This window comes from Parasteatoda tepidariorum, chromosome 1 (genome assembly GCF_982258835.1).
Source record: "Parasteatoda tepidariorum strain Cologne lab strain chromosome 1, Ptep-v5.0, whole genome shotgun sequence".
NCBI lineage: Eukaryota > Metazoa > Arthropoda > Arachnida > Araneae > Theridiidae > Parasteatoda > Parasteatoda tepidariorum.
The window spans coordinates 137,849,835-137,900,717 of record NC_141755.1 but is presented as its reverse complement, the minus strand read 5'-3'; the positions used below and the strand labels follow the sequence as shown (position 1 = coordinate 137,900,717).

The following is a 50,883-nucleotide window of genomic DNA, read 5'->3' as shown; positions in this document are numbered from 1 at the left end:
AAGCTTCTTTCAACGTCTACTGATGTTATAGGTGCGTACTTGAAAAAGACGGTCTTACTTACAATTCTTCTTCAATTTGAAAAGATGTTGCTTCACCTGTTAATATCCTATAGATTTTCTTTATTGTTTGGAAGCCAGTGTAATAATGAAAATTGATAAAAAATAATAAAAATATTAAAAAATTAGCAGAAAACTTTAAAAAATGCATTAAAATGCAAAATACGCCCCAAAATTTCAAGAAAAATGCTCTAAAAGGCAAAAAATGCAAATGTCATCAAAATCCGGGCCTTATTAATGAGTATTCTAACTTGCTATCATATGAATGTTATTCGATCCTACTTCGAGTGTTGATTAATTGACTAGTGAGCAACAGCGGCTCGATATTTGATCATGAAATAGGACGTTCGAGAACTGATAAGAAGAAAATTTTTTAGAGTAAGGATCAAATCTTAGTGAGATCATTTGCTGATCAAGTTAGTGAGGTTCCAGAATCAAAAAGAGAAATGTGTGTTCAATAATTGATCAATGATAATGGGTTCCAGCATTGACAAAGCAGAGTCGGCTGGATTAAAGGTGCATTTTAGTATGAATTTTTTTTAAAAAAAGAGTGGGTTATAGGGTTGCCACAGGAAAGAATGAACAAAATAGTTGTTTTTAGTAGCCTAAAGCAAGAAAATAGTTGCCTAAATATGAACGAAATTTATTCATTAATATTAGTAAAATATTATTAAATGACTTAGTTGTCATAAAACATTCCATTTTGTCAGGTTGGTTTCAAATATGATAATTTTTCTAAAAGGGTTAGTGTTCCAGCAATAAATTTTTATATAAAAAAATTAGTATATTTAAAGAAAATTAATTACTAGATTTCCATCAAAATATACTTTATTAAAAAAAGAAAAACATATTTTTTCTAAATAATTTTCCCTTTTATAAATAATTGATTTAGCAAATATATATACATGTGTGGAAAGTGATTATTCAAATTCAGAAATCACACATTCTACTCCAACTATTGCGTTAAAAATTGGGTTTTTAAAAATCCTGCAGAATTTCGTAGCAATAACCGTTGAAAAGTCGATCGAGATACGAAATAGACTTATAATGGAATCTGTGCAAATTGATCACATTAAAAATGGATAACTCAAGTTTGCAATTCAAAATTTTTAACATATTTTAGTTTTTTAAGAAAAAAAAATCATTGTGTTTAGGGTTATCAACCCAATTTATGCTTTAAAAAAACATCACTAGGAGCACAGAAAAGTCTCCCAATAGTCTCTTTTTCCTGAAAATAGTGACTTCATTAACTTCTCCTGGCAAAAAAAAATTTGTCATAGTTGCCTTAGGTTGAAAATAGTTGCATATAGTTGAATTATAGTCACCTGTGGCAACCCTGCGGTTAGAGAACAGATGGATAGGTAATCGATTTGAGTACCGATCAAATGATAGCGAGTTCGAAAACCAACGATAAATAGTGGTTACAAGTATTGATAAAAATATATAGGTTTTGAGAGGGGATAAAAGAAAGTGTGTTGGTTCGAGAGCCAATAAAAAATACAGCGGGTTCAAATAATGATTAAATGACCGTAGATGAAAATACTGATCAAATGATAGCATCTAAAATATGATTGAAATGAGTTCAAATAAGAATGCGCCTTAGTATTAGCCGAAAATAGAATGGGACTAATTTATGATCAAATAGTTCAAGTGGTGATGAAATAATGCTATGTTTTCGATCATTCAAATGATAGTTGGTTTGAGAATCAAAATAAATAACTGTGGAAGCACAAGCGTTCATTATTATTTATTTCGAAACCTGCATAAAATGTAGTAAACCAAACCTGATACAATTAATAGCTGATAATAATGAAGCTAACAATTAAATGCACATTTACATATATTTTAAGCGAGCTGTCTATCCTCCGTGGCGCAGTTAGCTAGCGCGTTCGGCTACTAGCCGAAAGGTTGATGGTTCGAACCTACTCGGGGCGGTGTGAGCGTTTTGTTGTTTATATATAGGTAAATAGTGATGCAAATCTTTTGAAACATCAATATCTTTTTATTAAAAAAGGGGGCTTCTTTCTTCAAAAGAAATAAATGTGGAGGCACAAGCTTTCATTATTATTGATTTCGAAGCCTGCATTAAATGTAGTAAACCAAAGCAGATATAACTATTTATCAGTACCCTAATCCTGGAAGATTTATTATTATTAAATAGAAGATAGCGAGAAAGCCATTAGCTTGCCAAAGAAGATGACGCTTTACCATCAATGAAATTAACAAGAGAAATAAAATTTTCTTTCGCAAGGCAAAACTTAAAAAAAAGATTTTTCGGTTACATTTCAGAGAGTAGGAAATGGAGCAAGAAACTGAATAAAACTAAACTAAAAGTAGCGGAGTTGCACATGAGAGTACAAGAATCCTTCCCACCGCATCCAGCTCAGTATAAGCAACTATATCATCAAACATGAAAAAATGATTGGCGTTTTCATTCCCTACGGACTAACGGAAGGCCGAAAAGCATTGTGGTTGAATGAATTTAATTTTATAACCGTCGTTGAATAGCCGACCCAATTATTGGGTTTACGACTAATAATGTTCAAAACTCCGTAGCCTTGTAATTTTGAACCCAATCCACAACAAGGGAGCTCCTGGATCAAGTACTAGGAAGAAATCTGCAATCAAGGACTTTTTTGATAGACCAAACACGCACTTGCGCTACATTGTGAGGAAAACCACGAGAACCTCCCTCGGTTAGCTCGACTGCAAGGGGACTCTAACCCATGATCCGTCTACCACTGTGGATATTTCACATCAGCACTGCGGTCGGTGCGAGCCAGATGCGAAATTCATATCGACCAGCCACAGATGGGATTCGAACGCTCTATCCAGTGAATCACCACGGCTCTGGTTGAATGAATTGTGAAAAAGTTGAATAGAACAATGTGAAAATCACGCTTTTGCATCATTTGTGACAAAAATCGACCAGGTAAAAGAAAAAATATCCAGCACCGACCACAGTTCTGACGTAAAATATCCTCAGTGGTAGACGGATCATAGGTCAGAGTCCCCTTGCTGTTAGGCTGACCGTGGGAAGTTTTCATGGTTTTCCTCACCATGTAGCGCAAATGCGGGTTAGTTCCATCAAAAAGTCCTCCACGAAGGCATATTTCTCCCGATACTTCATCGGGATTTCATATTTCTCCCGATATTGAGCATCCAGGTTTTCCCTGGTCCTCTGGATTGGGTTCAAACTAACAAGGTCACGGTGTTGAACATTAGTAGCCGTAAAACCTACATTGGGTCGACTGTTAAACGACGGTAATAAAATAACCCTCCACCCCCTTGTTAGTAGCAATAAGCAAATCACAAAACATTCGCCCTCTGCGGTACTCTCATATTATTTCACCGATCACAAATTAAATATTTAGTTTTGCAGACAATGCAAGTTTTTTTTATCGTTAATAGATGCATTTCATTGCGATGGATCAGGGATAGAGTGTTCGGCTTCCAATGAGATGAACCGAGTTCTAGTCCCAGCGATGGCTGGTCGAGACGAATCCGGCTTACATCGACCACAGTGCTGACCAGAAATATCCTCAGTGGTAGACGGATCATGGATTAGAGTCACTTTGTGGTCAGGCTGATCGTGGGAAGTTTTCGAGGTTTTCCTCTCCATGTTACACAAATGCGTGTTAGTTTCATAAAAAAATCCTCAACAAAGGCAAATTACTCCCGATAATTAATCGAAGAGTTCCTTTGTCTTCTGGATTGAGTTCAAAATGACAAGGCTACGGAGTTGAACATTAGTCGTAAACCCAAATAATTGGGTCGGCTGTTCAACAACGGTTATTAAAAAATATGAATTGCTTATTCGAATGCAATTTTATTTACAGTTCTTTTTCTTTGTTTATTATAGTAGTTTTACAATTAAGTAAATAGAATCTAAGCTCTCTAATGTTAATAATAAAGCAAAGTTTAACTTCATAATTTCAATATAAAAATTAGATCTAAACTTTTACTCTATAAATATTGGATGCAAAATTTTCCATACGTAGAAAAAAAATTATAATTCTCAGGATATTAGAATAAACTGAAGACAAAAGAGAAAAAAAAAGTAGATTAAACGTAAAATAGACAACGCAAAGTGAACTAGCACCTATAAAATAACATTAATCGTCAGAATAATTTGTATTAAATTTTATAGGAGGTCGCGCTTTCAAAATAACATATTCAATTTCATTCATTTTACAATAGATTTTTCTTATAAAATTTATTTAAGTTTAAAGTTATTTTTGTTTCAGATATTACTAATTAAAATCTTTCTTTCATAGTTGTTTTAGCATTTTTTATTATTGTTTCTAAAATCTGTTTGAAGTAATTGATATAATAACGTCTTCATCTGAAGGTATTTGTGGCATCAGAGCTATTTTTTTTTGCAAAAAAAGGTCTTTATAATAACACTAATTAAACTTATGATTAAAATAACATTTATGATACACGCACAAATGTTTTCGAATTGCATTAACAGACATGTGATTGCTGGACAAAAAATTATATGAAATCTTTTTTCCCTCATTCAGCAGTTTTTTTTAAAGTACTTCATTCCTATTCTTCTTTTTTTTGTCAATAGAAGAGAAATAAAAGACTAATTTTTATGCACGAAAGTAACATTTATGAAATTTAAAAAAGTTTTATATAAAAGAAAAACGATTATTTAATAAAAAAATTTCCCATCAATAAAAGAATATATAGGGTAAGCTAACCAGTGAAGGAACATTTAAGCTTCGCATGCCTTTTAAAAAATCATATTAATTTCAAAATTCGTAATTTTAGTTAAATGACAGTGTCAACATATTTGTTACTAAATGCAAATTAGGTAAAAAAATTGTAGAGAACTTATATAATATTGTTTTAAAGTTTTGGAGGTTCAAATAACAAGTAGTAAGAAGACCAAGTGAAGGAACAGCTCGTAGCAGTGAATGAACACCCAGTAAAGGAACGCTTAATTTTGGTTATTTTTTAATGTTCTTTATGAATTTATAGGCCATTCAAATATTTAAAAACAAGCCTATTCTTGAAATTATAACATATAAATACTTGGAAAGTGTTAACTTCTTTTTGTAATCATGAATTGAAAATTAAAGTGTCAACATATTAACACATACTGTTCATTCACTGGGAAATCTATGTCCAGTAAAGGAACCTGCCTGTTCCCTCACTGGTTAGAAGTTGTTTTTCGTATTTTTAACATACTTTTGATGCGGAACATCACTAAAGGTACAAGAAAATTAAAGTTTGTCTTTTATTTTCATTAACTTATAAAAGAAACAGTGAAGGAACACTTGTTCCTTCACTGGTTTTTCATCGTTTGGTGATCCAGTAAATAAACACCCCATTATTTCTGCATTTTATTATGCTATGATACTTTAAAAAAAAATTCAACGTAACTTCAATAACTATATTTTGAATTCTCTTTTTCACAATGAGATAAATAAAACTATTACATGCAATTGATTCCTCCTCAAACATATAAATACAAACACTAATAACAAATACTAATAGCAGAGATAATAACAAATTCAAAATTTTTTCCAGAGAAGTCTATTAGAATAGATAATCCAAAACATTGCTAGAAGACTTCCTATTGTTTGGCAGTAAGCTATTGTTTCCAATCAATCTAAAGAAAAACTTTCAAATTCTTATTTTTAATCAATATATATGAAATGTTCCTTCACTGGTTGGTCCTTCATTAATTGAAATATGTAGTTTTTTTCAATGTAGGGTAACTACATTGAAAAAAATTACATATTTCTTCTTTTTCTCACTTTGCGAGTCGTCATCGCATACGAAAACTAATAAAATAAAAAAACATGGAATCTATGACAACAACTAAAAAAAGATTTTTGATAAAACCGCATGTATTTATGACAAAATCATACGAATCGGACGCGTCAAAAAGGGGTTCATTAACTGTACGTTTCGTGATTCTCGTTTGTGATAAATATTTTTAGAATATCGAGATTTAAAAATAAAATAAGTGAAAATCAGTAACGATAACCGTCGAAAAATTAATTGAAATAAGCATAGAAGTATCGCGTCAAATAGTGAATCAGATCGGAATTTTAAAAAATCCCAAGAAAATAAACAGCGATAACTGTCAAAATAAAAATAAACCGATCAAAACACCGCGTGGATTTATTTCAAATTGAGTGCGTCAAAAAGTGATTACTAGTTATTATCTAGATTACTCAGTAGTTCATTATTTTCTAGCAAAGTTTTTTTTAGGAATTTTTTTCCCCCCAGTTCTCGAAGTTCATCCAAAGTTGCGTTTTTCTCTAACAAATCTGCATAAAAAAAGTCGTTATTGCGCTTGAATGAGAACCTAGAAAGAAACACAAAAGGGCGGAACAAAAGGAACATGAACTTAGGAAAATAGAGCAAAAGACAGAAGAACTTGCAAGCAAAATATGTTTTGCAACTAAAAACCATTTTTTTAGTTTTAGAGAAAAAATAACGTTCTTTCTTAACAACTAATCACAGCGTATTATTAAAACCTATAAGTTCAAGCATTTATTTTCAAAATGTCCCTTCTTCCACTAAGTACGCCGGGTGGCTGAGAGGTAGCTCCTCGTGCTCCCGTACCACAGGTCCTGAGTTCGATTCTCGGACCGGGCAAGGTTCACTTAGTTTTTCATCCCTTCAGTGGGTAGATAAATGAGTACCAAGCATGCTTGGGAACTAAACACTGGGCGTTCCGCTTTCGGCTGACCACCTAAAGAGGAACATCTGCTCCTGCAACCCCAGAGTCCTAGGTCAAGAAAACTGAGATGGACACAGTAGGCCTTGACCCTCTATGGGCTGTCGTGCCACTGAGTTTAGTTTTTTTTCTTCATATTAAGTTATTAAAGAATGTAACAAGCGTAGTTAAAATTTTATTTGCCATTGAATCACATCAACAGCATTGCCACTAATAAAGACTAAGTCATCAACCAGCTTCACATTTAAGGGTGTGTTTGTAATCCTGAGATGTGGGGGCCTCAAATATTGCGCAATCTTCCGAGTTTAATCGGTAATGGAATTTTACGAACGATTCCGAACAGACAGCTGTCTGCCATTTCTAAACATGCTTGTATTCTTAAAATCCGATGAACTTCTTTCATATTTTTAAAATATTAATATTCTTTATTTGTTTTGCCACAGATTTTATGCAGTTATTCACGGATTTTATGGTGTAATTAAAAGGTATGGAATTCTGTAATAAATATAAAAACATTGAAATGCATGTTGATCATTTTATTGAGTTAGTGTTTGGAATTTTATGACATGTTTTTCGCTTTTTTAGTTCGATTTCTTTTTTTTAAGAATATAACATTCCTTAGATCTTTCTATTTAATATTTTAGTTTCACGAGTTTCTTTGCACTAATTGCTATTAAATATTTTATGATATTCATTATCAGATATAGGTATAGTTTAAAATTGTTCTATGCTATCCCTTCGAAGATAAATAATGCGATATTGAAGTGTATGAATGATTTTAAAAAAATCCTCCTCCCAATTAAAAAACCTAGATATCTATTTTCTCATTCCTTAAAAGACTTTTTTTTTTATCCAGCTTACTTATTTGTAAAAAATTCCATTAATATTTAAAATCGAGCAATTTAAATCAAAGTAATTTAGATAGTGTTTATTGATTAGTAGTAGTTTTAATCTGCTTATCAAATATATGGGATTATGTATATCTTAATATGTTTTATTTTTGTGTTATTCTAGGTGATCTATGGTTCCTGTTTTATACTAAGAAGTACTTATAAAAACTATTGTTGGCTGGAAACCTGTAATAAATTGTCCTAGTTCTTTTTGTGATAAATGAATTGTAGTGGTATCATCCTGAAAGAATAATCTAGCCCAGAAGAAGTTGGATAAAAATATAAATTACATTATGTCTTGTAATTGTATTTAAAATTGTCCGCAATGTAAATAAATAAAATCTTTATCTTCTTAAAGTGATCATGACTTATGAGTAAGATTGTTGATTTAAAAAATTCTTATGAAAAAAAAATCTACCTATTTGATTTATATCATATATTTTTGTTTTGTTTAACCGAGACATTTCTCTTAATATATGCATGGAAGGAAAAATATTCAACAATTAAGAATATTTTCTAATTAAGAATTAAATATGTACTTCAATTTATCATTATTATTTATCAGAAATTTAGTTGATGTAAAAAAAGTTTACTTGATGATAAAAGCTACTGAGTTATTTTAATTTTATATATCATTTAGTGTTATTATATTTCATTTTCAATAATTGATTATTTTCATTTAAAATTTTTATTTTGATATCTTGTCTATTACTAATGTGTTCTGATATTAATTATATTAAACTTTTGATTTGGTTATACTTTCTTATCTATTTAATAAATTAAATTCATTTTTATTTAAATATTGTAAAGATGTGTATTAACTTCTTGAAAAAAAGTAAATAAATGAGAGTATCTCGTCAGACCTGGTATATTTTGACTAAGCACTTACTTCAGATGTTTTTAAAGTAACAGTCAATTTTTCAAAAACTCAGAATCTGCTGAAGTATTCGAATCTGCTAAAAATATTTTTATTTCATTTATCGTGGTATGAAAACTTTGTAACTCATTTTACAAAGCTAAATTACAAGTTAACTTGATGGAATTTTCTGTAGCCTTAAAATTTTTTTTTATTTTCACATGTTGCTGGTTATCTGTGTTCAGTGATGTATTACAGGTGATGAACAGGTTAAAAATTACTTATAATATCACATATAAGTAGGGATAAAATTCTAAATGAAAAATTCTTTACATGTTTCAGCATTGTATGAAAATATGTTCTGTTCATTAATATAAAAATAGTTATTGAATCTGAAAACATTACCAATAATCTAAAATGTTTTCATTATATCTTTAAATCTAAAATAACTATTTTCTGTTAATTTAAATGCAATAATGAAAGTTTAATATATTCTAACAGTTATATATTATATGCTTATATAGTTTTAGACATATGTTATAGTTTCTTATATTCCTTTACCAGAATTTTTATAATTCATGAGATTATTTTTTTCAAATTGTTTTTTTTTTTAGTTTTCACTTATTTAGGAATTGTTAGAAATTAATTCTATCATTTAGTCTGCAATTGTAATCTGTTTAAATATTTTATATTTCTTTTTTAAAGAGTTTTTTAATTTTTTCTACTAGGGTTGACATAAATCTATTTTTTTCCTACGTGGTTTTACTGTAATGTGGAAAAAAACCTATAATTCCTGTGCATGTATAATAGTTCATAGTAGTAGTCTCCAAGCATTGAAACTAGTGTACTTGCTCCTTTTTTTTCTACTTATTTGTAGTGTCATGTGCCACTTTTTTTTAAAAAAAAGTAAAGTGGTCTAAAAAAATAGTTTGTATCGACTTATGACAAATACACTGTTCACAAAAATTAAAGGAGCACATGAAATATTAATTTTATATACTTGCTCTCTTAATTCTTTTGAATAGTGTATTTTTAATGTTAGTGGGGAAGCAAATTTCAAACGCAACTAATTTTTTTGATTCTGATTGGCAGATATGCATATTGTATACACTGTTTGCAGAAAACTTGTCACCATCACAGACTTCTTTAATATTACTCACTTTTATAAATTTAAGTCTTACAATATGTGTACTGAATTTTAGAGTAGGCTCAAAAATATGAAAATTATATGCATTTTGAGTATTCATTGTATATATATACAATGTATAGTAAAAACTATACAATTTAGATATAAATAAATGGTCAAAATTTTTATATTCTATTCTGCAAAGAATTTTAGAGAAATTGGCCACAATAATGGAAAATTTGGTAGGTCAATAACTAGTTTTATATGTTCCAAAAATAATTAATTTCCTTAAATTTAAAGAAAAAAGTGATGGTATGTATTACAACTAACATAGTTTTAAAAAAGTCAAAACACTTTTGAAAGAATCAGTGATTTTTTTGTAGAAATTTCGTCAAAATTAAAAAAGTGATTAATGGGTTGAAACTAGTTGCAAGCAAGTGGCACAGTTTTAAGTCACGGAACACCCTCCAAAATTACACATCACATGATTAACAAACTAATGCATGGTCTGTTAGATGTTGATATAAAAAAGTTTTCATTATTAATTTCAATATAATGGACATTTATATATATCTGTGTGTGTCAAAAGAAGATAGGAAATAACCCCCCTCCCCCCCCCCCCAAAAAAAAACATTAAAACTACACCACTGGTTGCAAGAGTCAATAAATTGCTTGCCGAAAGCTTTTCATTTCATCTAAATCTGCTGATTGGTACAAATGTTTTTAGGCCCGTCAATCGATGCAATGAGAATTGTGTATTACAGTATACTCTCAATTTGTCGAAAACCTTGTTATGTCAAAAAAATATTTTTCTCCTTGACATTATACATCCACCTAATGCTAATTTGAATTCCTATGTTGAAGTTTCTTCTCAAATCCTCATTATGTCAAATTTTTTTACAAGTAAAAAATCTTTTTCATTTAATGCACAATTAGTTTTGTCTAATTATCATTGTTGTGTTTAGACTTATAGGTAACTATCATTCATTACATACATATTTATTAGCAGTTATTATTTTGTTTCATGACTTTTTAGAGTAATATTTTAGAAAATATTTTTCTACTTTTTGGAACTTATTTAGTTATGAGCTTATCTCAAAATTTTTAGTGTCCCTTTAATTTTGAGATATCGGGATTATACTGTGCTAATATTTAAACAAACCTATATGAATAATAGCTAATTTGTCACTTCAACCACACCTTCAAGTGTGAATGTGCCCTTATGAAATATTGATGTTAGTTCAGTAGAAGGGAATAAATATATATACTCCGTAATTTTTGATGCACTTTAATTTTCAGAGTAAATAAAAGAGCATTAAGCATCTAACAAAATAATTTATGATTTTCTAGTGTTTTTAAAATATTTACTGCGAAGAAAAACATAAAGCTGAAGATTAAAAAAATAATTTGTTAAAAATGGTTTAGAATTACAAATTCACTCATGTAAACATTAATAAATATTTCAGTTCTTTAAATTCCTTATTCAAAACCATTTTCAACATGTGAAATAAATTTTCCAACAAAGTTTGTCTTCTAAAGATAGGAAAGAAATCACTAATAGTAGTAATTATCTACAAAAATGTGGTTTTTTGGCCCACTGTATATGCATATAGAATTTATAATTGGACTAATTTAATCTGCTGTTTTGTGATTTCAATTTAAAATTCAGTTTTCTAAATTTAAAACTTAGTTTTAAAATCTATTTTGATCAAACAGATTATTTTGTATACACATTTAAATACTTGAAGACGAAAAACGCTTAGTAAATAAATGTAACAAAATGTATATTTTTGCATCGCTGTCTGGTTTCTTGCCAAGATATCACTTTTGAAATGGCAATGTGCATAAAAAAATAAGGGAGTGTGTTTATGAATAGGCCACTAATAATATATGAAAAAGTATTTACATAAAATTAATTTAAATGCTACCAATAAATGGAGTTACTTGCTGTGTCAAACACATCAAATGTGAAAAATTTATGAGTGATTTTTTTCTGCAAAATAAATACTACCTAAAAAGGTTATTTAATGACAATTATAGAACCTTTTGTAGAATAACTTTAAATACATGTCAATGTTTGAATTTAAATGATCTTCAGAATTAGGAATACACCACCTTTGCCCTGATTATGAAGATTATTTTTCCAATTTAGAATCTCTTTCTCTTTTTTTTTCCTTTGATGTATGAAACTTTTATATGGCTGTTAAAGATTTTAGATTTAATGGTAGTTCAAAAGGCATAGTTTATAATCATTTCTAAAGAAAAAACTTGCCATATGATGTATTCAAAATATTAGTTTTTTAGAAATTAATTACAATTTGATTATGTGAACACACAAACAAAATTAGACAGCAAAATTGATGACACAATTTTAAGAAAATAAAGAACAAATAGTGTTTTTCTAAGCATTTATTTCGTGAAAGATAAGAGATACATTAGGTAACATACTAAATAAGCTGAATAAAATAAACAAATCACAAATTTGCTCATTTTTAAATGAGAAAATAAATTTTGCTGCACATATTTAAGCAGAATTATTTCAATAACTCCAAAAAAAAAAAAAAAAAAAACTCCAGGAATTATTTCAATACTCAGACAAGACTAATTCACGACAGACAAGGTTGTCTCAGCAAGCTCCGCCAATAATCTCTATTAGACCTTGTGGTCTATCAGTCATTGTCCCTAAATATTTCTTATGGTCTACCTTTACACAAACCATCCATCTTGAGTAAGGAATTCCTATTTTATGAACACCCTATACACTTGTAAAGAACCTTTTTTTTATTTTAAAAAAAAAACAAGATTATCACATTTAAAAGCTGTCCAAGCAATCTGATATGGCACTTATTTCATTACAGGGTAGCTTAATTATTAAAAAAAAAAAAGGAAAATCTGAACTTACTTTATAACAACTTTTTTAAGACCGTGTTAAGATTATTTCTTTTTAACATTGCAATTTATAAGTTGAAAATATATTTCCTAAATCAAAATTTAATGTGATTTTGGAAATGGTGCTTTAAAACTGGGAGTAAATCATGAAATTAAAGCAAATTAGTTTTTTATCTTAAATTAAGCTATCAATGCTTCCAAGAATAAATTTTCTGGTGAAAAGGCTAATCCCAACGCAAGTGAACAATGGAAATTTAATGATAAGCAACATCATGAAATGATATTGCAGAATTACAAATTTTGAAAGTTGGTTCGAGTGAATATTTTGAGTAGCTTACATTCGTCAATAAAAATATAATACAGGGTTAAAGAAAACATAGAATCACTCAAATAAAATAGGACAAAGTATGCAAAATTTCTTATTAATTAATTTCATTTCGGAAAAAAATATGGTGACTGAAGGTAAGAAATGCTAAAATTAAAATGGGGGACTTAGGAAGCATTTATAGGCTACAAAGAATACAAATTTAAAATAAAATACATAAAACTTAATTTATGATCTTAGAAAACAAATATTTTATTGCTAGCTATAAGTAGGCTTGTAAAATAAAAGCATTATTTACAAAAAAGAAGTAATTCACATTCTTTGACATAAAATTGAATTCATTTTCTTACGAAAAATCAAACTAGAATAAACTTAATTGTAAAAGATTAGCCAAGGGTCTCAATTCTTGTTTCCGAAACGTGTGGCAATGCCTTTCCGTGGGGAAATGTATGGAATTAAGTTGCTGGACGTCTTTTTCTGTGTTCCATATACTTCTCTCTAAAAATAAATTAAGCCTTGTTATATAAACAAAAATATTTTATCGTAAAAATGAATTAAACTACTCAATTAAAAGAAAAATATAGAATTTAAATATTCACTCTATTAAAAGGAAGCATTAAATCGAACAAATATTAAAATATACGAGAGCTTGTTTACTTATAGAATTAAAATTTTTTAAGAAAATAACTAAGTAACAAAAAAATTATGAAAAAAGTAAGCTTTAATAAAATAAATAATAGGCTAAATTTTTAAAATTTCTCAATATAAAAATCATTATAAATTCTTAAGTAATAGAATGATATTTTAAAAAACTTTTTTTTAAGAAAAGAAATTTAAGCATCTCCAATTCAGATTTTAAAAAAAAAATAAGTATGCTTTATCAAAATTAAATGAATAAAAAGGATCATCATTACGAAAAAAAATTTCTTTAAAAAGTAAAAATTGAAAGTCTTAAACATAGGACAAGATAAAAATAATTTGCTTAAATCATTTGTTTATACCTTGCTTGCCTATGTAACAAATAGAATACTTCAGTTATTTCTGAGTATGCCATGAAAAAAATATATCATTGAAAAAAATTATATGTTTAATTCTGTGTAAAATAATAATAACCTAGTTAAGTTCTAATTCTGTTGTTGTTTTCGTGTCCATGGATCTTCAGATAACATCAAAGGTCTGGACTAATGTGGCGGCTAGCTTTGGCGCCTATTGACAAGTTCTAGTTCTTCCTAGTTTATTAAAAATGAAATGTAATGGAGATTGAAGTTCGAATAAAACATTTCATAGAGATATTAAAAATTATGTATAGTACTATGTGACAGGGAAAAAAATGCTATTGAAATAAAATAATCAAAAAATAATGCAACCAAACAAAAAAGCTAAATGTAATTTTTTATTGTATTATTTAATAGCAAAATTTAAATACCTTCTGATACCTCATAAATTTATTATTGCAATGCCTTTTACTGCAAGTTATTTTTACAATGTGTAAAGTAAAAGAATCCTATATGAAAACTTGAAGTTGTCAAAAATTTCAATATTCTTTAATGTTACTAAATACATACTTCATCTTTTTTTTTATTAAAACAAGAACACTTTTAAAAATAAATTTTTATAGAAACTAGTATCTGCAGCAAATAGCTGATCTGATAAACTAAACATTTTAAAATCTAAAAAATATAATTGCAACAATAAAGTCAGAAAATCCATCAAAAGTTAAGACCCCATAATGTTAGTTCTTGAAAATTTTGTTTACATATATCATGAAAAATGATTATACGAATTGAAAAATTATAGTACATTATAAAACTTATTTATCCAAAAATGTTATGATGGCTAGATACAAAATATAATTTTTCATTATTTAATCTACTAATGATTAATAAAATTGCGAATTAGATTACTAAAAAATGTTTGTATGCCTAAAAGTGAACAATATTGAATGACTAAATAAAAATAATAAACAATACAGATTTAAATTTTATGGAGAATTAAAAAAACACATTTTCTCAAGCAAAATATAGCACGTTTTTCTTTCAATAACTCAAAAACAAAAAACATAACTTAACATTTTTTGATAGTTACTAAATTGAATAAATTGGGATAACTGTGTGTAAAATAAGATGTCCCTAGGATTGGGCACTGAGCTTTGGAGCTTTAACTGCCCATAAATTCTTATTATTTCTTCGATTTCTTTTTGAAAACCTCACTTTTAAATAAATTTCCAGTTTCCTGTAAGAACATAAAAATCAGCTAAAATAAGAGGAGCACCAATTTATAACGTCTAATTATACGGCCAATTTTTTATGTTCTTTTGAAAAATAGGAGAAATGGTTATTCTACATTCTATAAATCTTCAAGCAAGTTATTTTTTAATAACTGTTACATTTTGAATAATATAATTATTAATTGAGCATGAATAACTTAGCTGACAATGATTTTTTTTAAACATATTACAGTCAAATCATTAAATTTACAGTAGTATTCTTAATTCAAAGTGATTCGATGATTCACTATGATAAAAATATATATATATGATATATATTGAAGCAAAGCATGCAATTTACCACTAAAATATTTGAGTTGAACTTCATTACATCACACCTTTGGAAAGTGAAATTGTTGCGAGCGTCACACTGGTAATTATATTCTAAAAGAAATATAAGTGTCCATCTTAGATTTAAAAATTAGCTTTATAGTTTGAAGAAAAATTTCATACTTATAATAGAGAACACCAAACTTTTTCAACTGATAAGTTTCATCAATATATTAAAATCAAGCGACTTTCTAAACTATTCAAAAACAAAATCGGTTTAAATTTTTTAGTGAGTATAGTTGACTCTCATTTCTCTGAAGCACCCAAATTTGCTTTGATTCCAAAACAACTGAACCGATTAAACTTTTTGTGACATTACGAACTATGAATTCGGCAACGGATTTAAACTCAAAATTGAGGCCCTCAAGATCTCAGGAATACAAACACGTCCATTGTCGAGCTATAGAAAAAAATAACATTTGAGTGAATCCTAGACATTCATTCTATATACCGTATACTTTCGATAACCTCGTTATGTCAACAAAAAAAAATATTCCTTCTTAGTATTATCATAGCTGCCTACATGAGTAGGAAAAAATCCAGTAGATTTTACGACATAATATAAATTTCATGGTAATTGTTGCATAAAGTACTAAATATTTTACACTCAGAAAATTTTATAGTCACCAACGTAGTAAAACTGCAAAAATTTCCAGATATGATTTACATTAAATGAACTTGAAATATTATGTTTACTCAGAATTTCAAATAGTAAAGTGCATTTAATTCATTAAAGATAGTTAAAAGATTTTATATTTAATGTAAAAGCTTTGAACTGATTTCTTTAAATGAGATTCGCTTCATTATGTATTAGGAATACTTATTTAAGTATTCAAACAATAGTCTGTACAAAAATTCAATAGGGATTTTTTTAGGAAACTTTCTCAATTTTATGTATTTTTCTAAAATGTACAAAAAGAAGAACAATTTTAATGAAACTAGTAGAGCAGGAGAAACTGGCAAAATCCAGTAGAGTTGGTAGATATGCATCACCTATCCACCTAATGTTAATTTGAATTCTTATGTCGAAGAGTTCATTATAAAACCTTGTTATGTGGACTTTTTTTGAAATAAAAAATGAATCACAAGGTAAGCCCATTATTTTCTATCTAGTGCATAATTATTTTGTCTTACATTTAAAAATAAAATTATTATTGGTGTATTAAGACTTTTAGTCAACTATCATAACATCAAAATGTATTAGTAGTTATTCTGATGTTTCGTGACTCTACTTTTTAAAGTCATATTTTAGAATATATTTTTCTACTTTTTAGAACATTTCCTAATTTGCTATCGTGAAAACTCGCTATCTCGAAAATTCTTAAGTGTCCCTTCAACTTTGAGACATCAAGAGTGTACTGTATATAAATGTTAAGCTACTATTTCTTATAAAAAAACATTCTGACTTAAAATTAAAAAAGTATTGTAAGTGCTTACGAACAACAACTGCTAACATTTACTAACTCTACAAGGTGTTCACCAGGTCCCAGGAAAAAAAATTCATGACATCAAAACAAATTTTCGTGACTTCTTATTCACAAAAATTTGCTTACATTTTTTTATAGAAATGATTCAATATGTGTAAATGCTATTGAAAGTATTTAACATTCATGTTATTATTAAAATATAAAAAACAGTAGACATTTTTCGATTGATCATCAACCAAATGTGCTGATGTTTTATTGGATGAAATGCTTCTGGTATGGCATTATACAATATTCAAGTAGACATATGGAATAATACTGTGTTAAATATATTTTTTCAAGTAAAGTTATTTTTTAATGCAAATTGACATTCTGCCCAAGGATAAGTTGGCAGTAAAAATTCAAGTACATTAAAAATAGATTTATATTATTATGTAACAATTACAAAAAATAAGACTTCTTCATAATAAAAATATGTCATGCAAAGACAATTAAAGAAACATTATCTCAGAATAATTTCTTCTAAAATAAAAAAAAATTCTTACAATTATATACATAAAAATGCATTAATTATTATCGCAAATTTAAGCTTTTACGTTATATTTGTGTAGCTTGAATAAAAAGTTTTAAACTTTCTTTCTCAGTTATGGTTTTATTGTCTTTCCTAAAGATTACAGGGTTGCCTCTCAAAACTGGAAAAAAAAAATTCACCGTAGGTATTATACACAATATATTAAGAGGAAACATACAATCATTGTGCTCTTGACTGAGCTATATTAGGCTAGTTTTGATTGCAGGAAAACATACTAAACAGCTTAACATACTAAAAACACATAATGCTGCAGTAAATTAAATAGTTTAGTATAGCAGAGACATCATCCTTAAATATCACATACAATGTGCATTGAGTGGTCAACACTTTTCAAAAGATTAAATTAAGAAAAAAAAATTCCCTGTATTTAAGTTTGTAAGGAAAACCCCAAAATTCCCTGTCATTTCAGATGATTTTCAAATTCTCTTTATTTTCCAGGTTTTCCCCGTGGAGTGGCATTAGGAGAAACAAACACAGATCATTCAGTTTCATTGAAATTAGTATTTATACTGTTATTATTTATCAAATTAATCTGCTCATTAATCGCTTTCTGCTTCTTAAAAAAGTTTAACTTTTTCTTTGAGAATAGTTATCTTGAATTTCCCATGTTAGAACATTAAGTTTCAATTAAACTAAATTTCCACTCTATCTGTTCTTCAAATTCTTGCTGACGAGTTGTAATGATTCTATCGAACGGTTCGTAATGATGCTCTCGAACATCATTCTCATCAACATAATTGGCCAGACAGCCTAAAGTGGGCCAATGCCTTCCTCTGAAGATTTCATTCTAACAACTTTTGATTTATCTTAGAAATCCATTTCGTTTCATTAATTGCAAGAACATTAGACTTCGCCAAATCAGCCCATCTCAACAGCTTCCTTCCCCGGTTTCTTGTTCCAGTGCCTCTTAAAAGCAATATCTTTTTTATTGTATTGTCAATACTCATTCAAATCACAATTCATTCTATTTATTTTTTATTTATTACTTCTACTTATTTCTTAATTATTTTATTTTTTTTTTTTTGTCCTTCATACATTGATGTCATTTTCTCATCGTTTTTTTGCTGCTATCATCATTCATTTAGCTTATTCCACACAGCTTTTCAAATGTTTGTACTTTAAATACGATGCTATATTAACACACAAATTTCGAATTTAAGGTATAACTTTTAACCACTTGGTCAGTAACATGATTACACCATAAATCCACATCGTTTTCTGATCACATTTTTTGGTAGTTGCAGGGCTCAGCGCAGGTCATTGTAGAAGAAGTAGTGAAAAAAGTGACTAAATTTTTAAAAAAATTATAAATAAGGGCTTAATTTAAAACAGTGTTAATATTCAGGCAACATCCGAATAACCTTAAAAATATACATTTTAAAATAAAAAAATTGGTTTAGAAACATTTATTGCTGCAGCTGTTTATTGCTTAAATTTAATGCTACTGAAATTATTTTTTGAAAAAAAAGTTTAACTTTAGCTACTATGGCTTAAACTATTTACTGCTTCCTTGATATAATTTATTATATTAAAGAAGCAGTAAAAGTATACAACAAAAATATTGTTGCTATCATGTTAAGTCAATACACAATTATTGAGATGTGCTTCTCTTCAGGAGTCAAAAAACCATGTGTTTTTAAATACGATGTGAAAAACTGAAAAAACGTTAAATAACTATTATTGCAAAAAAAAACTTTTACAATAGAAATGGCGCAAAACGAATGTGGCAAAAAGTAATTAATAAAATAAAAAATAACAATATCGTCTTAAAAGTATCAAAATTGGAAATGTGTGCGAAAATGGACACATTTAATCATTGTCCTAAGCAAGTTAAATTCGAAATATGCATTTGTAATAACATTGTATAAAAAATGAAATTTTTAAAAAAAAAAAAACAAAAATGGTTGAAAAATTTCTCAGAGGAAAAAAAGCGGAATCACGATAGAAGCAAACTCGTTAATAGCAATTTTTGAATAAATCATTAACAAATTGTCATTACTGAAACCTGAAATTCCAGAGTCGTTACAACATCGCTTTGATCAGAAATATAACATCGTATTAACATGAAATTAAGTGAATGCAAAATTTATCAGAAAACAACATTAATTTAATACGTAATCGCCCTGAATCGAGTGTGTAAAAAAAGTTAACTTTAAGGTGAAAAAGGCAAGTAGTAATAACATCACATTAAAAAACCACGAGAAAAGGGTTGTCGAAATTTAAAAAATTTGCATGAGCGCCTAAAGTAAACACTGGAAATGAAACTATAAGAAATTACGATGAAATCAAACACGTCCAATAATGATTTTCAAATAAATCATTAACAAATAGTTGTGACTGAAATATGCGTAACTTAATAAACATCGTATTAATTAAAATATGAAGATTTAAAAAACCATGTGAAAAAAAGATTTGCAGAATTTTTTCAATCATTTGACTGATAAAACGATTATAAAACCAAGTAAATTTACGGTGAATCAACCTGATATTCTCCAATATAAAATTTGAGTGTCATAACATTGTATAAAAAACAGCACAATTTGAAGAACCACATAGAAAGGACTAAAAAAATTCTGAATAACTATTGACATTAAAAATAATAAAAAAAACATTCAATGGTGTGAAATAACATGCCAAAAAGAGATTACTTGAATTCCCATGATATAATATCTTATTTAAAATGAATGAAATTTTTAAAAAGGGAGAAAAAAAATATAATATAAAAGTAGACATTTTATTTAAGTTTTTTCTTTTGAAGAAAAAATAAGAACTTCTAAACACTTTCAGCGTAAAATAAAAACTTTAACAGTGCTTAATTTCTCTGGTTCAAAATTATGCTAAGCCCATTTAAGGTGCGTATGAGCCCTACAGAAAAAGGAAGTTCAATTCAAGGAGAAATACACAAAATTTCATGTTCTGCAGCTCCACAGCAGATAAGAAAACGAAACTTAAGATAGATGATGACTAAAATCATTCCTCGGTACCATGAATGAATTCTCGTGCATTTCAAGAGGAGTTCATTAGAGAGTGGAAATTGTCTATCTTTCTTCACATATTCAATCCTCCTCTATGCCCCACCCATAGTCCTTCTTTGCTAGAGCAAGAGAATTGTATCATCATGGGTTTAGGAAAATATGAAATCTTTCTTTTGATTGAAATGGAGGGGGGGTGGGATTAAAAAAAAAGTGAGATAAGTGACTAAGCCTTAAAAACAGTGAATAAAAGTTACTATGTTTTAAGAAAGTGACTTGTGAGAAAAGTAACCTCTTTACCTCTCACTATCTTTATCCTCTCTCAGCACACAACTGTTCTAAAAATCACCAATTCCCAAACATCGTATCACATGTTTCTCTAGATAGATTCCTATACTTCCATCTTTATGACAACCAGCATTAAACAAAGCCTTCCTTTTTGTTGGTTTTTGGTTGAAAATCATCATACTTATAACAAATACAAAATACAGGAAATTCAAGTGCACCTAATATTTATCATCTGCATATTTTTAACATTTACGCTTGTACTGTTTGAAAAAAAGAATTTGCAAAAATCAGCAACACTGGGCTAAGCTTAAACAGCATTGCATACTCACACAAAAACAAACAAACAAAGGACATTAAAAAGGAGATGAAAAAACTTTAACAGCCTCAGTGACTACTCAATTTTGTAATAAATCCAATTCACGTTTAATGAATCAAATAATTTTTGTTTCTTCTCATTCACGCCTGGCAAGCCTGTAATGTTTTTGAGTCGTAATAGAAGTAATATCCTTTACACAATTAAAAATAATAATAATGATCTGAAAACAAAAACAATAGCCCCCAGCAGCAAAATTTAACAGAAAATTTAATAATTTACGCTATTAGAGAAAGAAAAAAAAAGAACCTCATATGTCGGCCTCTCACCGTCTACTCTCTTTCCTTCTTAAATAATTAATTCAGTGTGTTGTGACCAACATCACAGATCATTTAACTATTAAAAGTGACATGCTTTGAGCACTCAAAACAAAATGACACCAGACTGAATGAGGAAATGAAACAAAGAAATTAAAAATAAAAGTGAAAGACAAAAAAAAAAATTATGGTCAACAAGAGAAGCAGCAGCGGTGCAGAGACAAAACAGAGCTGGGACTACATCTGATTTATCTAAAGACATAAGCACTAAAACATTTCAACCTTTCTTACCTTATATTTAAAGGTAATGAAGTTTTTCATTATAAAATATATTTTCCAGCTTCAGTTTCTTGAGATTTTAAAAGAAAAGTAGATCAATGTAGGCCGAGTAATAAAGGAACCTGTATACACACGATGAAAATAATACAATCAAAAAAGCAAAAATTTCAAACTCGCAACTTCTCATTTAATTTTGCATAATTGTAAATTTAACATCAAAATAATTAAGATAAGGTAATAACCAGTAACTGGGTCCTCAGCTACCAGGTTGGGAAACTTGGGCGCAAAGCAACAGAATATAAAGTCATACTGTATTTCCAGCATCATCTTTGCCATCGAATTTGTCTCTTGCTTACAAAGTCACTATCAGGCCAACTACCTCAGAAGAAGTAGATAACAATTCATTTTCATCGTTTTTGAATGATTCAAACTCTTGCCTGAAAATTTAAGTGCAACAGTAAATTGTAACAGAATCATAAACACTTACACAGAACATAAAAACGATTATTTTCAGAATGTTTTTCTGAATTTTTAGAACTTTAGAAAATTGTAATTTTTCTTAAGATTCCATGAAAATTGCTTATATAGAGCTACTACTAAAAAATTTTTACTTCAGTAATTTGATCTTTATTTTATTTTTCTTGAAAAAATAAAAAAGGAATTTCACTTTTGTTTCAAATATATCTTTTAGATTCCCTTTACATTTCTCTTGCCTATGATCACAAGAAGTCTCTCATTTGCATGTTAGACTTCTTAAGTAACAACAACACGTGATGGGTAGCTGAAATATCATCTTTAAATATACCATAGATTGGGCTTGAGAGTCTGCAATTTTTAAAAGACAAAAATAAGAAATCAAATTCCCAGTTTGTAAAGAAAATTTTAAAATTCCCTGAATTTTTCAGATTTTCCCTGTGGAGTGGCAACCCTGTTTAACTAATGACATTAGATGAAAAGATTGCACAATCATTTTTATTTTATTTAATAGACCCGAATTTCCGCACTAGAATCAAGAAAAGAGGAGGGTGCATATGAAAACTGGAAACTGTAGTTTTAATATTTTCATCAGTAGAGAAGTGGAATTTTACACTTTACCTTTATATTTTACACATTATACTTCTTAGAAGTAATTGCAAAACATTTTAACTTCTCATTTATAAAACTCATCTACCCAAAACAAAAATTAACTTTAATAATTATTTATTATTTTTAAAATAGTTAATGGGAAATTTTCCAAAAAAAGTAGTAAAAATAATTTTTTTTTAATATATTAAAAGCAAAATCTGCACATACATCACAATTAAACAATAATAAGAAATAGTTACTTGATATTATTTTTTTTTTTTGCTTGAAATATTTATTAGGTAAATGAGTTTTAAATTGTTTTAATTTGAACAAAAATTAGTCCCAAAGATGGTGCACAAAATGTAAAGAGATAAATAAGAGAAAATCTAGCAAAAAAAAAAAAAAAAAGAAACATAACTTAAATTATTTTTTGCACTAACGGAAATTAATTAGCAAAGCATTTTGGTATGTTAATCTTAGGTAAAAGCTAATATTGGCATTTTTTTTTTGCACACATTATTTAACTTGTAACTCAATAGACAATAGGCTAGTTTTTCATTTTGTGATGTAGCAAAGTAGACTGTTAACCAAACTTATAGCCAAAATTGTTAATATTTGTCCCAACTTGGTTCCAAATCAAAATTAAAATCAATTTTGAAGACTGCATCTCCATGTCTCCATATATTTCTTGACACAAAATATCAACAAGTTAAAGCAAATATCTACTTAAATGAAACAGTCAAGAGTCATTAGTGTGTGAGTGCTTCTCGGTGCTCTGTGACCTCTCTACTCATAACAAGGTATACCTACATTGGATACCAGGACGTATGGGCATTCTTGGAACTGAACTGGCTGATGAAGCAGCACTTGCTGGCTCTAGTGTGATTTTCTGGGGCCCTGAATCAGCCTTCGGAATTTCTCCCACATCATTCAGGGCATTCTATATTCAAGCTCTGTGGCAAAATTGCTCATAAACATTAGCACAACTCGGATGGTCAGAAACAAGCTAAAGAGTTGAATTGTGACTGTCCTAGTGTATGTCAAAAAGAGTTTTTTAAGCTAAAGATGAACAGTTTGAGGAAGATCATTGGTCTTCTCACTGGACACTGCACCCTCAGAAAACACCTATACGTAATGGGCATTAAATCTAATCCTCTTTGTCGAGGTTGTCATCTTGAAGAAGAGACTTCATGACATATACTTTGTGATTGTGAGGTCTATTCTGCTCACTTGAGCATTTAAGGCAACATTGCATGAAGGCCTATGAGCTGCAAGACGTTCCTGTCCGGTGTTTGGAGAACTACATTTCAGCTATAAGACTTTCTTGTTAATCATGATTTAGGGATATGGGTACAATATGTCTATGTGTCCTGCTTTTTGGAGCTGCCCAACCTCTAAGTCTAAGAGTGAAGATGCTCCACCCATCACAAGCTGCCTATTTATTATGCCAACATTTCTAAACATGTGAAACAAATCATGTAAAAAATAATTCAGTTATTTTTTAAAAAAAACCATTTTAACTAAATTGAAAAGAAAGATTATTACTTATTGAACAAAATATTGTAAACATACTGTTAAAAAAAGAAATTTATAAATGAATTGGTGGACAACATAGGTTACCTCCTGTATCAGCTTGTAGAACCACAGGAAATGCAGCACTAAAAGGTATTTCAGTGACAAAATTTGGAGCCATTGCTTGAGGCTGAACTGCTGAAAGATCTGAATTGTTAAAAAAAAAATAGATTAAGATAGATTACAGATTAAGATAGATATTAGTATGTGCATATAGCTAATTTTAAAATACCAGATTATAAAATGGACAGAATCAACCTTTTCTGATTTGGTCAACCATTAACAAAAGTTAGAGAACAGTTTTGACCCCTGTGGCAGACTTTTTCCGAGCTATCTGCGACAATTCTCTCTAATAATAATACCTTTCTGAAAGATATTTTTAATAGTAGCAAATACATACGTAATTAATTTAAAGTAATAGAAGCGCTTTCTGTTAACAAAAATAAAAAAATATAAAAAAAAAAGCCTTCATGTATAGCATAGAACAGTATATATAGTTTTTTAATTATAAATCTAGGAATTTTTGTTTTAAATTATAAAAGAATACACACCAGGAATACAATCCTAGTTCTTCACAATGAGCAGCTACTGCAGAAGCATTAGGACAGGAAAGTCATAGAAATTAAGGCTACATAAAGACGCGACCGACAGGGTGATGGTTGCAATAAGGTCAGCATTGCACAATGATGACTGCCTATATTTCCTAGATAAGTTGGTACCCATCGATCTGAAACTGTGTGGGCTTCAAACAACCATCGGGCATCGAACCCTAATTCCTCACAATGACAGATCAGTGTCTTAACCACTGAACAATCATGCCTCTCTAATAAGTTATATAGTGAATATTAATAAGATATAAATTATTTTTTGCAACACACAGAACTTAAAATTTTTTTAACTTAAAATACAGTAAAAAAAGACTAAATTCAATTAAAAATAGAGAGAACGTGTAGAGTCTAATTACTACAGCATAACTATTTAGAAGCAGAAAAGACGCTGAATCCAATAACATTACTTTAATCATGTTATGTTTGATTTCTAAACATAAAATAATGTTAAAATAAGTTTCATTTTAAGCTTAAAATAAATAACCTTGGAAATTTCAGTTTTATCACTCAAACATTAAATAATATACTTATAAAAATTTTGCAAATGATTATAAAAGCTTCTGAGTTATAATTTAACAGATAAATTCAACAAACCTTTAAAATTTCTCAGGATTTTTACAGATATCAACTATTTTTTTTCTTTCATATTATTATCATTTCAACTTATTTTTATATGCTAGTCCAAACCAAATAAATTAGCTTCCTCAGAATTCATAACAATCAAATTAATTTTAATGTTAATAATAATTTAAGATTATTATAAGATTATAATACTATTCATTTATTTATATTATGTATTTATTTAATTTAATATTTACTTTTAATTTTGTTTTTTTAAAATATTTATGCTACAAATTAAATAAACTATTAAATTTAGAAATCTATATCATCAAAATATAAAAGACAAAGACATTGCTATGTAGAAAAAGATTTTATAGAACAAAAATTTTAAAAATTATACTAAATTGCAGATTCAATACATATTGCAGACAGCGATGCTTTACATATTTAATTATACATTCATTTATAACAGCAAAACATTGCAACACTATCTTAAAAATTATTTTTAAATGTTCCTATCACTATGATAACTGTAACTAGAAATTAGTCTTGATATAGAAATAGTTTAAAATAAGTGCTATGATAAAAAAATAGTAAAAAGATTTAGTAGTTAAGCACAATCAGTGCTAACCTTTTCATGTGGGTGCAAATATAAGAAATCTAGATCCTCTGGTGGGCTCTTTCTGAGACTGGGGGATGAATTCAAGAAAGGGAACCACTAATCCCTAGAACAAGTCAAGTGTTGATTGTTAAACATCCCCAAGAGTTTTATTTCTCCCTCTGTTATTCTAAACGCCATTTGATATCTTTTACACCACCGCAGTTAGGGATAATAGAAATACCACTGGGGATGGATTCCAGTTTTTTGTTGACAACTGAAAAAGCGTGGGAAAACTTCTTTGGTTGTTTTATACGATTCAGGGTAAAAAGTTACATTCCGAATGTCACATGTTGACTATTTATAGTTTTTTACAAACATTCAGAATTAGTGCAGTGTGTCACAATTTCCTCATTTTATTGTTTTAAATTCTATAAACAACAAATAATCCTAATCATAGTTCCGAAAAACTATTCATTACGTTAGCTATAAAAAAATTATGCATTAGCACACACACAATCATAATATATATATATACAGTGAACTCTCACTTATGCACCGGTGTAAGGGGCCAAGAGAAAAAAGCGCATAAGTGAAAAACTTCGAAATTCTAAAACGCAACGTAAATTGCAGTGACAATATGAATAAATATGTTTCTAAAGATAAAATGTTAATATTTATACTGTTTTGGTATTTACAATAATTATACAAAGAAAAAAATTAACATAGCTTAAGACAATTTATTTTCTTACAAAATAATCTCAATACATGTTTGTATTTGTTTTTGACAACGTATTTCAAAAACAGTTTTTTCAGTTCATATAAATGTGATAAGGGGGAGTTTCAGAAGCAAAATTAAATTGTAAATAGTCACGAATAGTGTCTAAAGCTTCTAATACTGCTGTGTGAATTGGAGGAACTTTATCATCCACCTCGTTCTCGTCGTCCACAAGTTCTAGTTAGATATAAATGAACAGTTCTTCACAAAAAATTTGAATTTTATGGGAGGGGGTGAAACATCACATGATAAATTTCTAAGAAAAGTACTTGACGTCATAATATGCTGCACAATAAGTTGAATCTCCTCTTATTTACTCATGATGTCCATCTGACTGCAAGTAAATGATTGCGGTCTCTTTCATCTTTCATATTCCAGGTGTCTTCTTTTTCTAGAAAACAGCATGGGAGTAAAAGTAACCTCTGGACAAGAGGAATGGTCATTTTCTTAAAGATGAATGGGCTTTCATTGTTGTTGGTGCAACAGATAAAACACACTATTCAAAATTCTAGAAAGAATGTTCTTCCAGAAACAACAATAATGAAAAGGTCAGAGGGGGAAGAACATTCAATGGGATATAACAACATATATTTCTTTTCATCAGTAACAAGGATTGCTTATTTGCTTCATTTTTAATTTAAAACATTTTTTTAGAAAAAGAAAAAAAATATTTAAAGGATAAAAGAATGAAAATGCTAGCCTAGAATTTCGGTGCATAATTGAAAAATTTATTTTTAGAGCGACGCATAAACGAAGGATGTTTACCATTATTTTCATACCTTATGTACTGGGACCTGTAAAAGTCGTCGTATAAATGAAAAAGGTGCATAAAAGAGGTGGTGCATAAGTGAGAGGTCACTGTAAATATTATATATATATATATATATATATAGGACAAATAAAAAAAGAAAACTATAAATTACAATGTCAATACCTATTTTAAACTACATTAACAATTAAAATCTTTACCATGAAAGTAATTTTATTGAATCTTTTATCTTTCTCAAGTTTGATTTCTATTAAAGGTTATGGAAAAAGTTTTTTTCTCATTCCATCAAATATTTTTCATCATATATTTATTTTAAAATTATTGTAATTGTAGTATGTCATTGTTTTACATTAATACTTTCAAAGTATTATGAAACATTTAAACATTTAAATGTAAAAATATTATTGCACATTTGCAGAATAGTTATAAAAACTTTGTTCTTTGGAATATTGTTTCAACAGGTAACTCGGTTTTTGAAAATTTCAGTTTGGTATTGGTGACGTTATTTAAATCAGTTATTAAAGTGATATCTATTTTTTATAAGCTCTTTGATGCCATATTAAAATGATTGGTTTATTTACATGTTTCTACAAAAAATAAACAAGCTAATGAGGTGCACGCTGATCATAAGCACTCTTTTATTGAGTTAAAAAAACGTCGGAAATTTCGAGGACCAAAGGTAGAAGCTCGGTGTGTATCCATTTTTCATGTAAATAATGGATAGATCTTCCTCTCTTGCATTTTGGGGATTACTATGTTTTAAGTGTGAAATCAGTTCTTCCTGAGAGTTATCATGCAGTGAAATCGGGTCATAATGAGGAAAAACCCTTTTGTTCGCGAGTAAAATTGATTTTTCTTTGAATCAATTTTTATATGCATAAAGAGTTCTTTTACAGTGGTCTTAATGTATTTAATTATAAATATCTATATTATACATAATAAATATCAATATTTTAATTTATAAATATTTGTAGCATTGTTGAAAATTTAATATCTTATCGAAAGATAATAAATCTTAGGAAAGAACATAAATAGTTGTAATGTCATATTTTTGTAGACAGGTCTCTTCAGTCTGAGTTATTAGTGAATGGATTTAAGTCATAGCCGATGGAAAAGAAAATATAGGAAATTTAATCTGATATTAACTCTGCGACTGTATTATTTTATTTCATCTTTTTCATCTATCTATCGACTTATGAAAAATACCGGTCACTTCAATAAATGATAAATACTTTTTCTCTTTAATCATCAGAGTCATTTATTCATTATTGTTATTATTATTGATAATAATAATGAAACAAGAAAGCAAGGTAAATGAGGATAATTTCGCCCTAACTCAATAACGGCTAATTTGAAAGATCCTCTCTTCTTGTTAAGAAAGTAAGTGTTATCAAATAAATTCTTTTTATTTTATAAATTTTTAATATCTCTTAAAAAATTATAAGCTATAATAACTATGTTAATTATTTAAAAATAAACATACAAAAGTTTTTGAATTAATTTTCTAAATAGTATATAATAGTTTAAATAATTCCTTAAAAAAATACTTTATGCGTTAACCGAATTTGAAATTTAAAACACAATTCTTAGCACATTTATCCCATGAACTCTTAGTTAGAATCTAATATGCGTTCTAAATTTCTGACAAAATTTTCTCTTCAACTTCCTTTATGACTTTTTAAAATAGTTCCAAAAAAGTGAAAACTCATAAATATTTCAGTTAATGTGCTTCAAATGCAAATGCTTAGCATGTAACAATCAGGCTCATTTCTTTTATTTTGCTGCAAATTTCATGAAAAGTAAGCACTTTATCGAAACTGCGTAGCATATATAATTTTTTCCCCTTCCATTTTTACATCTTTTTTAAAAAATATAGTCATTCACAATTGACTTCAACTTACTCATGTAATAGATTTGTAGAATTTTATTGTTCAAAAATTTAGCTTCAATCAATCTTATAAAAAGATACAAAACTGAGATATTAAAAGAATTTCTAAGAACTACAGTGTAAAGTCGCGTATCCGGAATCGGTGGGACTTCCAGAAGTCTGTATAATAGATTTTTCCTTATAATAGACCCCCAAGGTAAACAAAGCTTAAAATGATTTAATAAACGATCTGAATCTAAGAAGCAAAAAATAAATAAACGTTATTTTTAAGGGGAACAATGTTTTAGCATTAGAATATCTAAATCAAATATAAAATATTAGAAAAAAAATATTATTGCTGAAAATATGGAAAACAAAAAAATTTAACAGTTATGAAAATATTAATCCGCCATTTTGAACTAGAACGATTCAAGCAGGAAGGGGAAATTCATGTCATTCTGGAACAAAGCTTAAAATGATCTAAATCTAAGAAGCAAAAAATAAATAAACATTATTTTTAAGGGGAATAATGTTTTAGTATTAGAATATCTAATCAATAAAATATGAAATATTAGAAAAAAAATATTATTGCTTAAAATATAGAAAACAAAAAAAAATTGACATATGAAAATAATAATCCACCATTTTTAACTAGAATGATTCAAGCAAGAAAGAGAAATTCCCGCCATTAATTAAAGTGGTAGGTGGAGGAGAAAAATTCATTTCCTCCTTATTTGTGAAAGAAAATAAGTGTAAAGAGGAGATCCTTTAAGTTGAGGATGGGGAAGTAACAAATTATTGTTTTCTCTCCAATCATTGGCTATCAATCAAGCATAAAGGCGGGGCACGCTGATCGGGTTCTCTTTATTTTTTCTTCTATGACTGAAAGAATCTGCTAAAGAGAGAATGTTGCCCCCTTTTTCCCCCCGCCTCCTAAATATTACATGGTATGGGGAAGAACGAATGTTTTGTTTCTCAAGGACGTATATCCTTTTAGACCCATTCAAAATTGACCATTTTGACTCCCCCTCCACCTTAACGCTTGTCCTGTTTACCCTTTTCCACAGTATTTCTTCTTTCAATAAAAAGGTTCCAGGAAATGCCTCTTTTACTAGCCACCTGCATGGGAAAGGAGGGGGAAGGGGACTCAGTTGCGGTCTTTTGAAAACAAATCTCCCTCTTTTTCCTACATTCCAAGGGAGGAGCGTCACTAACGGTCACTCAATGGTCTTGGTAGATCTTCACTTCTCCTTTCTGGTGATTTACGGGTTCGATGCAACAAAAAAAAATGTGTCAAAAGACTTTTTTTCTTCTTTTTTTTATGGAAAGGGGATGATGGAGAGATGTTTGTTTATTTTGATTGTTAAAAAGTGTCCGGGAAATCGACCCTTCCGGGAAAGGGACGTTCGGATATGGGACGTTACACTGTATAACTAAAAGTTAAACTGTGTGTAGAAAGAGGGAAAGAAACATGAAAATTGCCACAAAAGGAAAATGGTTTTCTAAAAAAAGTTAAAAATAGCGTTTATGATTTCAATTTCTTTAACATAAAAAATACACTAGTAATTATAAATTATATATTTATAAATGTGACATTTAAAATATTTTTACATCCTAAAGTATGAATAAATACTCTTGAGTAGTATTAAGTATACATATTTTTCTTCGGAAATGCAGATATTTATTTAAAATCATGTAAGAACATTGTTTTAAAGTGCAGGAATTATAATCAAAAGTTTTAAATTCCAATAACTATACTTATAACATGAATTTAAAACATAACTTAAAAAAAAAGTATTTATTTGAGTTTATATAAAATATATTTCTTTGATATTTTATTTAAATTTGATTTATATTTACTTAAAAGAGTGATTCTGATTATTCTATATTTTTTAAATACAATTGAAAATATTCATCAAATTACATTTGTAATGAAAAAATTAATTTGTTCAAAATATAACTCACAACTAGAACGAAAAAATTTGTACAAAAAAATAGCAACAATTAAACTGACTAGAGAAGACGTAAGAAAATGGCAGACAAACAAATTGAAAATATTCGTCAAATTACATTTGTAATGAAAAAATTAATTTGTTCAAAATATAACTCACAACTAGAACGAAAAAATTTGTACAAAAAAATAGCAACAATTAAACTGACTAGAGAAGACGTAAGAAAACGGCAGACAAACAAAAAAGTACCCGAACTTGGAATAGATGTTTTAAGGTAGGTGAGAAATGTAAAGAAACCCCTTAACTTAAAAAGGTGAGACCTCTCTTAGTGACTAAAACAATAAAACACATCCTGCTGTAACTTGATCCTCTCTCTTAACTGAGGAGATTTTTTCCCCTATTCTTAAACTGAAAGTGTCCCACCACAGGACCCCAAGATCAGATGTGACAACTGCTGTCACAGCCCCCCAGAAAAGGTTAAACTACTCAGTAAACTACCTCAGTAAGTCACTGGTAACTGGCAGTATAAAGAATTATATAATAATACTAAAAATTTTACTATGTTTTAAGCAATTACTGAAAAGTTATTTAAAATTTACTTAAATTTTATTTATTACGAATCTAATTTTAATTTATTTTAATCTGTTAATAGTACGTTTCACATTACTATTCCATAATATGAGCACTTGCACACCTAAGCAGCATTTGTGACCTAATGGGGATTTCCTCCAAAATATGTGTGGTGTTCACTGTATTAACAATAAAGAGAGGACTCCCTGTTATGTTTTTTAATATTTTTGTATAACAAAAACTGGAAGAAAAAAAAGCTATTAAATGAAATTATTTTTATGTAATCTTATCAAGTGTAAATATTACAATAGTCTGAATCAGAATAATAAAAATTAACTATTAGTGATTAGAAATGCTTACTTGAAGACTATGTACAACAGGAACAGGAGTAACAGTGGAGCGAACAGGGCTCATTCCTTCATAAAAAATATATTCTGCTTTATCAGTGCTAATGATTGTCCAAGAAGCCCCATCGTTTATCATCTCCTTGTTAGGCTCTTTAGGACATGGAGTAGCCTAATGAAAATGCAAAATATATTGATTTCAATTTAAACTGAAATATCCTATTTCAATAGTACATTAATCATGAAAGAATAATGTTTTTTATCATCTCATTATTATTATCAGCATCACCTCCTTAACTATCATTAATTTAGGAGAGGAAAGGAGAAATTTTCAAAAAAAAATAAAACAAAATCATCAATACTTAAAGAAAGAAATAGTGCAAAAGTGAATATTAAAGGTATGAACGCCTGCTAACAAATCTTTGCTAAATTTACTCCAAACAGCATAATGTATTACAGTAAAAATTTGTGAATAACACAACTGAAAGTAATGAAAAAGGGCAATGATTAATTTGTGATCTTAGTTTTAATCCATTACTTTAAGCTAGAGCAAAGCACCGTTTATATGTTTCACACTTGTAATTTTTTTTCCATTTATATTATATCATATCATTTTTTTTTCATTCCTAATGTATGTCATATTGAATTATTTTGTTTTTATAATGGAGAGAACTTGAAATACTGGTTATATGTCATTTCTCTCAACAGATTTTCTATTTTTCCCTTTAGGTACATAAATATTTGGTTTAAATTTGACTAACTCTAAGAGGCCACAAAAAAAAATTTCCCTTCAATTTTAGCTGAGTTATGGTCATAAAAAAAGAGTAGGAGTTAAGAATAGAGGATGGTCAATTAAGGATCACTAGATAATTTGCTGGAAAAAAATAACAAATGGGTATCAAGCAGAGCGTCAGTATTTACATAACACTTCACTTTTTGTTGCGGAAAGAACTTCATTCTTAAGTCCCCATATCTCACAACGTTTAGTAATATTCCTACAAATCCAAAAATGACTCAAACACTTAAAGCTATTTCATGTAAAGGATACTTTGTTTTTAATTTTAATAACTACCTCTATTATTTTCTACATCAATAAAAATACGAACAAAATTTAACTATTTTAATTATTAGTAATTACTATTATAATTAATATAATATATAGCTTAATTCTTGTGCACTTTATTTTAATGTAATTAATTTTTTTATTTAATAAAATTAAATTTACTAATTTTTTTATTCAAATTTTATTTAAAGTAAAAAATAAAACAGAGATGAAGAAATAAAGGACACATAGAGACTGTACATAAACTGTCAAGCAAACAAAAAATAATTATTAATTCTAAGATAAGTGATAATAATTTAGAAATTATATATCAAGGTTTTATTATATATCATCTTACATTTTAATTGTATTTATTCTCAGAAGACAAATTGTGTGATTCAGTAATAATTTTATTCCTTTATTTATAACATTTTTACCGATTATAAAGGTAAATGGTACATTTTAAAGCTCCACAGTTACTGAAAATAACAAATTTTATTAATTCTTTCAAATAATTTTTACTGTTTTACTTCTGATTATTATAATCAACTATGTGTAATATAACAGGGTTGCCACCTGTTATATTATACAAAAATTTCCTTAACTTTTCCAGGTATTTCAAGAAAATTTCAATGTAAATCCAGACCATATTTTATGTAAGTCATGCAATTTTTCATCAGAAAATTTCTAATTTCATTAGTAATGTCAAATATAAAATTATGTGTAGATATTAGATCTTGTAAGAAAAAAAAGTATCATTGAACAAGCATGGAAACATGGAAAAGTTTTAATAAAATGTCAAATTTTTATAACAAATAATTATAACAGATGTTAGAATTATTTAAATTGAAACTCAATAACTGATTACTGCTGCTGAAAATTTTGAGTTTTTCCAGGTATGAGAGTTTTCCAAGTTTCTGTAAAAATATGCAATTTTTCCCGACTATTCCCTGCCTTCGAGAGTCAGAATAAAATTCCTTGAGGTTATCCCTGTTCTTCCAGCCCGTGAGAGCCCTGATATACATAACTTTTATATAAATCACTTAATCCTAAAAAAAAGCACGAAAACACGAATTAATTTGGCCTTGTTTTAAACATGTGAGCAAACTAAAAAAATGAATGTGAGAAATTAAAGAAAAAGTACATAAAAATACTGAAAACACCCCTCAAAAATTACAGAATTCAATAAAAATAATGAAATATCACACATCTACTGTTTGCAACGAAGGGGTCAATTAATTACCATTCAAGAGAGTTTACAATTTATTGTGAATAAATTAAATTTGTTAAAAAAATCTAATTAAAGATTTAGTAACTTAATTTTAAAAAAGTCATCATGGATTTTGTTTACGGTTCGTTAAAAAAAATGTGTTACCTGAAACTGTATAATTCTTTCCTGAGATAAACAAAGGTACATTGTTTCAGTATCCTTCATGTAAAAAGCACATTTACGAAGTTGTGAAACTGGATCATCAGCATATAGAAGAGCTGTCTGTTTGTCAACTTTCCTTATTATCTGTAATAAGAATACATATGCATAAGACATATTACAAGAGGGAGATGCATGGACACGCATGCACATTTATATCATTATTTAAAAATACATTATTTATTGCTTATTCTAAATATTTATTGCTTTTTTTAAGTCCAACAAAAATATTACAGCAATAAGGTATTATGTGGTTGAATACAAATTTTTGGAGAATGTTCATTATAATTTAATGAAAAAAAAGCCTGCGTTGGAACAACTGCAGCAAAAGTTTCTGACCTTAATTTTATTTTGGAACAGGTGTAAAATAATTTTGTGGAAAATATAAGTTATGGGGCAGATTGAAGCAGCAATCACATCACTGTAACAAATTTTATTTTTGCAAGTTACAGGGTGGCCACTCAAATCAGGTTTCAAATTTCCCTGATTTTTTCAGGTTTTCCAGGTAAAAATCCTAAAATTTCCAGGTTAATTTGCTTTTTTCCCCTCATAAAGTTTAGCATGGGACCAAGAAAAGTGTCAATATTATAAAGTATTTTATTTAAAATATTATTTTTTTAATGTTATTTTATAATCTTTGACTCATGGGATAGAGTGCTAGTCAGGTCACCTTATGGGAGTGAGGTGACCTGGGAAGGTTCTCTATTCTTTAAGAAACCATGGGAGTTTAACATGGTTATAATGAACCTAATTTTGATGCAAGCGAAGTATTGCTAAGTTGATGGTATTTTAACTGTTTGGCAATAAATTTTCGTCTAAAAGTGGGTATAGCAGTTGGAAAATAATTTTAATTAAGAAAATTAGTAAATAATTTAAATTAGTAAAAATAAGAAAAATCAAAGAAAAAATTCCAGCTTTTCTTTAAAAAAATCCCTGATTTTTCCAGGTTTCTGTCCAAATTTCCCTGATTTTTGCCAGTATAAAAAAATTTCCTGATAATTCCAGGTTTTCAAGGTTCTCCAGGTGGGTGGCCACCTAGAAGTAAGATTGTTACATTCACGAAAATCCAAATTACTTTCAATAAAACTTAAGAAATAAAGAATTCATAAAAATTCAGTTTTGCAACAAACATAAAAAATATTAAAAAGTTCTTTAATTATACCTAAAAGATAAACCTAATATTTTTTAATTAACAGCATGAAAATGTTTTTCCTTAAAAAGAACAAAATTAAAACAATTAATCATATAATGCATTAACATGACACATAATCACCATTTTTCGTAGCTTGAAAACAGAATTTATTGCTTTGAATTTTCTCTTTTCTTCTTTTCAAAAAAATATTAATATATAGTTTAAAAAGAAAACCATTTTTTTTTTGTCATTTAAATATGTTCAAACAACAAAAAAGTCAAAGAAGCCTAATAAGAAAAAAACAATAAAGACAACATTCTGAAAAATACACAAAAACAATATTGCCACTAAAACTACCAAAAGTAATTTTTCTGTTCTGCTTTTCAAAAAGAATAATAATATATAGTTTAAATTTAAAAATAAAACAAAGACAACATTCAGAAAGATACACAAAAGCACTATTGCATATTAAGTTGTTAAATTAAAAGAAAACACAATAAAGTTGAAAAATTACCAGTCTAGGTAATGCCATTCCTGTAACTGAAGAGACTAACTTAACAGTAGAACCATAATGAATGTAACCACCATGAACAGTAAATTCCTCAGACTCTGATTCAGTATCATCCACTACAAAACAAATTCAGCAGTGAGAAAAGAAATTATAACATGTTTTAGATGTAAACAGCTTTACATCTGCTGTAATATAAAATAAAATATTGTACAGCTAACATTCATAATTTTGTGTTGGGAGAATCTTCTCAAACTATCTTTCTTTTTCTTTAATTTTAGGGTTATAGCTTACCACATTTTTGACAAAAGATCACATAAGTTTTAGCTTCTTAAAAAGTAGTTATGTGCATTGTAACTGACTGGCAAAACAGGACACATGGCTGTGGCATTTAACTATTTATTTACCTTTAGTATCTTAGAACAATATATGGGGCTGCCAACTACTAAGCTTTGTGTGGAATATTTTATAGAGTGGTAGACAATCAAAAGAAATTAACAAAAAATTAAAACATTATCATTTAACAATTGAACATACAATTAAAAATTAAAGATTTCAAAATGTTTGGTTATTTATGGTCAAGTTGTAAGAACAAAATTTTACAGAACAAAAGAACAGGAACTAAATGTTTTTTCATATGAGCTATTGAATCATTCAGATGCAGTGGCGTGGAAAATAAGTCAAATTTACTATGCAAAAAGTCACTGATCAAAACAAGAAAAAACTATAAGAAATTTTCCCAAAAAGTGCAGAAAGTTGGCAGCCCAGCAATATAAGTCTATCTTTAAGTGAAAATTAAGTAATAATAATAATAACAACAACTGAATTGATAAGAGCAGTTCAGTGTTATTAAATTTTTATTGCATTTTTTTCTTTCCAAATAATTTAACCAGAGAGGGAAAACCTACAAAAAAAAAAGCATTGTAACATATTAGTAAAGAACAGATAATAAAAATATAATAGATAAAAAAAACTTATCACAAAGTTGATGTTTAGAATTGAAATTGCAATTCCACAATACGTTTTTAACACACATGCACTCGAACTATACTAAATCAGATTAAAAAGCTATTAAATTGATCTCAATATTAAAATAAATAATGATTTCTACAAACAGGCAACATAGCAAATAGATTAGTTGTAAGAAAGATAAATTGTACATGGTAGTTAATAACATTTAATTGAAAAGTAATTGCTGAAAGATAAAACAAAATTTAATCCTACTTACAATCAGCATTTTTTATAGATTGTTTTTTCTTTGAAGGTTTGGAAATAACTTTGATTCTTTTACTATGAAATACACTAATATCTTCACCAGTGCCATAAAACATTTTTACAGAAAGCTTGAAATGTTTTCTTTTGTCAGAATCACTTACGTACAAAGATTTGGCTACTTTGATTTATTACTTTGAAAATGACAAATGATGAATTATAATGAAATATTAAATAATTATAATTAAATTTTAGAATATAAAAAACATTAGAATATAACAAACTTCGGAATAAATATCAGGAATCAATAATAATAAAATGTTATTATTATTTTCAGTTTACTAAGATATCCAAATATAACAAGTGTTAGGAGTTTTAATGCTCAGTAAATAATGCATTAAATACAATGAAATTTAGTTGTTTTATCATAGAAATAAAGCAAAAAATACCATTAAAAATATGTTTTTTCCCTAACAATCTTCAAGAAAAAAAAATAATAATAATAATATAATATATTAGAGAAAATAATAAAATTATTAATTCTAAAGTCCCTTAATGCAAAACAAGAGTGAAGGATGATTTTAAAAATTGAATTATTTTCAAACATCAAAAAAAAATTTTAAATTCTTGAATTTCCAGAAACCTGCTTCGAATTGTCTAAGACAAATTTGTTTAATATTTTACGTAATTTATTAAAACAGTTAACAACGTTACAAATACCCCTTGAAACTTTGAATAGAACAGTATTCAATTAACAAAATTATTCAATGCGAAATAAGATCATGGTTTATAATAAATAAGTAAAATTTTTTAACTACACAAAAGACCATGAAATCAATAGAATTTTCCAACATCTAGAGCAAAATCAGTGCATAAATGAAATAGAAATCAATACCATTTTTCTTTTAACTTAAAGATTTCTTCAAAATTAAATGGAATGAAAAAAATAATGATATCAATTCTGTTAAAATTACTTGTGTTTTTGAATCATGTGAACAATTTTTACACAGCTCTGCCTTAAATTTGCTCGGTTTCACCCAACAGGCTTGCTCGTGTGGCAAGTGACATTAGAAACAACATTTTTACACAATAGTGATAGAAAAGAAATTGTGTTTTTTGCTCTTTCTTATTCTATGTTTTCATTCAAAATTTACCCTATAATAATTATTTTACTATACACTAAACTCCTCTTTAACTGTGAGTGGATTATTCACTTCAGTTTATCAGCTATCTGGTCACAGGAAAAAATTTCCTGTTCATTAAATATTTCAATAAATACAATTCACAAATATTTATTTTATTGAACTAGATGATCCACGAATGAACCTGATCAACATCAATGTTCGTTAATAATACTAAGTTAAATAAATGTTAAATGATATTAAAAATAAGCACGCAGACAATCTTTCAATTCTATATGCTGATAATTTATAAATTTCTATTCATAAATTTTCATTGAATTTGAAAACTGTTACTTTTTGCTTGGTAACAAAAAGGTTAAGTTTTTCTCCACCAATACTTGAAATAATTTAAAAAGTTATATTAAGAATAAGCTAGACTTATTGCCTTGTTTTTAAGTTCTGATAAAAGTTGTGCCAACATTCTATTTGTTTTAAAAATTTTACTTAAATTTAAGAAAAATGAAAAGCAGCATGATGTAAATTTTATAAAATATACATTAAAAAAGAAAAGTAAATCAATAAATAAAAAGACTTAAGTTTTTACATAATGAGTACTTGCTTTGCCATTGAAATCTAACTGTTGCATTTCTTGATCAGAATTTCCAATCCCAATGAAAGCGCATAATTGAGAGCCTTGCTCACTTTCACCATCTCGAACTATTTGCTCCTGTTTTTTCCTCCAACCATCTCCAAGTAGATAGACAGATGGGGGAGGGCAAAAAAACCTAAATATGCATGATTTTGTACGTCAACAGTTTTAAAAGCAATAAAATTACAGTCATACATCTACATTACAAATTCAAAGAGAAAGCAAAAAAATATGTTAGTGAATGAAAACGGTAATTTGTTTAACATTTTCACCAAAATAATAACTGTGTTGGCCTTTTAAATTTTATAAAGCACGTATTTGCCTCAAAAAACAGTTACTTCTGACATAGCCAAATTTTCTGACATAACCAAATTTTTCAACAAAAAATAAGAACCTTTTAAACCTTTTATAAATATTTTGTGAAATAAAATATTTGGCTATCAAAAGGAGTCTCCCCCCCCCCTTCACTGTTAGAAAAACAAATGTAATTGAAGCTCATGATATACAGGTTTAACTATAATTTTAATTTATAAAAGAAAAAAATAACATTTTTACCTTTTTTCACTGCCATATGATTTTTGAGCAACTTTAGCATGCAGGATAACAAGCACTATATCACCCCTTTCTCTCAAATATTTTTTCATACATTCCCTGGAAACAAAAATAGTAATGCTTAATGAGTTTTATATCATAGTATAAATAGAAAAAAAAATGTCAAGTGGAATAAATAGTAAGTTTTAATTCTAAATAATTACATAGGATGAAAATCATTTTAGAAATATTAAAGTAACCTATCTCTAATTATAAGCATTTTAAACCTGATTTTGATTTTTAAAAGCTCTTCCGCCAAGAAAAATAAAATACACTAGCTTAAATGATTTAAACTTAAAGTAAAGCTTCAGTTTCATAAGATACGTAATCTTTCAGGTAGGAATTAACTAGATTGCATTTTAACATATTTTAAAAATATACTAATGGGTGATATTTTTCTCCCCTGTGGCATCCATTAGTATATTTTTATTATTAGTATTAGCATATTGTCACAGAACAATACCGAGTTCTTGTAAAAAGATTTTTCTGCTAGGAAGTAAATAATTTTGGTTTTCTTCTCAGCAGAAATTTTCATGCTAGTAATTTTTTTATTTAGTTATTACTTTTGATTTCACATAGTTTTTAAAATCCTATATTACTAATTTGATATTATTTATTACAGCAACTGATTCTTGAAATGAAAACACGCATTTAGTAACCCTTTTTCGAAGAACCCGATTCGCGTAATTTCGCTTCAATCTTTTTTTTCCCCCGGTAGTTACTGCTATGGATTTCACAACTTTTTATGATTTTCTTTTAATGCAATGAGAATTAACAAAATTGCTTAAAAGGAAATTATTAGTGTGTTTCCCCCCTTCAAAATGCAAGAATATCTGCCATATTATTAGATTTAAAAAAAAAAAAAAATTTAAGTTGACGTTTCCATGTTTGTTTTTTTTCCCCACCTAAATTAAAACCATTATAAAAGAATAATTTAAATTATTAATAAATAATCTAATTAATAAGAAATAAAAAAAATTACTTCTCTCACATTATTTATTTTAATTTTTACCTGAAAAACTAATCTATATGGATAGTGATATGTCTAAAAGCTACTTAAAAATCACAGTACAGAAAATGAATACGATTTTCAACACACCCAAAACAAATCCATTTGTTTAAGAGACCATTTATAACCAAGAGTTAAATCAATCCAGTGATGAAGTCGTTCAGATACACGAGAGCTTTCTGAGATCGTAAAAAAAAATCTGGTATATATTCATCTGGTGTCCCTTCCTGTGAAAGAATAAAAAGTTTGAATGAGAAACTTTATTGCAGTGGACAGTGACTATAAACGTGTAACGACTATAATCATATAATTTTTCTAACTGAACACACGTTTATTACATCAAAACTAGCAATATATGTGCTTTTATCTCATTCTTCATGCATAATTTTTTAAAATAATTTTTGTATCTTTTACCTGAATCTAACAAAAAAGTGTGTCCACAACATAAAACAATAGAAAAAAAATTTTCTTTAAAAGGTTCTTTTTACACAGAAATAAAAATTCACTTTTTTCTACTGTCCTTTCTTTATCAATGATTACCACATTCAAAGGGTTTTCGACTATCCACCTATCATTATTTTGTCGAATCTTCCAACCCGATTTAAGTAATTAAATAAAAAACAGAATTCACAGTATTGTTGCTTCATAATTATTACAAAATGTGAAAAACACAGAAGGGTGGTATTTAATAAATTACTAAAAAAGAGAGGTAGATTTTATGAAACATAGTATTTCAATGTTGTAAATCTGATTATAAAAAAATTATTTTATAAAACATATTTTAAAGAAATTTTTTAAAAAAATAAAAAACTAAGTTTAATTTCAGTAGCATAATCAAAAAAGTATGTATTATTGGCATATTATATCAATAAATTTGTCATACTTCACAAAAATCATAAACTTCATTTATTCAACTTAGCAAATAAAACTTGGTTTTAAAAAATCGAAAATTTGTCTCTTACAACAAAAATAAAGTTAGCTGAATAAATTTTTGTTGCAAAAATTTTTGACTGAGAACAAGTTAATCAATTACATAGCTGCAAGTAGTATACCAGGTGAGACAAAACTGATGGTTTCAACTGTAAAGAGTAAAAGAATTTACCAAAACAAAAAAAATTTCACCATACAATGTGGGCTCAATAATCAAATGACAATCTAAAAGAGGGTTTTTCTTGAGAAAAAGGGAAAATATAGCAAACAAGTTTTTTTTCCAGATTGTCAAGAAATTTTGGATTTGTAATAGTTAGGGATATTTACTGAAAAAAAAACTTATCTCGTCCAGGACATTGAAAAAAAATGAATAAAACCAAATTAAATTGGAAAAAAAAACTCAATGAAATGGGTGTTACTAAAAATAGCCAAATAAATTCTAACATATTTGAATTTAAACATATTTGAACATAAACATATTTGAATTTAAACAAAATACAATTTAATAGAACAACAGAAAGTTAAAATTTTTTACATTTCTTTTTCTAAATAACTAAACTTGCATTATTAGAGCCGTATACAGAATTATAAAACCTACATAACATAGAATCTAAGATTTGGTTTGAGTATTCATACTTCACATTATTAAAAATTACTATATTTGCGATTGAGATATAAAAATGTGATTCGCAGTAGAATATACAATATGCATGGTATACCACAAAAAGTTTAAATTAGTTCCGTGACTATTTTTAACATTTTGTGGGTGGAAAAAAAACTAACCAAGCATATAGCTTCATCACAATCATACTGCTTAATGTTTCTTAAAGGAATTCCTAAGATACGAGGGATTTCTTCAACGAGGTTCATTCTTCATAGTCCTATAAAATTAGAACATTTAAATCTTATTTCTCGAACCTTATTGAAAGAAACAAAAATTTAAATTTTCTGCCTAATTTTATTCTGTTTGCTTTGATTACGACGATTATGACTTTTTTTTTCTGTTACATGAGTTCTATAATCATAAACTAATTGGTCAACCAGATGAAATAGGGCAACTAGCTCATCCGTTGATAAAACTAAAACGACATTCTCACTGCATGAGAAAAACTCGCGAACGGGAACTCTCAGAAATGTAAAGCAAAATCTCAGCAACTTTTCAAAAAATTTCTTTTTTTTTCTTCCGATAATTTTGTATTATATTATTTTTTCAATGTGTTTTTCCATATTTAAGAGGCTCCTACATATAGGAAAAAATTTTTTTAATTTGAGAAAATGGCGAATAATGGGTAAAAACTGGAAAAATCCAGTAAAATTGGTTTATTTCCATTGTTTTAAATTATTTTTACAATATATTCGACAGTTTCTAATGCGTAAGGCGTTCTAAGGGTAAAATTGTGCATCTTTCTTTGTTCAAGAACGCATAATGGAATTTTAATAAACATATAATAAATAAAAAAAAATGGCGGGTAGGGGTTCGAATTTCGAAGCCGTCTAACTCCCTTGAATATTAAGTTATAATTTTCAAACTCGAACCTTAAGTAGGGGTCTATGGTCCAAACATATCTGCTGCGGGAAATTTTTATAGATGAATTAGGGGGAGCAGGGGGCCCCTCAAAGTTCTATTGGACAGCTGACAGACAGAGGACTTTTGAAGAGAAATTGTGTCCGGCTTCTCGTGTTCTAGTGGTATTGTGGTCAGGACACGGGACTAGTAACTGACGGCAGGGGCGAGGGGGCGCAGGTTCGAATCCCAGCGTTATCATGTTTTCAAAAAAATTCTTTTTTTTTCTTCCGATAATTTTGTATTATATTATTTTTTCAATGAGTTTTTCCATATTTAAGAGGGTCCTACAAATAGGAAATAATATTTTCAATTTGAGAAAATGGCGAATAATGGGTAAAAACTGGAAAAATCCAGGAAAATTGGTTTATTTCCATTGTTTTAAATTATTTTTACAATATATTCGACAGTTTCTAATGCGTAAGGTGTACTAAGAGTAAAATTGTGCATCTTTGTTTGTTAAAGAACGCATAATGGAATATTAATAAACATATAATAAATAAAAAAAATGGCGGGGTGGGGTTCGAATTTCGAAGCCGTCTAACTCCCTTGAATATTAAGTTATAATTTTCAAACTCAAACCTTATGTAGGGGTCTATGGTCCAAACATATCTGCTGCAGGAAATTTTTATAGATGAATTAGGGGGAGCAGGGGGCCCCTCAAAGTTCTATTGGACAGCTTACAGAAAGAGGAGTTTTGAAGAGAAATTGTGTCCGGCTTCTCGTGTTCTAGTGGTACTGTGGTCAGGACACGGGACTAGTAACTGACGGCAGGGGCGAGGGGACGCAGGTTCGAATCCCAGCGTTATCATGTTTTCAAAAAATTTCTTTTTTTTTCTTCCGATAATTTTGTATTATATTATTTTTTCAATGAGTTTTTCCATATTTAAGAGGGTCCTACAAATAGGAAATAATTTTTTCAATTTGAGAAAATGGCGAATAATGGGTGAAAACTGAAAAAATCCAGGAAAATTGGTTTATTTCCATTGTTTTAAATTATTTTTACAATATATTCGACAGTTTCTAATGCGTAAGGTGAACTAAGAGTAAAATTGTGCATCTTTCTTTGTTAAAGAACGCATAATGGAATATTAATAAACATATAATAAATAAAAAAAAATGGCGGGGAGGGGTTCGAATTTCGAAGTCGTCTAACTCCCTTGAATATTAAGTTATAATTTTCAAACTCGAACCTTAAGTAGGGGTCTATGGTCCAAACATATCTGCTGCAGGAAATTTTTATAGATGAATTAAGGGGAGCAGGGGGCCCCTCAAAGTTCTATTGGATGGCTGACAGAAAGAGGTCTTTTGAAGAGAAATTGTGTCCGGCTTCTCGTGTTCTAGTGGTATTGTGGTCAGGACACGGGACAAGTAACTGACGGCAGGGGCGAGGGAACGCAGGTTCGAATCCCAGCGTTATCATGTTTTCAAAAAATTTCTTTTTGTTTCTTCCGATAATTTTGTATTATATTATTTTTTCAATGAGTTTTTCCATATTTAAGAGAGTCCTACATATAGGAAATAAATTTTTTAATTTGAGAAAATGGCGAATAATGGGTAAAAACTGGAAAAATCCAGGAAAATTGGTTTATTTCCATTGTTTTAAATTATTTTTACAATATATTCGACAGTTTCTAATGCGTAAGGTGTACTAAGAGTAAAATTGTGCATCTTTGTTTGTTAAAGAACGCATAATGGAATATTAATAAACATATAATAAATAAAAAAAATGGCGGGGTGGGGTTCGAATTTCGAAGCCGTCTAACTCCCTTGAATATTAAGTTATAATTTTCAAACTCAAACCTTATGTAGGGGTCTATGGTCCAAACATATCTGCTGCAGGAAATTTTTATAGATGAATTAGGGGGAGCAGGGGGCACCTCAAACTTCTATTGGATAGCTTACAGAAAGAGGAGTTTTGAAGAGAAATTGTGTCCGGCTTCTCGTGTTCTAGTGGTACTGTGGTCAGGACACGGGACTAGTAACTGACGGCAGGGGCGAGGGGACGCAGGTTCGAATCCCAGCGTTATCATGTTTTCAAAAAATTTCTTTTTTTTTCTTCCGATAATTTTGTATTATATTATTTTTTCAATGAGTTTTTCCATATTTAAGAGGGTCCTACAAATAGGAAATAATTTTTTCAATTTGAGAAAATGGCGAATAATGGGTGAAAACTGAAAAAATCCAGGAAAATTGGTTTATTTCCATTGTTTTAAATTATTTTTACAATATATTCGACAGTTTCTAATGCGTAAGGTGAACTAAGAGTAAAATTGTGCATCTTTCTTTGTTAAAGAACGCATAATGGAATATTAATAAACATATAATAAATAAAAAAAAATGGCGGGGAGGGGTTCGAATTTCGAAGTCGTCTAACTCCCTTGAATATTAAGTTATAATTTTCAAACTCGAACCTTAAGTAGGGGTCTATGGTCCAAACATATCTGCTGCAGGAAATTTTTATAGATGAATTAAGGGGAGCAGGGGGCCCCTCAAAGTTCTATTGGATGGCTGACAGAAAGAGGACTTTTGAAGAGAAATTGTGTCCGGCTTCTCGTGTTCTAGTGGTATTGTGGTCAGGACACGGGACAAGTAACTGACGGCAGGGGCGAGGGAACGCAGGTTCGAATCCCAGCGTTATCATGTTTTCAAAAAATTTCTTTTTGTTTCTTCCGATAATTTTGTATTATATTATTTTTTCAATGAGTTTTTCCATATTTAAGAGAGTCCTACATATAGGAAATAAATTTTTTAATTTGAGAAAATGGCGAATAATGGGTAAAAACTGGAAAAATCCAGGAAAATTGGTTTATTTCCATTGTTTTAAATTATTTTTACAATATATTCGACAGTTTCTAATGCGTAAGGTGTACTAAGAGTAAAATTGTGCATCTTTGTTTGTTAAAGAACGCATAATGGAATATTAATAAACATATAATAAATAAAAAAAATGGCGGGGTGGGGTTCGAATTTCGAAGCCGTCTAACTCCCTTGAATATTAAGTTATAATTTTCAAACTCAAACCTTATGTAGGGGTCTATGGTCCAAACATATCTGCTGCAGGAAATTTTTATAGATGAATTAGGGGGAGCAGGGGGCACCTCAAACTTCTATTGGATAGCTTACAGAAAGAGGAGTTTTGAAGAGAAATTGTGTCCGGCTTCTCGTGTTCTAGTGGTACTGTGGTCAGGACACGGGACTAGTAACTGACGGCAGGGGCGAGGGGACGCAGGTTCGAATCCCAGCGTTATCATGTTTTCAAAAAATTTCTTTTTTTTTCTTCCGATAATTTTGTATTATATTATTTTTTCAATGAGTTTTTCCATATTTAAGAGGGTCCTACAAATAGGAAATAATTTTTTCAATTTGAGAAAATGGCGAATAATGGGTGAAAACTGGAAAAATCCAGGAAAATTGGTTTATTTCCATTGTTTTAAATTATTTTTACAATATATTCGACAGTTTCTAATGCGTAAGGTGAACTAAGAGTAAAATTGTGCATCTTTCTTTGTTAAAGAACGCATAATGGAATATTAATAAACATATAATAAATAAAAAAAAATGGCGGGGAGGGGTTCGAATTTCGAAGTCGTCTAACTCCCTTGAATATTAAGTTATAATTTTCAAACTCGAACCTTAAGTAGGGGTCTATGGTCCAAACATATCTGCTGCAGGAAATTTTTATAGATGAATTAAGGGGAGCAGGGGGCCCCTCAAAGTTCTATTGGATGGCTGACAGAAAGAGGACTTTTGAAGAGAAATTGTGTCCGGCTTCTCGTGTTCTAGTGGTATTGTGGTCAGGACACGGGACAAGTAACTGACGGCAGGGGCGAGGGAACGCAGGTTCGAATCCCAGCGTTATCATGTTTTCAAAAAATTTCTTTTTGTTTCTTCCGATAATTTTGTATTATATTATTTTTTCAATGAGTTTTTCCATATTTAAGAGAGTCCTACATATAGGAAATAAATTTTTTAATTTGAGAAAATGGCGAATAATGGGTAAAAACTGGAAAAATCCAGGAAAATTGGTTTATTTCCATTGTTTTAAATTATTTTTACAATATATTCGACAGTTTCTAATGCGTAAGGGGTACTAAGAGTAAAATTGTGCATCTTTCTTTGTTAAAGAACGCATAATGGAATATTAATAAACATATAATAAATAAAAAAAAAATGGCGGGGAGGGGTCCGAATTTCGAAGTCGTCTAACTCCCTTGAATATTAAGTTATAATTTTCAAACTCGAACCTTAAGTAGGGGTCTATGGTGCAAACATATCTGCTGCAGGAAATTTTTATAGATGAATTAAGGGGAGCAGGGGGCCCCTCAAAGTTCTATTGGATAGCTGACAAAAAGAGGACTTTTGAAGAGAAATTGTGTCCGGCTTCTCGTGTAGTGGTATTGTGGTCAGGACACGGGACAAGTAACTGACGGCAGGGGCGAGGGGACGCAGGTTCGAATCCCAGCGTTATCATTTTTTCAAAAAATTTCTTTTTTTTTCTTCCGATAATTTTGTATAATATTATTTTTTCAATGTGTTTTTCCATATTTAAGAGAGTCCTACATATAGGAAATAAATTTTTTAATTTGAGAAAATGGGGAATAATGGGTAATAACTGGAAAAATCCAGGAAAATTGGTTTATTTCCATTGTTTTAAATTATTTTTACAATATATTCGACAGTTTCTAATGCGTAAGGTGTACTAAGAGTAAAATTGTGCATCTTTCTTCATTAAAGAACGCATAATGGAATATTAATAAACATATAATAAATAAAAAAAATGGCGGGGAGGGGTTCGAATTTCGAAGCCGTCTAACTCCCTTGAATATTAAGTTATAATTTTCAAACTCGAACCTTAAGTAGGGGTCTATGGTCCAAACATATCTGCTGCAGGAAATTTTTATAGATGAATTAGGGGGAGCAGGGGGCCCCTCAAAGTTCTATTGGATAGCTGACAGAAAGAGGACTTTTGAAGAGAAATTGTGTTCGGCTTCTCGTGTTTCTAGTGGTATTGTGGTCAGGACACGGGACTAGTAACTGACGGCAGGGGCGAGGGAGCGCAGGTTCGAATCCCAGCGTTATCATGTTTTCAAAAAATTTCTTTTTGTTTCTTCCGATAATTTTGTATTATATTATTTTTTCAATGAGTTTTTCCATATTTAAGAGGGTCCTACAAATAGGAAATAATTTTTTCAATTTGAGAAAATGGCGAATAATGGGTAAAAACTGGAAAAATCCAGGAAAATTGGTTTATTTCCATTGTTTTAAATTATTTTTACAATATATTCGACAGTTTCTAATGCGTAAGGTGTACTAAGAGTAAAATTGTGCATCTTTCTTCGTTAAAGAACGCATAATGGAATATTAATAAACATATAATAAATAAAAAAAATGGCGGGGTGGGGTTCGAATTTCGAAGCCGTCTAACTCCCTTGAATATTAAGTTATAATTTTCAAACTCGAACCTTAAGTAGGGGTCTATGGTCCAAACATATCTGCTGCAGGAAATTTTTATAGATGAATTAGGGGGAGCAGGGGGCCCCTCAAAGTTCTATTGGATAACTTACAGAAAGAGGAGTTTTGAAGAGAAATTGTGTCCGGCTTCTCGTGTTCTAGTGGTATTGTGGTCAGGACACGGGACTAGTAACTGACGGCAGGGGCGAGGGGGCGCAGGTTCGAATCCCAGCGTTATCATGTTTTCAAAAAATTTCTTTTTTTTTCTTCCGATAATTTTGTATTATATTATTTTTTCAATGAGTTTTTCCATATTTAAGAGGGTCCTACAAATAGGAAATAATTTTTTCAATTTGAGAAAATGGCGAATAATGGGTAAAAACTGGAAAAATCCAGGAAAATTGGTTTATTTCCATTGTTTTAAATTATTTTTACAATATATTCGACAGTTTCTAATGCGTAAGGTGAACTAAGAGTAAAATTGTGCATCTTTCTTTGTTAAAGAACGCATAATGGAATATTAATAAACATATAATAAATAAAAAAAAATGGCGGGGAGGGGTTCGAATTTCGAAGTCGTCTAACTCCCTTGAATATTAATTTATAATTTTCAAACTCGAACCTTAAGTAGGGGTCTATGGTCCAAACATATCTGCTGCAGGAAGTTTTTATAGATGAATTAAGGGGAGCAGGGGGCCCCTCAAAGTTCTATTGGATGGCTGACAGAAAGAGGACTTTTGAAGAGAAATTGTGTCCGGCTTCTCGTGTTCTAGTGGTATTGTGGTCAGGACACGGGACAAGTAACTGACGGCAGGGGCGAGGGGACGCAGGTTCGAATCCCAGCGTTATCATTTTTTCAAAAAATTTCTTTTTTTTTCTTCCGATAATTTTGTATAATATTATTTTTTCAATGTGTTTTTCCATATTTAAGAGAGTCCTACATATAGGAAATAAATTTTTTAATTTGAGAAAATGGCGAATAATGGGTAAAAACTGGAAAAATCCATCAAAATTGGTTTATTTCAATTGTTTTAAATTATTTTTACAATATATTCGACAGTTTCTAATGCGTAAGGTGTACTAAGAGTAAAATTGTGCTTCTTTCTTCGTTAAAGAACGCATAATGGAATATTAATAAACATATAATAAATAAAAAAAATGGCGGGGTGGGGTTCGAATTTCGAAGCCGTCTAACTCCCTTGAATATTAAGTTATAATTTTCAAACTCGAACCTTAAGTAGGGGTCTATGGTCCAAACATATCTGCTGCAGGAAATTTTTATAGATGAATTAGGGGGAGCAGGGGGCCCCTCAAAGTTCTATTGGATAGCTTACAGAAAGAGGACTTTTGAAGAGAAATTGTGTCCGGCTTCTCGTGTTCTAGTGGTATTGTGGTCAGGACACGGGACAAGTAACTGACGGCTGGTTCGAGGGGGCGCAGGTTCGAATCCCAGCGTTATCATTTATTCAAAAAAAAATTTTTTTCTTCCGATAATTTTGTATTATATTATTTTTTCAATGTGTTTTTCCATATTTAAGAGGGTCCTACATATAGGAAAATTTTTTTTTAATTTGAGAAAATGGCGAATAATGGGTAAAAACTGGAAAAATCCAGTAAAATTGGTTTATTTCCATTGTTTTAAATTATTTTTACAATATATTCGACAGTTTCTAATGCGTAAGGTGTTCTAAGAGTAAAATTGTGCTTCTTTCCTTGTTAAAGAACGCATAACGGAATATTAATAAACATATAATCAATAAAAAAAAAATGGCGGGTAGGGGTTCGAATTTCGAAGCCGTCTAACTCCCTTGAATATTAAGTTATAATTTTCAAACTCGAACCTTAAGTAGGGGTCAATGGTCCAAACATATCTGCAGCGGGAAATTTTTATAGATGAATTAGGGGGAGCAGGGGGCCCCTCAAAGTTCTAT

At 29.0% G+C, this 50,883-nt stretch overlaps 2 protein-coding genes and 1 long non-coding RNA gene across 5 annotated transcripts; all 3 read right to left on the bottom strand.

Moving 5' to 3' along the window:
- Nucleotides 1–12,026: 12,026 nt before the first annotated feature.
- LOC147817084 (uncharacterized) lies at nucleotides 12,027–21,999 on the bottom strand. The gene is made up of 4 exons (XR_015430227.1): nucleotides 21,870–21,999; nucleotides 15,414–15,496; nucleotides 13,960–14,075; nucleotides 12,027–13,344 (listed from the first exon to the last, which is right to left on the bottom strand). It is a non-coding gene; the product is annotated as an uncharacterized LOC147817084 (long non-coding RNA).
- LOC147817083 (recombining binding protein suppressor of hairless-like) lies at nucleotides 21,158–37,834 on the bottom strand. Of its 2 annotated transcripts, none has more exons than XM_087154521.1 (6): nucleotides 37,651–37,834; nucleotides 36,429–36,541; nucleotides 34,729–34,869; nucleotides 32,328–32,483; nucleotides 24,265–24,411; nucleotides 21,158–22,064 (listed from the first exon to the last, which is right to left on the bottom strand). In XM_087154521.1, exons 1-6 carry the CDS (start codon nucleotides 37,751–37,753, stop codon nucleotides 22,053–22,055), a joined length of 672 nt encoding a protein of 223 aa, XP_087010647.1. In that variant the 5' UTR covers nucleotides 37,754–37,834; the 3' UTR covers nucleotides 21,158–22,052. The 2 variants fall into 2 exon arrangements, with proteins under 2 accessions (XP_087010647.1, XP_087010650.1); XM_087154524.1 differs by having other exon boundaries at nucleotides 24,313–24,411; nucleotides 37,651–37,831.
- A 1,534-nt stretch (nucleotides 37,835–39,368) lies between these two features.
- On the bottom strand, nucleotides 39,369–43,008 carry LOC147817082 (suppressor of hairless homolog). Of its 2 annotated transcripts, XR_015430228.1 has the most exons (4): nucleotides 42,718–43,001; nucleotides 41,095–41,231; nucleotides 39,960–40,055; nucleotides 39,369–39,502 (listed from the first exon to the last, which is right to left on the bottom strand). XR_015430228.1 is itself a non-coding variant. In XM_087154537.1 (3 exons), the coding sequence occupies exons 1-3, from the start codon at nucleotides 42,741–42,743 to the stop codon at nucleotides 39,460–39,462; spliced, it is 165 nt and encodes a 54-aa protein (XP_087010663.1). In that variant the 5' UTR covers nucleotides 42,744–43,008; the 3' UTR covers nucleotides 39,369–39,459. The 2 variants fall into 2 exon arrangements, 1 of the variants encoding a protein (XP_087010663.1); XM_087154537.1 differs by lacking the exon at nucleotides 41,095–41,231 and having other exon boundaries at nucleotides 42,718–43,008.
- Nucleotides 43,009–50,883: the final 7,875 nt, after the last annotated feature.

What these genes read in the sequence shown, in the direction of transcription:
- LOC147817083 (XM_087154521.1), bottom strand. Translation starts at nt 37,753, where the DNA reads ATGTTTTATGGCACTGGTGAAGATATTAGTGTATTTCATAGTAAAAGA. An exon ending in GAATGGCATTACCTAGACTG is followed by an intron (nt 34,870 to 36,428) that starts GTAATTTTTCAA and finishes TTCTTATTACAG; the next exon opens with ATAATAAGGAAAGTTGACAA. An exon ending in CTGTTGTACATAGTCTTCAA is followed by an intron (nt 24,412 to 32,327) that starts GTAAGCATTTCT and finishes TTAACAATTCAG; the next exon opens with ATCTTTCAGCAGTTCAGCCT.
- LOC147817082 (XM_087154537.1), bottom strand. Translation starts at nt 42,743, where the DNA reads ATGATTGTGATGAAGCTATATGCTTG. An exon ending in GTGATGAAGCTATATGCTTG is followed by an intron (nt 40,056 to 42,717) that starts GTTAGTTTTTTT and finishes TTTTGTTTCCAG; the next exon opens with GGAATGTATGAAAAAATATT. An exon ending in TCATATGGCAGTGAAAAAAG is followed by an intron (nt 39,503 to 39,959) that starts GTAAAAATGTTA and finishes ATCTACTTGGAG; the next exon opens with ATGGTTGGAGGAAAAAACAG.